The sequence below is a fragment of the Lactuca virosa genome, chromosome 6, assembly GCF_052849685.1.
Source record: "Lactuca virosa cultivar CGN04683 chromosome 6, Lactuca_virosa_CGN04683_v6, whole genome shotgun sequence".
In the NCBI taxonomy this organism is placed as follows: Eukaryota; Viridiplantae; Streptophyta; class Magnoliopsida; order Asterales; family Asteraceae; genus Lactuca; species Lactuca virosa.
Window position 1 is genome coordinate 9,313,514 of NC_136431.1, and position 72,089 is coordinate 9,385,602.

At 36.4% G+C, this 72,089-nt stretch overlaps 4 protein-coding genes across 4 annotated transcripts; 1 reads left to right on the plus strand and 3 right to left on the minus strand.

The window, feature by feature from the left end:
• Positions 1-34,405: 34,405 nt before the first annotated feature.
• On the minus strand, positions 34,406-34,999 carry LOC145121319 (uncharacterized). The gene has a single exon (XM_079057086.1). The coding sequence runs from the start codon at positions 34,997-34,999 to the stop codon at positions 34,406-34,408; it is 594 nt and encodes a 197-aa protein (XP_078913212.1).
• Positions 35,000-44,111: 9,112 nt separating this feature from the next.
• On the plus strand, positions 44,112-46,576 carry LOC145121320 (uncharacterized). The gene is made up of 3 exons (XM_079057087.1): positions 44,112-44,442; positions 44,553-45,989; positions 46,200-46,576. Exons 1-3 carry the CDS (start codon positions 44,112-44,114, stop codon positions 46,574-46,576), a joined length of 2,145 nt encoding a protein of 714 aa, XP_078913213.1.
• A 950-nt stretch (positions 46,577-47,526) lies between these two features.
• LOC145121321 (uncharacterized) lies at positions 47,527-55,617 on the minus strand. The gene is made up of 5 exons (XM_079057088.1): positions 55,406-55,617; positions 53,298-53,581; positions 48,277-48,507; positions 47,825-48,157; positions 47,527-47,603 (listed from the first exon to the last, which is right to left on the minus strand). The coding sequence occupies exons 1-5, from the start codon at positions 55,615-55,617 to the stop codon at positions 47,527-47,529; spliced, it is 1,137 nt and encodes a 378-aa protein (XP_078913214.1).
• A 286-nt stretch (positions 55,618-55,903) lies between these two features.
• LOC145120655 (late embryogenesis abundant protein At1g64065-like) lies at positions 55,904-56,819 on the minus strand. The gene has a single exon (XM_079056458.1). It carries the CDS (start codon positions 56,769-56,771, stop codon positions 56,097-56,099), a length of 675 nt encoding a protein of 224 aa, XP_078912584.1. The 5' UTR covers positions 56,772-56,819; the 3' UTR covers positions 55,904-56,096.
• Positions 56,820-72,089: the final 15,270 nt, after the last annotated feature.

A 72,089-nucleotide genomic window follows, 5' to 3' on the forward strand; every position in this document is an offset into this window, starting at 1 on the left:
CAGAAGTACTCATGAACTCTGTAGCAGACTTGTGCTATGTATAAACACTTTAGACAATCTAGAGACAGATTCATGATAGTCTTTCCTCAATAACTACTTCCAACGTATGATCGACTGTGGATGTTCGAATAACCTAGTTATTCTGGAAGTCAAAACATGCAAAGTGAAACACAACAATAATCGAATCCAATATGGTCTCAAACTTTTGAGTATAAATAAAACACTTATTATTAATCACCATATTGATTACACATTATTCATTGTATAATTTTTCGAGTAATCAACTTACTACTTGAATTAAAACACTAGTTGTCCCATGCTCCAAGCATGCACACTATATTTACCTATGCTCCAAGCATACACACTAGTTGTCCCATGCTCCAAGCATGCATACTAGTTTACCTATGGTCCTTGCTTTGTGAAAACAATTGAACACGTTACCAATGATGCTCATTTCACAACTCCTAATCCTCATTATAAGTGTAAGAATACCAAATTCTTCCCACTATCAGAATATGTTAGATTCTAACATTTTACGCAATGATCCTTTTGTAATGTCACAACACAAAAGTCACCAAGACTTTGCTAATGAAATTACAAAGTGCTCTATTGGAGATTGTTACAAGACAATTCCATAGACATGAAGTCTCACAATCAAAGTACATTCCTTTGAACATCCTTCTTGCATAAAATTTTCTAATCTACATAGATTCTCAATATCCAATTCACATTATGGAAACATTTCTATATTCGCCATATGACAACTTATTCTTAATAGATTCCTATCTATTCATAATAATGCCAATATGGTCCATTCATTACTATACTTCCAACTGCTCACAAGCGACCAATCCTTAGAGAACCTTAGATTGTCCTTGACAGTTGTTTAATTATTTTAGTCATATCCAATTCTGGTCCCTTTTCCCTCTTAATGCCCTAGGCGTTTGGAAAATCATAACGCATGAATATTATAGCATTTTCAATCGATCCTATACCCTAAGAGTATGGGATACGATTCATAAAGACATGATACTTTACCAGTCTCTTGCTATAATATTGTCATATATATAATTTCCTTATGTTGAACCTTTTCAACATAACATTCATATACGTCCTTTGACTAAATTCGATTAAAATTTCTTGATGTAAGCTTTTAGATTTGAAATGAAGTATAATATTCTCTCCCTTAATTATAGCAAAACAACCTTTCAACCCCTGCAACTTTGCAAAGTTAAACTTTTTGTTTTCTATAATTAATATTGCTAACTTGCAACACTTAAAATAATAATCATGCTCTCACTAACATGATGATTATATCTTTTACCAACATAACACTTATGCTTCCACTAGCTTTGACATGTATCCAGAAATCAGCTGAACTTCTAGAAAACAATACTTATTGAATTTATTAACGAAAGTTCATATTTCTGATACGAGATGCTTTGATAAGCCTTTATCTAAGCTTCTCAAACTCATACACCTTTCCTTAGATAGCTCATATGTGTATCTAAACAATTTCAGCACTTATAGCAATAAGTCTTAAATGTTTAAACTAATTGCCAAATCTCACAATTCGAACTATGAAGAGGGATGTGTTTCCTCACAATCATTTTCATGAAAATTGAGAGAAACCTTATGACACTTAGATTTAATGGTGTATGTGTTCCTATCCATGTGAATTTGTCATAACCATAATCATAAGAAAATGTTTGTGACAAATCCAACTCATATGGATAGAACTAGTGCATCCTTAATTTCTTGCCATCAAGGGTCCCACCATTGCTTCCAAGTCTTTGAGCAGCTCACCCCTACATATCAATGTACTTTCCATTGATCAGGGTGCCTTGCCTCTATGCAATCAATTGAGAACTCATAGAACTCACATGCATAGTTGACTTAAACTGGAATGGCACAGAAAGAAAATTATGTCACCACGATAGGTTGCAAACCTCAAGTCATGTGCTAGTGATTAACAATAGGTCCACTCTTGATTAATTCTTGAAACTTTTTCAAGATCTTTAAGACTCCCACTGACCTCTTGACATATAAGATTCTCTTGTTAAGAAACATTCCTTGACAAAACAAATATTCAAGGGTTAGTGCGGGTTCCTGTCAAGACAAACACTTTACACAATCGGTCATAGTTGGTCTTTGTCTTATCCAAGACATCACAACTTACCAATTTCAAATGTGCAGAAATAAGAAAACTTTTCCTATTCCATATTTGATAAGTGTTATAAACCTACTTATGACTATGTCACTCAATTCACAATCTTGGAGTATGACTCTAAGACTCGATACTGGAACGAAGTATGATTCACCTTTTGATTTAACCATTTTAACAATTCATGATTCCTCTACCTAGCCATACTAGTGCACTAATTTGTCCTTGGAGGATCAATTGTGATATGTTTTCATAATCATTCAGACGATCATAAAACATGATACAAAAGTACTCTCCCTTCTTCTCAGATCGGAGAAACCTCTTATCTTTCTGCCTTATTGATTCTTCTTATTCGTTCTGCCATACATTGAAAATTTTCAATGATTCAGAATTACACTTAATCTTGTAAGTATAACCATATTTACTAAACCTTTAGCAAATCATGACGAATAGTCTCATTGTTCTTTGTGGTGGACTTGACCAGTGCACATCAATGTGTACTAGATCCCCTGGTCCTTCACTTGACTCACATACTTATGTGAACAAGGAATTAATCTTAATTTCCCAAATACGAAGGTTTTCATTCATCATACAATCCCAGTTGCATGATTCCAAGTTTCTGTCCAATTGAAACTTGGGCGTTGAGAATCCTTCCTCATTTGGTAAATTCTCGACACTACCACAAATAACATAATAAAGAATCACATCCATTTCAATATTGCTAATAATAGAAACATACAAACATCAATTTTCACAAATGACATTGCAAGGATAAATAAGACAATAAATCAAAATTTATTTTATTTATATAAAATTCAGAAAAACTTGTCCTTACAATGCGATTACTAATGAAAACTATGTAAATATTCCTTAGCAATCTATCCTAACTCTAAAGTAGCAGCTCAAAAATACGATCTTCGAACCATGCGATCAAAATCCATTTCTTCGCGATCAGACTCATCACGCTTCTTCCTTTAAGCTTCCTTTCTTTTCTTCGGTCCTACAAAACATCAAAATGCAATCTAATCACATCATGTATTAAGAATCTACAAACAGAAACTTAATAGAGTTAGATAGTGGATTTTACCTAAAGTAGAGTCATATTTCTTGACTCTCCTATCTCTTAGATCTCTTCGGTAGTCAGGGCAGCTTCGTAATCAATGCCCCTTCTCTTGGCAATAGAAACATATTGACTCTTTAGGAATGGCACAAGAGACAATCTCAGAATTTGCGTTTCTCTTATGCTTGAACTTTTTGACCATGGCAGATTTCTTTCCCTTAGGAGAAGAAATCCTATCTGGACTATCGTTGCCATTGTCTATGTCCATCGAAGTTTGGAAAGTAGATCTACCAATCAACTTTGCTTCACCAGTGCGCCATATCATTACTGATTCAACAGCAATAAGCAAGTAGGTGAGATCGATGAGGGTCACGTCGTGGTCCATCAAATAGTACTCTCTAATGAACTCACTATATGAGTCAGGAAGTGACTGAAAAACCCAGTCAACAGCCAACTTCCTTGAGACATCGACACCCAACATTCTCAACTTGTCAATATGTGACTTCATCTCCAAGACGGGTGCACACACATACTTTCCATCTTCATGTCTTTTTGCCAATAGGGCTTGAGTGACCTTGAACTTTTCAAGTCTTCGAATACGTGGGTCAGGGAGAACATATGGAGGAGGTGGAGGTAGTGAAGCATGATTTCTGTTTCCATGATCCAATCGTGGAACATCATCTTCATGTGTAAAGCTTTTTCCAAAGGATTCAGGAAGACCATAGTTGATAGAGTTTGACATCTACAAAACGGGAGAAAATTCAAGTTAGTTGATAAGAATCCTTGATATAACACCCAAATGAAATATCAAGGCTAGGACCCAACACAATATTCTACAACTCAGAACAGGGATGCCGTAATCCAGTTGCAAAATATTTGAAGGTAGGCAAATGACGATTTACCAATTTCCACCATGAAAAACGAAAAGGAAGTTTAAGTTTTAAATGAATTGAAACTCCTAGATCTTTTGAGATTCATTGAACTTTTCAATGGCATGTTTAATCTCGATTATGCCCTTCAAGTTTGTGACTGGGATGCCGAGGATCAAAAACAAGGTGTGAATAACCATGCAAATTAGCTTGGTACTCTCGAAGACGTTTATCGCCTAATCAATGTGCCGGTTAACCACACGCACTCCATTGATCTATGATAATCTACGAGCTACCCATTACCATCCTTTGTTAGTCCCATATTAGTGTGTCGGTTAACCACACACGCTCCACTAAAGACCAACAAGGTGCAATGTGCAATTTCATGGATTAGCACCAAATTCACATTTTTCCTTAAGTAACTAAGATTTGGGAATTTATAAAAGTGTTTAGTTACTTCGTATTTCATTATACTTATAATGGAAGGTTGTTTCCTATCCTACCCATTCGGCTAACGACCCTCCACTAGTCAAGGGTGCCGTGGGTAAGAGTGGATACCCAATGGAAGTCATTTTACAGGCCGCTTCCTTAAACACCCCTTATAGACCAGCTTCGTGAATGAGGCCTACTAACGGTAAGACTGACTTTTTACTTGTACATATATAATATATTAGACTTTTAATTTTATATATAGTATAAGGTGTATTTTACACTTTTAAAATACTAGGTGGTTTTATTAATTCTCTCTTTTAATTAAACTTTTAATTAATTTAATAAAACCACAAGGGTGTCATTTGAATTATTCAAAAGATTATCAAGGTTCTAAATTTAAGATTTCAAAATTAAAGCTATTTAATTAAATTTTAAATTTCATAACCAAGAGGTGCACTTTTGAAACTTTTGAAATTACTAGGGTTTAATAATTTAATATTTAAAAATTAAAACTCTTAATTAAACTTCAAATTCCAAAACTTGAGGGCAAATTTTGAAACTTTTCAAAATTATCTTTTAGATCAAATTTAAAAAATAATTAAATACCATATTTATCACATAATTTAACCTAATCTTTATTTCAATATAATTCAAATAAAAAATACAAATCATTAATATTTATCATATAAAACAAGTAATTATCTTAAATTTAACAATTATCCATTAATTTGATTAGGATATCAATTACCATAAAAGATAAATCTGATTTTAGTTTGAAAAAACAACTTATGGTAATTATCCAAAACAAATTAGGGTTAAATTTTCGAAAATTTTGCTGTCAGACTGCGCTCACGTTGTGAGCCTGGTTCAATTATGAAAATCAGAATTTTACAGCTTCGAAAAATGAACTTTTGTATCAAAATAACAGAAAAACTACCCTAGCCTCTGATACCACTGATGGGTTTTGAGCATTACATCAATCCTATGGTGTACATGCAACCCTAATACTTTGGATCTAGGTTTTTCTCTAGTTATCATGAAAATAATCATCCAAATTATAAACCTTAAGAACTAGCATACCAATTTCGAAATTGACATAAAATTAGGGTTTTAGATCTTACCTTTCTTGTTATGTAGCAACAACAAGAACACCTTGAATATTATTGACCTCTGAAAGCTTAGTGCCCCAAGTATTACACCTCTAATGGAGTCACAAACACTCAATGCAAAAGGATGAGGTAGGAGAAAAGAGATTTTGACCACTCTAGGGTTCCTTAGAAGCATTGGCCGAAAATCCCTTAGTAATGGGGTCTATTTATACTTGTGGCTGCTAGGGTTTTAGGTGGAAACCCTAATATGACTGCTTAAGCCTTAAGCAACCCATGGACTCCTTCCTTTGAGCCCTTGGACGAAATCATATGGGCTTCCCCATAAATTTCGTCCACTCCACTCTATGGAGTCCATCAGCCCAATTATACAACTAACGATGATTTGCATAACAGTCCCCAATTATTTAATCAGTCTCTTTTGACCACCAAATTAATTTCTGATCAATACTAATTAAATAATATGATTTCCAAATAATATATTAATCTTGTAATATATTAATAAAACCATTTTGAGTACGAATTTATTATCCATATAATAAATTCTACTCTTTTTCCTCTTGTCATCCTATCAAGTTGCATGAGTGAAGGCAACCCAAAAGAACCATGCTCATAATCGGGTCAAGTACATACCAAAATAGTTATGGGCTTAGACACCTAATCCAATAATATGTCGCATAGTAGTTTATACTTGTTGTCTTTGTGATACATGTATGTTCCTGGTAGGGAGGTGAGTGTGGGCGAGGTCACGTATCTCACCACTACCTGAGTACGAATGGGGTTCCGTATCTCATTATTAGCAGAGCAGCGGCGGGGCTCGGGACAGGAGAGAGGTGAGTGTGGGCAGGGGCTCGTATCTCACTATTAGCAGGAGTATGGACGGGGTTCCATGACTCTTCAGTAGCAGGACCGGGGCGGGGCCCAAGATAGGCGAGGCCTTAGAACAGGAATACAGTAGAGTATGTTTGCTCATTGTGCTAGTATGTTATGTGATTATATATGTATAGCGGGCGGGGCCCGAAGATAGGCGAGGCCTAAGAGAAGCAGATCTGTATACCGAGCGGGGCTCGATGCCAGGCGGGGCCTGATACCGGGCGGGGCCCGATGCCGGAGCGAGTCCGATGTTGGGCAAGTCCCGATGCAGCGGGCGGGGGACCAGTATGTGGTTATGTGTATGGTATGTGGTAGGTTGGGGAACTCACTAAGCTTTGTGCTTACAGTTTTTAGTTTTGGTTTCAAGTACTTCCGGTAGCGGAGGGAAGAGCTCGGGATGACTGCATTGCATACACCATGATGTTTAGCCTGGGATGTTTTACTATGATTTTTGATATGGAACTCTGATAACAATGTTTTGATAGCTTATTGTTTTATTAATGAATTAAAATGAAATTTTTGGTCTTGATTTTTGGGATGTTTCAAGTTGGTATCAGAGCCTCGGTTTGAGGGATTCGGGCACACTCTCGGGCGTGTCTGAACTCAAACTAAGGAATTGGTATGAAAAGTTTTCTAAAGAAAATCATTTTTTATATAAAGGAATTTTGAAAAGAGAAAAGGACTTCGAAAAGAGAAAATAATTTTGAAAAGAGAAAAAGGTGTGGTGCATGCAATCAGCCGAGCTCAAGTATGTTCTCCCAAATTACCCATACATTGGTGTTTAGATATGATATGCTTCTGAGAATTGCATGCTAGATTAGGGCTAAGGATCTAGGAGGATGCCTTATGTGCCTATTATATGTGTATGATCTTAGAATCACATGCTAGTACAGATTCCTGATATGTGGACAAAATTGCTTTATTATGTTTCTAGTTAGATTTTTTGTTGGTATGAATGTTGCTTGCTTTGTGATTTGTGGGACTTTGAGTGATGGGAGTTAGCTACTAGGTGAATTCGTTAAGTCACATGTGACCAGGGTTGAATAATCTTAGAGTGCTGGATTTGACCCTATTGCACAGCTCTCGTTTGAGTCTAACCATTGTATGGATGAGTCCTTTACTCGAAGGATTATCCGAGCCTCGTTACATGTGATGATATTCACATAGTGGTTAATTGGCATTATGAAGAGTCCTTCAGCAACTGAGGACTGAGATGGGTTATAGATTACCCTAGGGCAAGCCTAGGATGAGATTAGTGTTGGGAGCAATAGTAGTAGTGCAAGGGAATTGGTGGAGTCAAGAAAATCTTTGAGGAAAGTACGAATAGATGTGGAAGGTAGTAGGGGATCATACTACTGAAAGCAGAGGATCTGTACTCGAATCAAAGAGGGCTGAGATAAAACCAGGGAACTTGTAGTGCGTGTGTGATCCCTCAGTAGTGATGAATATTCTGATGGTTATTATGATATGTTGCAGAATGGTGACGCTACGGGGTAGACCAGTTGGCGATTCAAGCGCCGGTGAGGGATAATGCTCGGGCTCAGGAGCCGAGTAGCTCGGGGAGCAGATGAGAGAGTTTATTTCATCAGAGATTACGCGCAATATTTTAGACCATACTCCTTTGATCTTCGGTACGGTCAAGGAGGGCATACTAGAGATTTTGGATGAGAAGCTGGGAGCTTTCCGTACTGAAATGGGAGATCGACCTAGAGTACCTCAGGAAGAGGAAGCCGGATGAGATTTAGGTAGCCACGGGTTCAGGCAAGAGACCCAAGGGGTCAGACTCGAGATCGAGGGACTATCAGAGTCGCAACCGATGTGGCAAGTGTGGCAGGACGCACGAGGGTGCGTGCAGGAGTGGCAGTGGTGGTGATTATGGCTGCTTCAAGTGTGGCCGGACTTGTCATTTTAGCAGAGATTGTACAACTACCATCACATAGGGATCAGACCTAATCTACTTCCATTGCAGTCAGCGGGGCCACAAGAAGGCCCAATGTCCGAGCTTGGTTACCACGGGACAGGTGATAACACCTACCCCTGCGACGTTGAGGATCACCGACAGCCGTCACGTCCGGGCAGAGGCACCCACAGTGAGGAGCAGGGTTTCCAGCTGACCACAGAGGAGGCACGAGCAGCTTCCGATGTTACAGGTGTGTATCTTTTGCTTTCCTATCAGCTTTTACTTATGATTTTATTATTATGCTACTGCATCGATATTGAGTTATATGCCATTTGCATACCTTGGATTTTAGAATAGTAGTTAGAGGTCGTTTCCCTTTTAGAGAAGGTTATCAGTATGCAGTAACTGTAGCAAGCGTGACTAGAACTCGGGATATGTGTCGCTAGTAACTGTAGCAAGCGTGACTAGCAAGTGTGACTAGATCACTAGCAGTGGTGAGTGTCGGATTGCGAGCGGATCGGTCGTTGGACGGTAAGAAGGATGGGGAATCCTTTCCAAGGCTGTGAGCTATAAGGAGTTAGTTGAATCGAAGTGGGGGAGAACCATCCAAGTATTCAGGATGAGAAGTAAGTGCGAGCCAGGATAAGTTCGCATCCTGTTAGGTAGGGAAGCAGCCTGACTGACCATGTGGATAGAGTAGTGCAGGAATTGGAAGTTTGGGAAACTTCTCGACGTAGGGTTTGTGTATTCATGATAGTAGATAGCTGGTTTTTGAAACAAGGTCGGAGAATCCCTGGCAGGACGCGGGTTTAGCCAGGATGTAAGACTACGGGATGGCCGTAGCATCCACCAGCATTCAGACAGTGAGAAAAGGGTTGTAAGTCTACACGATAGCCGTAACATTCATTGGTAGCCTAGTTAGCGGAGTGTGGGCGAGGGACCGTATCTCCTAGTTAGCGGAGTATGGGAGAGGGCCCGTATCTCCCAGTTATCAGAGTGTGGGCGAGGCCCGTATCTCCTAGTCAGCATGATAAGAGTCAGGAAAGGATAGCAAGCTGAGATTCGAGGAGGAGTGGGCCTGCATAGCCCTAGAAAGGTGAGACCTGTGGGAGAGGCCGCTCCGAGATATAGCTTGGGTGGGACCCGTGGGCGAGGCTCGTATACTTATAGCAGCACAGGTGGGACCTGGTAGAGACCATAAGGTCAAGGTAGGGGATCGAGGATCCCAGGACTTATAGAGCCAGAGTGGCAAGGTAGATAGAGCAGGGTTAGATAGCCGAAGTTTCTTTGGAATTCGCTGGGAGCAACTGAGAGATTGAGCTTGGGTTTAGTAACTGGTGGGAGTCCGGTAACCAAGATGATGGTAGAACAGTTAGGACCAGGGTGGTCCCGAGTCATCCGGAAAGCGGATAAGAGACAGCAGGATCTTCTGGAGTGGAGCAGCTAGTTGACCGAGAGGTGCTAAGTCACTTACAGCTGGATTAAATAATCTCAGAGTAAAGGGTTTGACTCTGTTGTGCAGATCGTGTATGAGCCTGACCGTTGCAGAGATGAATCTTCCACTTGAAGGATTATCTGATTTTCAAGTTGAGTTGAGTGTTCAACATTTGGACATAGTAAGTGGAAGCATTCAGTGGGTAACAACGAAGGGGACAACACTGGGAGTGGCTGGAGATTAGTTATAGCGAAGGATCTGTCCCTCCCAGAGACAGGAAAGGTTGTCGTTTATGTACAATTACTTTGGAAAGGCCATTGATTGTGCGGGGTAATGGTGGACCTCAGGAGGTCAAGTATAGCGGTCCTTTCGGGGATCAGACTGAGCATACAAGGTTAACCGTTGTATAAGAATGGTCGTGAGCATTCAGGCTAGTTTGGAGTGGCTACTGTGACCCACGAGAAGTACCCGAGATAAATATCCGCAGAAGACTTCGAGGATGAAGTCTAGTTTAAGTGGGGGAGAGTCGTAACACCCAATTTTGAAAGTATTTGGTTGTGGTCTTGGAGGCCAAAGGGTAGGGGTGATTCGGTCTTTTCTGGGTCTCGGGTTTATTAGTAAGGTTTTAGGCTTAGGGGCATGACTAAGAGCGTAGGGTTTTCCGCTAACTTTTCGTGGATAAATAGTTCGTCGGAAACGGACTTAGAATGAAGGAATTATAGCACTTTGAAGTTATTGGCATTATTGGTCCTTAATGGAGAAATATGGCAAGAAAGGACCATGCATGCAAGGTGGTAGGCGCGAGTGTACGCCCAGTGTAAGCTGGGTTACGCCCAGCGTAAAAAGGAGAATGGTCACGGGTGCGGAGGGGCGTACACCCAACGTACGCTCAGAGTCACTAAACCCTAATTTTAGGGTTAAGCCCTATATAAAGGACCTTATGTCTCTAAGTCCATCCTCCATTTACACCCTAATAGAGCTGCTACGAAAGCCTAATATATATTTGAGTGTTCTTGGAGCTTAGAAGGCCACTGGAGAGCATTTTGGTGTTGTGGATCCATTTTCCAAGCAAGAAAGGAGCAAAGCAAGGTGGTGGTTCAAAGGAAAGGTTGTAGATCTGGGATTGTTGATTCATTTCTGACCATTTCAAGGTATAAAGATCTGAACTTGGTGATTACTTCCTTAGATCTCTTAGGTTGGGTTTTTGGACCATTTTGGTCCAAAGGTTGAAGCTTTGTGGTTCAATCCGATTTCTAGGACTTGGAGTTGCTACTCTCAGTTCTAAATGAGCCCCTAAGGCAGAAAGTTGCCATATTGGATTTCCTAATGGGTTCATGCATGAGCTAAGACCATTTTCATGGAAGTTAGTTGCCACATTTCAAGTTTGGGCTCATTTAGTGGGTTTCAAGCCACCAAGTAAGCGACTTTATGGATTAAGATGTTGAAATAGGACTTGGGTCTATGTTTGTAGCTTCTGGATTAGAGTATTAAGCACTTAATAGGAAAAGTGACTTAACAGAGGAGTACGATGGGCGTACATGCAGGTATGCGCAACGTACACTCCATTCAGCCAGTACGCTTAGCATACAGAGGAGTACGCCCCGCGTACTCGTCAGTTATGGGCTTGGTGTGTTTTGGGCCTCGAGTTGGGCCAAGCAATGAAGTTTGGGTCTTTGGGCCTAAGTGGGCCATCAGAAGTCAGATGTTTTGGGCCAAGAATATGTTTGGGCTTAAGGTAAGGCCCATTAGAGGGATTGGGCCCAATTTAGCAAATTAGGCCATTAGGGGGCCACTAGTGGGCTTGGGAAGCCTACCTAGTGTTGGGCCTTTTATATTACGGTTTTGGGACTTAGATATAGACTAAGTTGGACTAGGGGTAAAATTGTCATTTTACCCTAATGAGGATTATTGGTTTTGGGCTAAGTGTTATTTTGGTACTGATAGCTCGAGGAGCCGAAGGAGCAGCAGTTCGGGGAATTGCCAGTTAGCAGCCAGAGGTTTATCTGCGAGATTTCAGTAGTGCGAGGTGAGTCTCCTCACTGTGTGCATGGTTCAACGGCCACAATATCGGCCCATTATGTTTGTGTATAGTAGGAAGAACCGGGGGTTAGCCCTAGGCATTTTTTATGATATATGTTTCGAATTACGATCCAATGCCGGGCGGGCGCGAGGTATGGTAGTATGGTAGAGGTCTTCGTGATTCTTGCATGTGTCGGTAGTATGTTTCCGGACTAGGGTACGATGCCGAGGTGAGCCCGAGGAATGTTATATGTCGCATAATAGTTTATACTTGTTGTCTTTGCGATACATGTATGTGCCTGGTAGGGAGGTGAGTGTGGGCGAGGTCTCGTATCTCACTACTAGCTGAGTACAGACGGGGTTCCGTACCTCATTATTAGCAGAGCAGGGCGGGGCCCGGGACAGGAGAGAGGTAAGTGTGGGCGGGGGCCCATATCTCACATTAGCAGGAGTATGGACGGGGTTCCATGACTCTTCAGTAGCAGGACCGGGGCGGGGCCCAAGATAGGCGAGGCCTTAGAACAGGAATACATTAGAGTATGTTTGCTTATTGTGCTAGTATGTTATGTGATTGTATATGTATAGCGGGCGGGGCCCGAGGACAGGCGAGGCTTAAGAGAAGCAGATCTGTATACCGAGCGGGGATCGATGCCAGGCGGCTCCCGATGCCGGAGCGAGTCCGATGTCGGGCAAGTCCCGATGTAGCGGGCGGGGGCCTAGTATGTGGTTATGTGTATGGTATGTGGTAGGTTGGGGAACTCACTAAGCTTCATGCTTACGGTTTTCAGTTTTGGTTTCAGGTACTTCGGATAGCGGAGGGAAGAGCTCGGAATGACTGCATCACACACACCATGATGTTTAGCTCGGGATGTTTTACTCTGATTTTTTATATGGAACTCTGATGAAAATGTTTTGATGAAATGTTTTGATAACGTATGGTTTTATTAATGAATTAAAATGAAATTTTTGGTCTTGATTTTTGGGATGTTTCAATGGGTGTCTATATTTTTAAATCGCACACACACCCACACCCACACGCACAAAAGGGGTGGACGTTTCTCTCCTATAAGTTGTGACGTCCTCATCATCAGTGAAGGGGATTGACGTGTTTGTTGGTAGGGGTTTCTTCCGGTGACATTAGGGATTTTATAGTCGTGGATGAATTGGAGAATTTCATAATGAAGGGAGGAATGAAATAATTTGGTGGCCTAATACTTTAGAAGATGATTCTTATTTAATGAATTTAACTTAAAGATAATATTTACTTTCCTATTTTGTACGGATTTAAATTAAATAACTAACAATTATTTTGACTTATCAAATGCAATTACCAAACTACCTTATTTATATAATTAATGAGTTTTTTTAAAATTGTTATTGGTCCTTATATCAACACAATAGATGTAGACAACATATAAACCCTTCTCTCTCTCTCTATATAATATATATATATATATATATATATATATATATATATATATATATATATATATATTAACACTGCCTTACTTATTTTTGTGATGTATCTGAAGAGTGCTTGATCTTTTTAGATACCCGTATTCTCATTGGTAAGCTAAAAAGAAATAACTTATCACTTATGTTATTAGGCTTGGAGTATGTACTCACCTTTTACATTTCACATTTTTCCTAGCTCTACAATGCCCTGGAATTTGTCACATTACATTTCACCACTGTTTTTTTTATTAAAATAAATTTACTATAATGTAATAGATATATACAATTAATTAAAATACTATCTAATAAACACAAACTTCTCAATAATAGAATTAGAAATATTTCATTAGTTTAAAAAAACTACATAATAAAAATAAGAAAACAAAACTAAAAATGAAAATAATTAAAATACTACATCACTTCGACTCATCGCTTGAATCCTCGACAAACAAATCCGAATCTTCATCTGAATCGTCAAACAAATTATCGTGACAATCATCAGCCACAGACAATATTTATTTATGAGAGAACATTAAGAAATTTGTATGATAATAAAGGTTAAAATGCTTGGTATATATAGAGTGGTAAATATTTTTAATATATATATATATATATATATATATATATATATATATATATATATATATATATATATATATATATATATATTGTAACCCCTCGATTCTTGATATGTAACCTTATTTTATTTATTAAATTCCATTATATTTTGTTTTTGAAGAATAAAATTTATTTTGGGTTATTTGCAAGAAAAATGGTTTTGGGGGTAATAATTGTCATTATGGATTTCCTTATGGGGGCTAAATTATTGAAATATGGGAAAAAACCATAATATTGGATCTCTTGGAGGGCTGATCGGCCATCTCTCTTTCGATTTAGCAGCTAAGGGTCAATCCCTAGCAATCAAAAAGAAAAAAACATGCAAGCGTATGGGTGTGTGTGAAGCTACGACACAAAAAGGGAAAAACGAGAGAAAATGAAAAAAAGGCGAGGTTATGATCGAGACTAAGAAGGAGTGAAGGCTGATCGTAAGTGAAGAAGAAGGGGAGGAGTGGGTGGTGTCTATTTCTTGGCTTAAGTAAGTATCAAACTTAATTAAAACATTTCTCTTCCCCCTTTGGTTTGATTTCACCCTCATCACCAACATGAACCACCATGGCCGCTGGCAATGACCACCACCAGTTGGCCACCACTCCCCCCCCCCCCCCCCCTACGTAATGGTGGTGGTGGGCGATGCCCTCCAAGCCTAAAGTGGCTTAATGGTGGAGAAAACTCTAACCGTAGTTGTGTTTTCTCTTTTAGCATCACACTTTGCCTTTCCCTTAAAAACATTGTACTTTCAGTCATGGTTTGATGTTGGAATTGTCCTTTTGACTCAATGAGTTGTTTCTACTGTTAAGAACATAATTGCCAGCTTGGGAGTTGTTTTTTATGGCTTAATCAGTTAATATGTCAATTAATCCTTAAAAGTCAAAGCTGGAAAATTATATGAAAATACCTATTCTTCCCCTGTTTTATAAAAATTCTAGAAAAATCATCAGAGTTGAACTTAGAATCCCTAAAATCTCAAAGTTCAGATTTCAAGCCTAATATGTCACTGATTTTTTCCTTGACCAGAGGTTGGCTCTAACGAGATGAAAATCGTCACTTTCACAGACTGGTTCGGAATTAACTGCATTGATATGCAGTTTTGTAAAGTCCATAGAAAAATTGTATAAAAATCGTATGAACCTATACAAGTAGTCTGTGGTGACCTAAGAGAGTGAACATGTTGTTGTAACTTGAGTAGGTTTTGGTGGTGTTAAATAAGCCTCGAACATGCTGTTGTTCCGGGTTGAATGGAAGCCATTTCTAATATTCATTGCTATTTATAACACTCGTATTTTCGACTAATAAGAATCGAATATATTTTGGACGTTAATTACCGGTTGTTGAATTTAAATAGGTCGTATCGTTTTTATACATTTAACCGATTTGAAATTTTATCGATATATATATATATATTTTATAAGTTATAGTTTTTATTATTTAGATTAAATATTTTGTAAAAGAAAAATGAGTGACTTAAAGTTTATTTATTATAACCGTTCATTTGATTTAGTGGAGACGTTATTATTTAGATCTATAATATATATTAAATATGTTATGGATTTTATATGTATATATGAAATCAAAATGTTAAAGGAAAGAAATCGTAATAAGCAAGTTAGGGGATAAGAATGAAATAATACATTATGAATAATATTGTGAGTCAAAACTTAATACGTGTCACATTTAAAGGCTATACGTGTCAAATTTTTAAGTGACTAATCATTTGAAATTTATGAGTTAAGATAAGAACGTCTAATTGACCAATTAAAATGGATTAGTGGCATGGATACGTAGTGAAATATGAATATAGTTATTGTACGATTTCTCTTTTACAATATAGTATATATAGAGCTACAATAGAAGTTCAAATTTCATATCTCAATATATTAGTAAGAAGGAATATAGGGCATTTCTAGCTAAACATTGTTTTTGGAAGAGATCAAGCAATCACTTTGGAAACTATTGGGAAGTAAGACATACATTCGTTATGTAAGGTGAGTTATCTCACTATACTATGTATTACAATGTATATCCATGTATGTTAGGATAGAGAGCTAGTAGAGTAAAAATATAGTCTTTATGTGCTTTATGTTATTATACTCGAGTTATTGAGTAGAGCCGAAAGTGTAATCTCTATGTGTTTACATATTATTATATTTAAGTTATTACGGTTAAGTTAGGGGTTGATGGTGGAATGACGATAGGTCGGGAGCCTATAGACCCGTGTGTTGACGACGAAATGGCAGGCATGCCGTAAGTCTAGATACACATATTATTGGTGGATCAGCGAAAGGTCGTGAGCCATTGATTGTATGCATGTATATGTATTGTGATATATGGTATCTTGGGAAAACTCACTAAGCCTCGAGTTACAGTTGTTGAATAACTATTTTTCAGGATGTTCTTCTGATCGTGGAAAGGCTCCAGCATGACTGTACTCGCATGAAGAAATTAATAATGTTTTTATACTTCCGCTAAAACTCTCTTTTATGTTTAATAAATGTAGGACAATGATCTTTCAATAATAATGGGCTTTTGGATATATGTTCTATATGTTTTAAAAAAAATTATGTTGAAAATTGGGACATAACACTATTTTTAGGAGTGTTGAAATGTGACTTGGTGTGTGTGGGTTACGGGCTACAGTTTTAGGTTTATTCTGCTACTCGAGGTGAGTTTCTCACTACAATGTGAGATGTTGTGCATCTGTTACTTTAGTTCATGTTTGCTTATAAGATGTGTATACGGGTAGCCCTAGGCTGGGTTAGTGTCTAATGGGGGCCCGAGCATAGCCAATGTGTCCCAAGGGCTCGACGAACTGAGTAGGGGGGATCAGGCGTGGCCAATGTTTCCCAATGGGATTAAGTTTGGGGGTCGGGCTTGGCCAATGTATCCCAAGGGCTCAATATACTGAGCAAGGGGGATCAGACATAGCCAGTGTGTCCCAATGGGTGTATGCTTGTTTCTGATTTTTTCTTTGACATGCATGTATGGCCGTGTGGCTAATGTTGTTGATACATGTGCTCTAAGGGTAGATTTTCTATGATATGATAATGTATATGTGTGCAATTCACTACGCTTTGTGGTTACCCTTTTTTCCCTTAAAAATATTGTTTCAGGATTAGCGTATACTCAGGATGACAGGGCGTGATAGTACATACTGGATCGGTTCAGACTGGGACGAGATACATAGCCTACATAGTGGACACGCAGAATGTTGAGAAGGAAAATACAATTTGGGACGTGCCCATTGTGTAGGAGTTTTCCAATGTATTACCTAACGAGTGGTTGGGGGTCCCATACAAACATCAGGTAGAGTTTCGTATTGACTTGGTTCCTGATGTCGCAACAGTGGCTAAGGCACCTTATCTGCTATCCCCATCGGAAATGAAGGAGTTATACGAGAAGTTGCAAGAAATCTTGGAGAAAGAGTTCAACTGGCCGAGTTACTCCCTGTATGGAGCCCAAATCCTCTTTATGAAGAAGAGGGATGGATCACAGAGGATGTGTATCGACTACCGCGAGCTGAATAGGCTTACGATGAAGAATCAATACCCTTTACCGAGGATTGATGACATGTTTGATCAACTGCAGTGGCATCATTGTTTTCGAAGATCGACATGAGGTCGGGATATCACCAGATGCGTGTGATGGGTGAAGATATAGAGAGGACGACATTTCACACATGCTATATTGTCATTATGGGTTTGTGGTGATGCCTTTTGGGCTCACCAATGCTCTTGCAGCCTTCATGGAACTCATGAATCGAGTGTGTATACCGATGTTGGACCATTCAGTGATGGTGTTCATCAATTATATTCTTTTCCACTCAAATACGAAGGAGGAGCATGAGGTATATCTTCATGAAGTGTTAGAGACATTTAGAAGGGAGAAGCTTTTTGCTAAATTCTCCAAGTGTGATTTCTGGTTACGAGAGATCTAGTTCCTTGGATATGTCGTGATTCAAAAGGGTAGTATGGTAGATCCGGAAAAAGTTTCGATAGTGATGCAGCGAGAGGTGCCTAAAACTCCCAGTGAGGTTCAACGTTTCCTTAGGTTGGATGGGTATTATCAGAGATTCATTCAGGATTTATCCAAGAGCGCATTGTTTTTGACCAGACTGACAAGAAAGACGTTAACTTTTAGTTGGGGTGGCGAGCCACAAACAACTTTTGAGAACCTGTAGAGATGGCTGTGCGAGGCTCCAATTCAGACTCTACCAGATGGGATGGAGGATATGGTAGTTTATTGGGATTCTTTGCATCAAGGCTTGGGTCTCGAGCTCATGCAACGCGGTAAGTTTATATCTTACACTTCAAGTCAATTGAAGCCTAATGAAGCGAATTAACCGATGCATGATTTGAAGTTGGGGGCCATGGTTTTTTTCCTCAAGATTTGGAGGCATTAGCTTTATGGAGTGAAGTGCATGATAGTTACTGATCATAAGAGTTTGAAGCATCTGGTGGATTAGCAGAATTTGAATATGCATCAGAGGAGATGGCTTGATGTAGTCAACGATTACGATTGCGAGATACTCTACCACCTTGGTAAAGCGAACGTAGTTGCTGATGCTCTCAGTCGGAAGCCGGTTAGTGAGCCAATTTGGGGTTTATGTCAGCAGTTAACGATGTCAATCTCACCCTTGGAATTGATAGGTCAGGCATAAGAGGTGATAGTTCTGGATGAGAACACAAAGCACAAGCGAGTCTCGGGAGATATTCCAATCTTTGCGTGGGACAGTCGGGGTTTTTTGACATGATGTGTCGAGTTTGGGTTTCCTTCACTAGAGGAAACAGACAGATATTGTTGGAAAAAACTCATAAGTCAAAATTTTATATACATCTGGGTGCAACAAAGATGTATGGAGACATGCGTGAGGATTATTAGTGGCCTTGTATCAAGAAGGATGTTTCTAATTACGTAGAGAAATGCTTGACATGTAGAAAAGTGAAGGTGGATCACTAGAGGCCGCATGGTAAGTTGCAGCCTTTAGAGATTACCGTTTGGAAGTGGGAACATATCACGATGGATTTGATTACCAAAATCCCGAAGACACCGTGAGGAGTTGATGCAATATGGGTCATCGTTGATCGATTGACCAAGAGTGCCCAATTTTTTCCTATCCAAGAGAGCTTCTCGATGGAGAATTTTGGCAAATATTTACATGAGAGAGATCGTTGCCAGATATGGAGTTCCAGTCTCTATCGTCTCTAATAGGGATACACATTTCACCTCCGTGTGTTGGGAGAAATTCCAGGAGGAGTTGTGTACTCAGTTGCGGTTTAGTACAACCTTCCTGTCACACCCCCAAACCAAGGATGGCGGAAACGTCCGGGGGTGGAGGACTTCATGTATAGTATCATAACAACAATTGTAATAGTAATTCAAGCAAACACAACCAACATATATATAATTGAAAAAGTTACATCATTGTATGAATTACATGTTTACGAATCAATTACAATATGTTGACAAAATATGAAATAGTAGACGCCTTAGCGTCCCATCCTCAAAAGCACTTGGTTACCTGTTTAATGATTTCCTGAGAATACAAGTTGTTTGAAAAAGTGTCAACACAAAGGTTGGTGAGTTCATAAACTTTTGTTTGGTATTATTAAAAGCCTTTCGTTTGTAAAAGTAGTATTTGTGTTAGAAAATCCAATATTTTCCTTAATGTGTAAATGTAGTCTTAAAACCCAAAGACCGAAATGTACAAGTAATTTGTCATATTTATAGTAAAACAATGCAAGTTTAAATCGACATAAACTCGTTAAATTTTAATGAAGTTTCCCGTAAATTCCAATGTTTATTAATACTTTATGTGAGTTTATTATAACCATACTATGACCAAGGTTGCCTAAAACGACATTCTTCAGGCGTCGGAAATGTTATGACATTTGTCACCCCAGACCTATCGGTCTAACTGTTGCATGCAGTTTAGGTGTGGGTTTGTCAAACCCAATATAGATCTATACACAAGTATCACGCTCTCCCTCAAGGAGACTCTGGTTACAATACAGGACTTAATGGTAATTTGAAGTAAATGTCTCACAAAGTCATTAACGGAATTACGTGTTATGAAAACTTGGTACCGTATGGCCGTACCTTGCTTAATGAAAATATCCTTTGTATAAATGTACCCTTTTTAAATGTATGTGTTATGTAATGTATCATAAACTATACCTATTATAGTTTATCAACCAAGGGTAGTACGTGGTAATGTATGCAAACTATATTCAAAATAGTTTATTAAATGTTTGAATGTATCGATTGTACTTTGATTATAATCACTTTTTATTCTTTATATTTTATATGACCAAATCCATTTGTAAACTGATGTGTGTCTAAATATTAAGATAAAATGTCATATATTGCAATAACATATAATCACATAAAGATATACACCTTGCTCAACATGTTACAAGGTGAAATGAAATTAACAGCAACTTTTCGTTGAAAACAGTTTCTGTTACTGTTCTTAGAAAATTTATAGAAAAATCATCAAAGCTCTAAATCCAAATCCGCAAATTTTGAGAGTTTGGAATATGAGTCTAGTTTGTTCGTAAATTTTATCATGATTTTTAGTGATCTCTAATAGAGGTGTAAATGTTCATAATCACAGACTGGTCCAGGTTTGCCTCTGAAATGACAGGCAGTTTTGTAAAAATCACCATAAATTGTAGAAAAATCATATGGAGATGTGCAAGTAGCCATTTTAAAGCTAAGAGTTTGAACTACTTGCACCTGGAACAGTTTTGAAAACTAAAATATTTAAGTTGACCAAAACAGTCCGTGATTAACGTCCATCTTTTCTGATGTAATCTGTTAGAAAAAGCTTAATTGTGTTCTTGATGATTTTACTTGTATTCCCCCCTTAAAACTTAAGAAAAACATGTAAATGTAGGGGTATGAACTCACCTTCGTATGGGGAATGAGGCTCGTGGCGTGAAACTGGTCGTGGAAACGCTTCGTGATATTCCTCGTTTGTAAGACGTATCACCGAGTATATTTGCATTTCCTAATAAACCAATTGGTAGTTTTTGTATTAATTATTAAGTATATGGCGGTCTTTTTTAAAATGAATAACTCTTAGGTTGGATTTTTTTTGTCAGAATTCTAATTCAGGGACTGATATTGAGAACTATTCTCTAAACAGGGGTTAAACATGTGCATTTGAAAATGTTGTAGAGTTTTAGGACTTAATTCATCATATTTTTGTGGGGAGGGACTATTTCTGTTTAATTTATATACAAGTTTAATTTATTTGACTTTGACTGGGTAAAATAACAAATACCCGTTTCTTTTTATTTTTGATTTGGAGCTCCATGATCGACCCCCCCTTTTAGGGCTAGCAGCCTCTCTTCTTTTCAATTGCTCGATCGATTCAACTTAGACAAACAGGGGGTAGCTTTGGGGGTGCACGAGACCACGAGATCGTTTCTTGGAGAACACCCGGTACGCGTGTGGAGACTACCGGACACAGCCACCGATCGCATCGGGTTCGCCATCCTCGTCACCCGACTCCGACTTCCTGGCGAAGACTCCCCCTTCGTCGTCTGAATCATCAGCCCGGGGGAACGAGGTAGCAGCGCTGGCGAAGTTCGATGATGAACCGGGGCTTGCTTCGTTTCGGAGATAGAAGTTGAAGGCGGACCCGGCGATCGGTAAATCGCGAGGGTAGCGGTGAGGTTTCTCGAAGGCAGTCGCGAAGGGATGGAGATGGATTCGGTCTTCCGGCGGCTAGAATCGAGTGGCGACAGCAGCAGTGTCTTGCGGAGGTGTTCGACGACTCGGAAGGGGGCAAGATCGATTGAGGTAATAGCTATATTCCAGTTCTTCCAATTGTCTCTGAATCCATTATCGCATCCTTCATTCTGTACACATTTCGGTTTCAATTTAAAGAAGATCAAGTTACTTACACTTTGACTTTTGATTGTGCTTCCAAATCTGTTGAATGGTCCGAATTTTCTTTGTCTGTGTTTGTGATTTTGATTGCAAATCATGGAGTTTGATCAACAGGTTTTCGATAGGTGATTGTGTTTGATTGCTTGACAGAATTTAACAGGGAATGAAAGAGAATTCAATGGGTGTTTGGGAGCTGTTTTTTTTTCATCAAAACAACAGGAATTAAGCTGGAATGAAAGGGGGCAACAACCTCCCGTTTTGGTTTCTAAGAGAAGGAATGGGGACAGATAGATTGAAATGAGTGGATTTTGTTTGATGGTTTGCAGGAAACCAGGAGAAAGGAATTGAGTAAGCAGGAATCACGGAAGAAGATTTACAGTTGCCTCAATTTGACAGCTCACATAATTGCTATATATTTGAATACTTGTAAATTTGTTAAATATTTGTTAGTGTATAATGATAATGGTTATATATTTGAATAATTGTAAATGGTTATATATTTGAATAATTGTAACTTGTTATATATTTGTTAGTGTATAATTTATTTCGAATATATATACATCATATATCATACTTGTATTTAGATATTTTGCAAAAGTAATTAACACATATATATATATATATATATATATATATATATGTACATAATTTATATATATATATATATTTGAACTTATATATATAATGAGGACGTAACATTTATTAATTCGTTAACTCTCGGTTGGTTAAATTAGAAATACAAACACATATACTTAATAGACCCCAATTTACGTGCCATTGGTCTTTATTGCATAACGGCTCACGGGGGTTTGATCGTCGAACTCTGACCGAATTTTACCGGTTTTTACATTATCCCCCTGTTGAAGGGAATTTCGTCCCGAAATTTAAGAAAGGAGTACCTTAAGAGAAAGGTTGTGGGTTTTCGGTACCAGTTTTAATTTATTACGATATTAGATACATATGTTTGGACTAGTTTTGTGAAAATTTGCCCCATTGGGTTTGCTAATTATTTTCAAACTATATGACGAGTAATATAAAATTTACAAATATGTATAGGTTCAAAAGGATTTTATCAGATTTGAGGAATTATTTCAACCAAATGAGTTGTGTAAATTAAACTTAGCTTTGCTAATTTTATCGGTGAAATTAAAATTCTTAGTTTACTATACGAAAGATTTTGATTGATCATCAACCGTTAAAACCACTTAGGATGTTAATGATGTATACCGTCGTGGTGAACATACGATGCTTTGATTAGGGATAATCGACTACAAGATAAGTTTTGTATGGATGAAAAATATATATGGACTTGTTTATGGTTTACAATATTGTTAGGTTTTCACATTTAGTGGAATGAAGTTGTTTGATAGCGATGAGAATGATTGATTTATTCTACTTTGCTGATATGGGAATTAAGGGTTCAATCATTTCTTCGTAAATTTAAAATGCTAAAGCATGACAATGTTAGAATTATAACAGAGAAGGGAACTGAATACAAAACATGTTTCTCTTCCAGATGTTATATATGTATGATAAAACTAGATTGTCTTCCTTAATGAATCTGCAACTCACTAAACCTAATTCTTACTCAAACATAAATTTAAAATTCTGAAACACAAAAGAAATTTACATAAATATTGGTAGTAATGTCAAAGTATGATGTTTACAAAGAAGTTATATGAGATGTAACTACTAATGATGTCAAGTTTATTTTATTACAATGACTTGTTGTTATCATGAGAGATGAAGTATGTTGCCCAAATGAGATGCAACTGTCATATTCTCAGGGGAAACAAAGTTTGTTGCTAAAACGTGATACAAGATTTGTTGCTAAAATGAGATACACGATTTGTTGATAAAACGTGATGTAAGACTCGTAGATGTACCAAGTCCCCATTCATGAGTTCATAACCCCAGCCTAATGACCGAATTGTGCCCTAGTGACTACTATATGTATCAAAAACATAGTGTATAAAATGGTAAAATGCACTCAAGCGAATCATGCAAGTGAGGAGTTGTCTACTTCTGGCTAGCGTTATCCATGATGACCATATACTCAAATGAGTTAATGATTAGTGTGAACTGATTCCAGGGACTTAAATGTGATAAGACCTCATGAATTGACACTAGCATACACATACAAAGCAGCTTATAGCAACCAAGTTTATACGAGTCAAATAATTATAACGAACGTAAGTAGTTTAGCTACGACAAGTCATGTTTTCTTTTGCATGATTGAAGACTTGTAGTATGCAGTGAAAAGAATTTAATCTGAGGTATATGGGAACTGATACGTCGCTTCAAAGTCAAGGATTTGCAGGGTAGACATGTGAAGCATTAAATCCATGCGGCACACAAGTCAAGATTTTAGCAGTATATACTTATACGTGTGTGAATGGAAGAAGAAAGTTACGGCTCAAAGAATATATATATATTCATTTTCTCTTCATTTGTTAGATACACAATAACCATAACATCATAGACTATATATATTCTATTTCATTTGTAATTTTCACTAGTTTATATTCCGCGAGTGTTACCGAAATCATTTATCAATTTTTCAGAAGTGCTTAACTTGTTTTGTTGCATTCCCAACAATTTGCTTATTAATTACTTCTCCCACTTTACTTATATAAATCATCACATTCTTACCGTGACTTTTAACTTCTCCCTCACAAATGGATCCACCTGCAGATCATCAAAACCCCATAGATGACCTCGATTGGTTTCAGTACTTTGATCATCAAGATCTTTTCAGGTATATATAAACGTCACTCATTACACCATCTTACGCACAGAAAAGTGATTTTGTCGACATTTATCAAAACATGGTTTGGATTCGTAGTGATCAAAAAGAGTATTTCATCGTGTTGGATTTGATTATCTTGAGTTTTTTTTTTTTTTTTTTTTTGGATTTTTGCAGTGGTGACATGCTCAACCATCATGATTACGAGTTGTCAGAAAAATTGCATGAAGGGCTCGATCAGAACGTTTCCACAGTACTTAACAAGGATCAAAACATCATTTCTAGAAATGAGTTTCACGATCTTGATCCCCTTGAAGATATAAGCTTATGGGATTGTTGGGAGGATGGTAATTTACCATTGGTTAGTTTCAGTGAAGACTATAAATCCGGTGGTGAGGCTACATGTAGTGCTAGTGCTGTCACCACTGATCACGGTGGCCGGAAGGTAACAAAGAGATTGAGACCATTGGAGTTTGAAGAGATAGAGAAGTACTTTGAGATGCCGATAATCATGGCAGCAAAGGAACTAGGGATAAGTTTAACAGTGTTGAAGAAAAGATGCAGAGAGCTAAACATAAACAGATGGCCTCATACAAAACTTAAGAGCCTTCAATCCCTCATTCAAAATGCCAAGGTAAACTACGATAATAACCTTCTATACATTACTCATGCATGTATGCACGCACTTGGTAACCAAAGTAGTTTTGGTATTTTCTAAAATTTTAATTATTAGTTTCTTTATAACATAAACATAGGCCCTAGGCATATGCCACATTGAATCAATTGTTTTACTACGATTTCTGATTTATATTTACATAAACTTAACTCATTGTAAATTTTATGAACTCACACGAAAAATATATTGCATCTACCTAAAAAAAACTAGGAGTTGGGATTAAAGGAGGAGGTAGAGACGTTAGCAGGGCACAAGAAGATGATGGAGAAATTGCCAGGTATGGAATTGACAGAAAGAACAAAGAAGCTTAGGCAAGCTTGCTTCAAAGCTATTTATAAGAAGAGAGGACCTAACAATCCTTAGTCCTTACCTTTTCTTTCTGTCATTTTGTTATAATTAGAGGATTTTTATTTGCATCGTATGTATTTTCCAATTGATAGAGTGATACCCCTTTTTTTTTAGTTTCATTATGTTTGTCCCTTACTTTAAATTCTAAGGTTTTATGTATGGCATTAGCATATGTCCTAAGTTACAAACCAATGTACTTTTATTACAAGTATACTTATAGGAAGAGTAATCTCATATACAGAAAGTATATATTTATGTTGTTTTCCGGTAGTTTTATTATACATTCCATTTTATACTTTTGATTGACCCAATACATTGGGTTGTGAGGTAAAATGAATGTATAAAATATTTTAGTTGTGTTTCATTGTTTCAATGTATATGACCATTTGTAAAAGTTTCACATACACCACTTTAGTCGGAACTTAATTAATGTATTTATATTTTAAAAATGATCTTTATTGGTTACGTCAATACTTGTTTAGTTCCTACTAGTTATATGTATTCGGGATAGGATAGTCTTTCAAATAAGCGACCCTAACTTTCAACCCACATCCAATGCAGGAAAAGGGATTTATAAAGCAAAGATCCACTAATTCTGAGTCTATGACATCCTGGATACATATAACCTCAGTGTATCTACTAATCCAGAATTGACATACAGATAAAGACCCTTAAATTCCCAGAGAAGTTGTTCTCGTTACACAAAATACTTCTATCGTATTTTATCATTGTTCTCATGTTCTTATAGTGGTAGTGTTGATAAGTTTTTAGATTTGTTGAAACTTCACAAACGTACTTAGGCACATGCTAGTCAAACCCCAGATAATGTAGTTGATCAGGCTACATCTTCCCAGACTTGACTATATGTCTCTAAGCCCACCTGTGCTGTCCAACAATCGTAATATTTTTGTTCTGTACTTGTGACCCTGTTCTTTGTATGAATGTTGGTAGGTATACTTTAATTAAGAAAAACATTTATTTTCTAAAGGTATATTTATTTGGAAAATGCACAAATCAGAGACCATTAGTCCCAATTGTGTTTATAGTTTGTATATCTTATGTGGTTTGATACACTTAATTCACTATAAAATGTGCTCTGATACCAATATGTCACACCCCCAAACCAAGGATGGCGGAAACGTCCGGGGGTGGAGGACTTCATGTATAGTATCATAACAACAATTGTAATAGTAATTCAAGCAAACACAACCAACATATATATAATTGAAAAGGTTACATCATTGTATGAATTACATGTTTACGAATCAATTACAATATGTTGACAAAATATGAAATAGTAGACGCCTTAGCGTCCCATCCTCAAAAGCACTTGGTTACCTGTTTAATGATTTCCTGAGAATACAAGTTGTTTGAAAAAGTGTCAACACAAAGGTTGGTGAGTTCATAAACTTTTGTTTGGTATTATTAAAAGCCTTTCGTTTGTAAAAGTAGTATTTGTGTTAGAAAATCCAATATTTTCCTTAATGTGTAAATGTAGTCTTAAAACCCAAAGACCGAAATGTACAAGTAATTTGTCATATTTATAGTAAAACAATGCAAGTTTAAATCGACATAAACTCGTTAAATTTTAATGAAGTTTCCCGTAAATTCCAATGTTTAATAATACTTTATGTGAGTTTATTATAACCATACTATGACCAAGGTTGCCTAAAACGACGTTCTTCAGGCGTCGGAAATGTTATGACATTTGTCACCCCAGACCTATCGGTCTAACTGTTGCATGCAGTTTAGGTGTGGGTTTGTTAAACCCAATATAGATCTATACACAAGTATCACGCTCTCCCTCAAGGAGACTCTGGTTACAATACAGGACTTAATGGTAATTTGAAGTAAATGTCTCACAAAGTCATTAACGGAATTACGTGTTATGAAAACTTGGTACCGTATGGCCGTACCTTGCTTAATGAAAATATCCTTTGTATAAATGTACCCTTTTTAAATGTATGTGTTATGTAATGTATCATAAACTATACCTATTATAGTTTATCAACCAAGGGTAGTACGTGGTAATGTATGCAAACTATATTCAAAATAGTTTATTAAATGTTTGAATGTATCGATTGTACTTTGATTATAATCACTTTTTATTCTTTATATTTTATATGACCAAATCCATTTGTAAACTGATGTGTGTCTAAATATTAAGATAAAATGTCATATATTGCAATAACATATAATCACATAAAGATATACACCTTGCTCAACATGTTACAAGGTGAAATGAAATTAACAGCAACTTTTCATTGAAAACAGTTTCTGTTACTGTTCTTAGAAAATTTATAGAAAAATCATCAAAGCTCTAAATCCAAATCCGCAAATTTTGAGAGTTTGGAATATGAGTCTAGTTTGTTCGTAAATTTTATCATGATTTTTAGTGATCTCTAACAGAGGTGTAAATGTTCATAATCACAGACTGGTCCGGGTTTGCCTCTGAAATGACAGGCAGTTTTGTAAAAATCACCATAAATTGTAGAAAAATCATATGGAGATGTGCAAGTAGCCATTTTAAAGCTAAGAGTTTGAACTACTTGCACCTGGAACAGTTTTGAAAACTAAAATATTTAAGTTGACCAAAACAGTCCGTGATTAACGTCCATCTTTTCTGATGTAATCTGTTAGAAAAAGCTTAATTGTGTTCTTGATGATTTTACTTGTATTCCCCCCTTAAAACTTAAGAAAAACATGTAAATGTAGGGGTATGAACTCACCTTCGTATGGGGAATGAGGCTCGTGGCGTGAAACTGGTCGTGGAAACGCTTCGTGATATTCCTCGTTTGTAAGACGTATCACCGAGTATATTTGCATTTCCTAATAAACCAATTGGTAGTTTTTGTATTAATTATTAAGTATATGGCGGTCTTTTTTAAAATGAATAACTCTTAGGTTGGATTTTTTTTTGTCAGAATTCTAATTCAGGGACTGATATTGAGAACTATTCTCTAAACAGGGGTTAAACATGTGCATTTGAAAATGTTGTAGAGTTTTAGGACTTAATTCATCATATTTTTGTGGGGAGGGACTATTTCTGTTTAATTTATATACAAGTTTAATTTATTTGACTTTGACTGGGTAAAATAACAAATACCCGTTTCTTTTTATTTTTGATTTGGAGCTCCATGATCGACCCCCCCTTTTAGGGCTAGCAGCCTCTCTTCTTTTCAATTGCTCGATCGATTCAACTTAGACAAACAGGGGGTAGCTTTGGGGGTGCACGAGACCACGAGATCGTTTCTTGGAGAACACCCGGTACGCGTGTGGAGACTACCGGACACAGCCACCGATCGCATCGGGTTCGCCATCCTCGTCACCCGACTCCGACTTCCTGGCGAAGACTCCCCCTTCGTCGTCTGAATCATCAGCCCGGGGGAACGAGGTAGCAGCGCTGGCGAAGTTCGATGATGAACCGGGGCTTGCTTCGTTTCGGAGATAGAAGTTGAAGGCGGACCCGGCGATCGGTAAATCGCGAGGGTAGCGGTGAGGTTTCTCGAAGGCAGTCGCGAAGGGATGGAGATGGATTCGGTCTTCCGGCGGCTAGAATCGAGTGGCGACAGCAGCAGTGTCTTGCGGAGGTGTTCGACGACTCGGAAGGGGGCAAGATCGATTGAGGTAATAGCTATATTCCAGTTCTTCCAATTGTCTCTGAATCCATTATCGCATCCTTCATTCTGTACACATTTCGGTTTCAATTTAAAGAAGATCAAGTTACTTACACTTTGACTTTTGATTGTGCTTCCAAATCTGTTGAATGGTTCGAATTTTCTTTGTCTGTGTTTGTGATTTTGATTGCAAATCATGGAGTTTGATCAACAGGTTTTCGATAGGTGATTGTGTTTGATTGCTTGACAGAATTTAACAGGGAATGAAAGAGAATTCAATGGGTGTTTGGGAGCTGTTTTTTTTTCATCAAAACAACATGAATTAAGCTGGAATGAAAGGGGGCAACAACCTCCCGTTTTGGTTTCTAAGAGAAGGAATGGGGACAGATAGATTGAAATGAGTGGGTTTTGTTTGATGGTTTGCAGGAAACCAGGAGAAAGGAATTGAGTAAGCAGGAATCACTGAAGAAGATTTACAGTTGCCTCAATTTGACAGCTCACATAATTGCTATATATTTGAATACTTGTAAATTTGTTAAATATTTGTTAGTGTATAATGATAATGGTTATATATTTGAATAATTGTAAATGGTTATATATTTGAATAATTGTAACTTGTTATATATTTGTTAGTGTATAATTTATTTCGAATATATATACATCATATATCATACTTGTATTTAGATATTTTGCAAAAGTAATTAACACACACACACACACACATATATATATATATATATATATATATATATATGTACATAATTTATATATATATATATATATATATATATATATATATATATATATATATATATATATATATATATATATTTGAACTTATATATATAATGAGGACGTAACATTTATTAATTCGTTAAATCTCGGTTGGTTAAATTAGAAATACAAACACATATACTTAATAGACCCCAATTTACGTGCCATTGGTCTTTATTGCATAACGGCTCACGGGGGTTTGATCGTCGAACTCTGACCGAATTTTACCGGTTTTTACATTTCCACCCACAGACTGATAGAAAGAGTGAGTAGACGATCTAGACGCTCGAGGATATGCTCCGAGCTTGTACCATCGACTTTGAGGGTAGTTGGGATCAATATCTCCCATTGACAGAGTTTTCCTAGAATAATTACTTTCATTCTAGTACCACCATGTCGCTATTTAAGCTGTTTTATAGTAGGAAGTGAAGGACGCCCATTTTCTGGGGCGAGGTTGGTCATCGGGTTTTGGGGAGCACAGATACAGTGTTTAAATTGAATGAATTAATCTAGATGGTGTAGGAAAGATTGGTTACTGCTCACTATCGGCAGAAGAGCTACGCCGACAAGAGACGACCAGAGTTGGATTTCTAGGTGGGAGACTATGCATTATTGAATGTTTAACCATGGAAGGGGGTGATTCAGTTCTGCGAAAGAGGGAAGTTGGGACCCCAATATATTGATCCTGACAAGACTATTGCTTGAGTAAGGAAGGTAACAATTGTTTAGAGTTACCAAATGAGTTGAGATTGATCCATAACACCTACCATGTGTCTCAACTCCTGAAGTGTTTGGCGGACGAGACGACAGTGGTTCCTCTTGAGGATATTCAGATTGACGAGAGACTCCACTATGTGGAAAAGTTAGTGCCCATTCTTGAGAGGATGACAAAGACCATGAGGAAAAAAGTGATTAGTCTAGTAAAGGTTCATTGACAACATCGTAAAGGTTCATAGTGGACCTGGGAACCACAGACAGAGATGCAGGCGCATTACCCTGAGTTGTTTTCTAGCAGTGACTTCAAGGACGAAGTCTGATTCAAGCGTGGAGAGTTAGAACGCCCTGATTCTCGGTATGTAACCTTATTTTATTATTTTATTTATTCAATTCCATTATATTTTGTTTATTTTTTTAAGAAAAGAATTATTTTGGGTTAGACTTGGATCAAATTTGCAAGAAAAAATGGTTTTAGGGGTAATAATTGTCATAATGGCTTTCATTAGGGGGCTAATTTGTAAAATAAGGGCAAAGCCTATAATATTAGATCTCTTGGACTGCTGATTGAGCCTCTCTCTTTTGATTTATCAACATAGGGTCGATCCCTAGCAATCAAAAAGAAAATAAATATATGTAAGTGTGTGGGTGTGTGTGAAGCTACAATGCAAAAAGGGAAGAGAGGAAGAAGAAAAAAGGCGAGGGTATGATCGAGACCGTGAAGGAGTGAAGGCTAATCGACAGTGAAGAAGAAGGGGAGGAGCATGTGGTTATCGATTTCTTGGACAAATAATTATCAAACCTAATTAAAAGCTTGGCCACAACCAGTCGACCACCACTGCACACCACGTAATGGTGGCAGTGGCTGATGCCCCTCCAACGCAAACGTGGCATAATGGTGGAGAAAACCAAACCCTACTTGTGTTTTCTCTTTTACCATCATACTTTGCTTTTACCTTAAAAGCATTGTACTTTCATTCATGGTTTGAAGTTGGAACTGTCCTTTTGATTGAATGACTTGTTGTTATGGTTAAGAACTTAATTTCAAAGTTGCGAGATTGCATGAAAATACATATTCTTCCCTAATTTGTAAAAATTATAGAAAAATCATCGGGAGTCGAATTTAGATTCCGTAAATTCTCAAAGTTCAGATTTCGCGTCTAGTATGTCCCTAATTTTTTTCTTGACTCGATGTTGGCTCTAACTGAGGTGAAAATCTTCATTTTCACAGACTGTACAAATTTAGCTACATTGATTTGGAGGATTGTAAAATCCATAGAAAACTGTAGACAAATCGTATGGACCTGTACAAGTAGTCCCTGGAAATCTAAGAGACTGAACTACTGGAATATGGAAAAATATTGTAACTTGGGTGGGTTTTGGTGGTGTTAAATTGGCCTCGAACAGGCTGCTGTTTCGGTTTGAAATCTGGAAATTTTATCAAATAGTTTGTTTACATGCTTAGGGAAAATGGCATCCATTTTTCATCTTGATTGGTCCTTTTAGGAGTATTGAAATTAGACTTGGTGTGAGTGGGTTATGAGCTACAGTTAGAGGTTTATTCTTCTACTCGAGGTGAGTTCCTCACTACACTGTGTGATGTTGTGTATCCTTTACTTTAGCTCGTGTGTGATTATAATATGTGTATGCGGGTATCCCTAGGCTGGTTTAGTGTCTAGTGGGGGATCGGGCGTAGCCAATCTGTCCCAAGGGCTCGACGAACTGAAAAAGGGGATTGGGTGAGCCAATGTGTCCTAATGGGATTAGGTTTAGGAGATCGGACTTGACCGATGTGTCCCAAGGGTTCGATGTGCTCAGCAAGGGGGATGAGGCATAGCCATGTGTCCCAATGGGTGTACGCTTGTTTCTAATTTGTTCTTTGACATGCATGTATGGTCGTGTGACTAATGTTGTTGATATATGTGTGTTAGGCGTAGAGTTTGTATGATATGATACCATGTATGTGTGAAATTCACTAAGCTCTGTGCTTACCCCGTTTCTCTTAAAAATACTGTTTCAGGATTAGTAGGCACTCTAGATGGCAGGGCGTGATAGTACACACTAGATCAGGACGGATTAATAGAGTTTTTATGTTAAATTGGATTATGTTTTCTTTGATTTTGGAATTTATAACGATCAAATGACTTTTAAATTTACTTTGATCTTGAGGTTGTGGTTTTAAAACTTCTTTTGATTTTTGAATAAAAGTTATGATTTTTTATTATAGTTATGTTGTTTTAAAAAGTTCAAATTTATTACAGTTTTTATTATTTTCCTTATAAATTCAAACATCTCAAATGTTTAGACCTTCATATTTTTTTTAAGTAAACACTCGTGTAATACACGAGTGTCACACTAATTTGTTATACTAGTTATGTAATTCAAGATGAGGGAGCTAGCCATGCTTAAGTTGGTTAAAATTTTCTTGTATTAGGAAATTTTTCTAGGAGGAACACATGCAACTTCAGCCATGGTGGAATGGGCAATGGCCTAGATTTTGAAAAATAAAAGGTAATGAAAAAAGTGCTAGATGAATTCATATACCGTCAATTATGTAATTCTTAATTTAGGCATGCAAATTTGGGTCTCATGTTACGACAATTGGTATCAAGGTCGTACCTTGAAGATCTGCGCGATTTGTTTGTAGATAGATCTTGATTTGACAAATTCTTACATGATCAAATTTTGAACACACATTAAATTTTGATCCAAGAAATATTTCATGAGATCCTGTGATCTTTCATGAACCGATAATTCATAGTGGTTAAAGTTTTGTTGTTGATTTAATTGAGGTTCCTATATGTTGAACGCAACCTCTTCGGATTTAAGGTAAAAAGAAAACAATGAGGCAGTGCTGATCCGAATCGGTGTAAATGAGTCGTGAGTCAATGAAATTTGATTGAGAGTCAAGGTCAAAATTGGTGTTTGAGGGTATATGTGATTCCAAGTGCTTTCTGTGTGGTTCGTATTGAGTGGAGCATTTAATTGTGGATGTGGTTCGTATAATTGAAGAATGTTGGTCCGATTATGTATTTCAACGACCAAGTCAATATATGTGAAGGAAGCAATGATTTTGAAGCTCCAATTGAACAAAAGATTAGATGTTTGGAAAGAAAGGTATATATATATATATATATATATATATATATATATATATATATATATATATATATATATATATATATATATATATATATATATATATATTACTGAAAACTCAATTATCATTATTAGTGTTTAACTATTTTAACATGTTTATATTTATTTTTATTGTTTGGTAGGTAATGAAGAGTTGTGTTTAGAAGAACTCACTAGTCACTAGTAATATTATCTTTTTATGTAATTGGATAGAAAGGATAAACAAAGACATACCTTTGAATGATTTTTTTTTTTTTTATGTCATAGGTTTGAAAACTCTTATTTTGTTTTTTGAACTTAGTTTTATTTGCGAGTCTTATGTTTGGGACACATTCGTACCATTAAGTAAACAAATTATTATTTTATATTAGTCGTGTTTGGTGTGTGATTTAGTTGAATTGTTTTCATGTTAGTAAAAAGATAACATAGTCGGGTTATGAAAAAAAATGATTATGCTCGTTTATCTTTTTGAAAGAAAAAACCATGATTCTTCAAATGTCAGTTAATTTCTAAATCAAACTACATAATATTCACAAATTATCATTAATCAATTACATCACTACCATCAATTTCCCTTGGCATAGACGTTGTAAATGCTCAAAGCATTTGAACACAACTTCCTCACGTTTTCATTCTTTTTAGCCACCTCCTTTACTTGACGAGTCTTCTTCCCAGCACTAATGCTCTTTCCACACGTCTCTGCCGTCGTCATTGCAGCCAGAATCTGAACCCTCACGTCCAACTGATCAGGCCCTGTCAACAATGCACTGGTCGCATCCGCCAGCATGTCCACGATGCTTGAGTAGCTCTGGCTACAATCTGCCAGCGTTTCCTCTTCTATCGTATCCTCCACAACGTCCTTCTCCTCTTCCTTTTGCCTCGTAATCTTTATGAACTCAGCTGTGGCCACCGCTTCACGCGATGCAGTCTGGAGTGCCACGAAGGTCGCCTGTTTCATGTTCTTAATGTCGCCGATGGATTGAGTCTTGAGGACAGAAATGCAGAAGGCTTTCTCCATAGATGGTTCGCATGCCTTAGCAATCACGTCTGGACTCACGGTTCGAGTTTCGTTTTCGATTGGGTGCATCACTGGATGAAGCCTCGCATACGCCCCAAGGAAGAGCGAAAAGAACACGAAGAAACATGTTGATGGACCCATGATGCTTGGTTTGTTAAGAATTATGAAAATTGGACTGTGGTACGGAAATTATTCTTGTTATAAGAATGAAGCTAAAATTACGGGGAGAATCTGGAAATTACTAAAGATAAGGGACTGGTATGGGGTGTAAGTAGATGAAGGACCTCCCATTGCGAGGAACATACGCCTAATGACCCGGTAATGTTTAGTGGTATGCGATAAGTACAACAATAGATCCTATACTTTGGCTTAAGTTGCAAATTAATCCTATCTAAACTATTTAATTACTATTTACTTGATATTATCTAAGGTCAGCTAAATCTTTACATGTGATTTATTTAAGTTCAATTAAGTCTTTACATGTGATATACTTAATTTTCTAATATGTAACTACACATATTATAATATTATATATGTTACCAAATCACAAATTTACTTTTTCAACGACATAATTGAGTAAATAGCACAAAAGACACTCAGTTTATACCAAAATTCTAATTTGACACTGTATTTTTTTTTCTTTTAAATTTGACACTGTGTTTTCCAATTTGTTACAATTCTGACCACTTGACCGGTCAACCAGGTTACATGCTGACGTGCAATGATGACGTGACATGCTGACATGATATGCTGACGTGTCAAAATTGAATTTTTTTTTTCTACAAAAAACACTAAGTTTTCGTTTTTTTCGATTTTGACACTAAGTTTAATTTTTTCTTTCAATTTTGACACTATTTTTTTGTTCAAAATCGAACATTATTTTTTTCAATTTTGTTCAATGTTGACAATTTTCTATTTGAAACCGTATAAATATTTTTTTAATATATTTAAACCGTATAAATATGTTTTTTTCAATTAAAAACCATAGTTTTATATAAATACAAGGTTTTTTTTACATTCAAACCATAATTTTATGTATAAATATGTATTAGTTATATAAAAACCGTATTTTATATTAAATACGCAACTTTAAAATGAGTTTTGAAGGTTTGGAGGCGTGTAGTCGATCAAAACCTGGATGTCAAGTTTGCAACCCGTGAAATTTTTACATCTTATTATAAGTTATGGTTAGTTTGATTCTCATGATATAACTAATGCATATTTATACATTATGCTTTGAATGTAAAAAAAAACACCTTGTATTTAAATAAAAATGTGGTTTTTAAACGAAAAAAATATATTTATACGATTTAAAATGTAGTAAAAAAATATATTTATACGGTTTCAAATGGAAATTGATAAAATTGAACAAAATTTGATAAATAATGTTCGATTTGGAACAAAAAAACATAGTGTCAAAATTGAAAGAAAAAATTAAATTTAGTGTCAAAATCGAAAAAAGTGAAAACTTAGTGTTTTTTGTGGGAAAAAAAAATCAATTTTGACACGTCAGCATGCCACGTCATCAAAACTGACACATCATCACGCCACGTCAGCATGTAACCTGGTTGACCGGTCAAGTGGTCAGAATTGTAACAAACTGAAAAATACAGTGTCAAATTTGAGACAAAAAAAAACACAGTGTCAAATTAAAATTTTGGTGTAAACTGAGTGTCTTTTGTGCTATTATCCTAATTTATTTAGATTTGTTAGAGACTAGCAGAGAAAGAAGAAGTTGCAACCAGATAAACCCCTCCTAAATCCCACTTATTTCCTCTCAACGATAAATTGACCCACATCCTTTTTTCCACTAGTCATCATCATCTACTTTGGTTATGCTAATTCAGTAATCGTTGCCTACTCGGGTCTCGTATCATATGGTTGCTCGTCTCCATCTACATCGTTCTCACCTACTTCAATCCTCATTTTTGGTTGGTATCATAAAAAATTTCCAATTTCATGAAGAAATTTTTTTTTTCATGATGATATTAATATATTATATTAATTCATAACACAGTTATAAACAGTGTAGTTTCTGTTTTTAAGATATTGGCTACCATATTCCTCAAGCTCCGATATTCACCACCATGTTTGTTTTTTTTGCTCTTTTGCCTACCGCCTACCATGTTTGTTTATATTTGCTCTTTTTATTTCTACCGCATTTACTGCCGAATAGAATTTCTACACATGTATGTATTTCCTTTTTCTATTATTTTATCACGTTCTTTTTCGTTTATTGCTGCCCCCTTTTATTTTTTCGTTTCCAGCTTTACGTTTTCAAACCCAACAAAATTACACTACATTCACCATTAAAAACATATATACAAAATAACAGTAAACTATACCACTAACATCTACCACGACACAAAAACAAAAACCATTAAAATAATACAATGGTGCATGGATCAATTCATAAACAATTTTACATAAACAAATTAAAAAAAAAATCACAATATTAAGATAAATGATCGCCGCCCGTTATGAAGAGTGATAAAAATGATAGATAAGAACAAACAATAAATATTTACAATCATAATGACCGCATGACCTACAATAATACAAACAACCACAACAACATAAACACATAAAAAAATACCTACAAAAAAGATCACACACTAGTTTAGTATAAAAACTCAGGTATATAAGTATCGATCAATATTTATAAGAGTGACAAAATGAGGGACACAATAAGAAAATGACCACTTATCATGTTTTATGGATAAGAAAAGTTAAGGATGGTGATTATACATGTCATAATACATGTATTAATTATAAGAGTACAAGAATACTTGCGATTGTTAAAAAGGATAAATAATTAAGCACTCAAAATATGTTATTACTAAGTGAAATCCGGGGACAACTTGTAAGCAATGGAAATATAAGCTAAATAGTCAAAGTTATAACACTTCCTGATTGAATAAGCTATATAATGCTTACAAATAAACAAGTATATGCTTGGAATGATTATTGTGCAATAGATAATGAGAATGATAAACCATGTTCTCTAGAGTGTTTGCCGTGCGGTATGGTACAGTATAGGGCCAAACCGCAAACTGCACATCATAAGAGATTAAGCAGTTTGAATTTTTTGAAAACCTCAAACACACCGTAAAAAATATAAACCATGCGGTATGATTTTGTGCGGACGATTTAGGTGCAGTTTATAGGCCTGATATGTTGTTTCTGAAACCTTGTTACTAACTATTCACTTAAACCCCTTTAAAATTTATTAAATAGGAAAAATTGCTATTGATTATTGTAAATAAAAAAAATCATAGAACATTTCAAATACAATAGTGAATGAAACGTATTATTTTTCCTTTTGAATTCCCCGATTACGAAAATCTTGCTTTTTTACTGTGGTTAAGTGGTTTACAATTTGGATACTTTTGTCATTTAATTCTTTACATTATTATCATAATAAAAACATTTTGAACCGCACTTTTGAATCGTGATTTTGTACCTAAAAATCGCAAACCGTAGTGCATAATACGATTTATAGAATTTACAGACCGTAAAGAGCACAAGGAGAGTCGAAAAATGCATTATGTGGTGGTGCGGACGGTTTGTACATTTTGATGAACGCCCTAATGCTCTCGTTATGCTCAAAAGTGGACAAAATAGGAAAATCACATAAAGGTGGGATAAGGAAGAAAACAAATGAACCTACATGCAGGTATATTTATGAAGTGAACTAGAAACTAGAAGTCCCAAAAAGATAGAACCAAATTGATTATATACAAAAAAAAAATACTTGAAAAATGAAGAAAATGAGACAAAACATGAGAAATTGTGTTGACATGTTCTACACATTATACTTCGATATTAATTGTATTTATACACGATATAATAGTCATTCGAAGTAAAGTGATGAAGAAATGTTAGGTTATTTGTAAGACATGTTTTCATGACATGTATTATTACGAGAGGTCTTAACTTGTTGATGAGACAAGTGAGGTGCTATTTGATGCATTATCAAAGAGAATGGTGTTGGCAAACTATTGAAAATACGTTAAGTGTGGAAGGGTAATGTACTTTGAATACGCGATGAGTAGGTAAAGAGGTACTCGACATTTGAGATAATACGTTGATACACTTAAATGGTGGTGAGGAACGCAACGCGTATATATGTTAAACGTAGCGTAAGAGATCGTAAGCTAACGTCATTTAAAAGAGGACGCGACGCGTACAGGGGCCTAACGCGACACATCGACACCGAATTAGTTGAAAGAGATATAGACAGAAACACGTCATTTAATTTTTATCCTCTTATTCAGCATACATGCTTCTGAGGAGCTCATGGATGATTTTTGGAAGTTGAAATAGATGGGAATCAAATGGAGATGCTTGGGAGATTGACTCCTTTTGCTTGTAACAAGGTATGAGGTTTCATTCTTGATTATTCAAACATTAGTAGGTGAATTTTGCGAAAAGGGGTTTGTAGTTCTTGGTTGATTATATGTGTTGAGTAATTGATAGAGAACATCAGTTAGAGAGTTTAGATGGTTGAATTATTGTAAAACCATAGTTAGATTCTTGAACTTGGAGAAATTGATTATGAACCCTAAATTGGTGAAATTGAACTTATATCCTAATCTAGTTGAGTGGTAGAGATAAGTTATAGGTGGAGTATAACTGATTTTGATATAAAAGTTGGTTAGGTGATTAATTCATCGATGAATGACTTGAAAATTTGTGTTATGAGTTTAATTAATGAAATGAGATTAAAGCTTACTGAAATTGTCACTTCAACATTGCGTTTATAGTTCATAATATAATGAAATATTATTAGGAAAAACATAATATATCTATTGTCATTGTCCATTAGTTCATCCTCCACTACATACACCGTTAGGTCGTCACATAATTAACTGGTCAATATGTAACGTCCGTAGATCCGGACCAGTCAATTTAGAGACGATAAGCATAAAAAAAATGATTTTTTTATGGAAGATTAATTAGAATGATTAATCTTAACCAAGTTGTAATATATGTCTCGAGGTTTCCGAAAATATAAAGAACGCCGAAATCCGAGTTATAACGAAGAAGTTATGACCTGTCGAAGTTTCGCGACAAACCGGCACGGGACTGAATGTCGTAAAAAGTGAGTTTTTGATAAACTACTTTTTGGCCTTAGTTATCTAAACGAAACTCGTAGTGTTCGTTAAACCGAGAATAGGTATAAAAAGAACGCCCAAATCTGACTTCGTATGAGGAAGTTATGATTTTTCGAAGTTTCAGCTTAGCAGTAGACAGCTAAAAACTCGAATTTTAGATCGAGTGATTTTTAGCCGACACGAACTAAATGAGAATCGAAGGTCTCGTCATTAGTAGGTCAACGGTAAAAAGTCTGATGAAAACCGACGTCGGATGAAGAAGTTATGAATTTTTAACGGATTTCCTGTCTCGGTCTGTTAAAAATAATAATATAAAAATTAAAGTCAAAATTAGCCGACGAAGTCTAAACGAAAGTTGTAGAGCGTAATTTTACCTACGCGTGCATATAAAGAATGTCAAAAACGGAGCTCGTATGCGAAAGTTATGGATTTTAGAAGTTTTGGCGCGAAAATCGAGAAAATTTGCATAGTCACGTTTTTGCCACGTCACCTTCGCTGAAAAAGTGCCACGTGTCCGAAATTGGTGAGTCATGCGAAGCCACGTGTCGCCTTCCCTCGCATGAACAGTAGCCGCGTGTCGGATTCTGATTCGACCGAAGGGAGGCCCAATCCGAAGCTCGCAGCTGGACCGAGCCTCGCACCGCCTAGCCTCTGAGCCTCGTACATGGGTCACTAGTCCGCGGTCCAATCAGCAGCTGCCACCGAGGCCTTCGCACGTGCAGCCACCTGCGCACCCTCGCCTGCGGACCCCACCACCAAGCCGACTTCGGACCCCTATAAATACAAGGGGTATGCGAGCCTTCTCGGGTACTTTTGGAATTTTGCCATCTTTCACCCCTTTCTTCATATTTTTCTTCGTCTTAGAATCCCCCAAAGCCCCGATATCGATTATAAGCCCCGGAATACGCAACGAAGTGCCCGTGAAGCCCGAAAAATTTATCTTTTCGGTTTCGAAGCCCGACCCTCGCAGAGCCCGGTTTCTGAATAAAACTCCCGGTTTTATTAGAAACGAACGTTTTAGGAAACGAATTGCTGCCCGGTTTTCATCAAAACATGTGAGTGTGTAGTTACTTTCACCTTACACATATATATGAAGTATTTTCTTTAAAATACGTGCTATGTGTAAATATATTAATTGTTTATTTGAAGTGACTGTTGTGTTGATATTTTATACAAGTTTTAAACTGTATATATATTTTTATCTACAAATATGTTGGGTAGAACATGGGTAGATAGTTGGTGTGTGATAAATTAAAGTGATGAGACGTTTCGACGTGATTTGAGATTCAGTCATCTAGCGGAGTTTGGATGACGACCATAGACTTTCTAGACAGTCCAGTGGGAAACATTAGCAGGTCCGCAACCTGTAGGTGTTAATGAATTTGGGTGTTCATTCGCTGTACTCCATCCCCCACAGGGTTGCCTTTAGGACATGTATGGCTGAGGAAACCCTTTAGCAGTAGTGTCCATCCCGTTGATATTCTTTAGGCTAGGTCCCTTGTGTTAAGTGTTTAGGGGCGTAAAGTGAGGATAACGGGAAATGGGTAATCAGGGTTATTGTTGATTGGTGAACTTAATAAGTTTATTATTATTGTGGGTTGAAAACCCTATATGCTCACCAGGCTCCCAAGCCTGACCCACTCAGCTTTTTATGTTACAGGTAGTGGACCCCGAGCATAGTCGGATGACGATGAGTGATTTTGGATTATAGACCAGTAGTTGTAAATAACTTTGTAAGACTTATAATGTCTTGTTTATGCTTTTAATCTGTATCGGAACATGACATCCCGAGGTTTTGATATAAAAAGATATTATATATTTCTTAAAGAAAGGTTTTGATAAATTTTTATCATGTTTGGTTTTGGAAACAAATTCCACAACACTTTTAATCAAATGATTACTCTGAGTTTATTTTAAAAAGCATAAACGAAATCGGTCTTTTCTGACCGTGAAATTGGAGATGTCACACAATATAGATATCAATTAATTCTTCAACAATAAAAACATGATTAACAAATCATGAAATCTTCTTCACAAATCAATACAATTACTTAGAAAAAATTGGCACGTGATTGTACACATTACAACATGGTTCCCTCACCAATTTTTTTTAAAAAATTCATGACATTGCGAGAAATCCATAAGGGAAAAAATGAACTTAAGTTATTGTAATTGTCGTGGAATCAAAATATCTTATAAGATTGGGAACAAAAACACCTTCATAAACCATTTGTATTACTATCAGCAACCCTCCAAAATTAATCAACATTGTAGAATAATTTGATGAAAAGAGAGATTTTAAATAGATATTATATTTACTCATAAACATACACAAGTGTGAGAAAAAGTAGCCATATTGTTGGATTTATTTTTGAACAGTAAGTAGTATATAAAAATAGTGAGCTAGCAATAAACAAAAATAACAACAGTTTAAGACATTCCCGTTCTGGAGAATTACACTAATCAGAGCAATTAAAGGAAATACCTTTTCTAGATCTGTCTTTTATCCAATCGAAAGCCATCAACTTCACCTTGCTAGCCAACATATTACAGTTCTTAAGCTTACCATTGAAGATATTATCATTCTTATATCTCCAATAAATCCAAGCAAAAGAAGAGAGCACACTCGTAACAGCCTTGAACGTGCTTATAGGGGTACCAGATGTAGCATCAGACCTGAGATGTGAATGAAGGGAGCTGCTAGAGACTAGAACCTGATTCCACTAATTGTGTGATAACAACATGCACCTCCTGGGCCACAGAACAATCCAAGAAGAGATGAGACTCCGTTTCTACCATTAAGTTACACAGGGGACATAAATTGGAACTAATAGGAACGCCAATTTTTTCACGATTACTACGAGTAAGCAGTCTTTATAGAAGAGATCTCCATATGAAAATATTCACTTTACCAGGCAGGGTTTTGTTCCACTAAGTATTGTGTTGAAGGGCATTTAGTAGTTGGTCGTCAATGATTTTTCTACATGATGCCACAGTAAACCAACCATCTTTATCTTCACTCCATCTCTATTTGTTATCCTGTAAAACAAAGAGCTCATTAATGTCAACCTGGTAGCGCATCAGGTGCATGTGGAAATGGTTAATGACCCCCCAAATTTCTCCTCTTCTAGCAACAACACTCGTACGCCCAATCCCACCATCAGGTGCATGCAGAGACTTGATTACTTCAACCCAAATTCTAGTATCTTCACATTTGAAGCGCCACCACTCAGAGGCGTAGGTACATTGAAGCCACAGTGGGCCTTGGCCCACCCTCACCAAGTTAGCTTACATACATTAATGCATATATATTATATTATATATATTTCCATTAAAAAAAATGAACTTTTGGACTCTTAGGGCCCACCCATTTAAACTAAAAACAAAAACTCTTTATCAGGTTTACATTTTTCGCCGGCAATTGCAGTAACCTACTCAAGATTCTATGGCAATTTAAATAATGTTCTCTGCATTCATCCATCAGGTACACATTTTTTATTATTATCTCTTAGTTACTCTTTTATATATATATATATATATATATATATATATATATATATATATATATATATATATATATATATATATATATATATATATATATATAGATGTTTCGTATTTTGTTTATTATCTTAATTACAATTATTTGCTTTATTTATATCTTACATAAAATTATTTGCATTGAAATTTATGTAGATTTTTACATTTTTATCGTATATTTGTATGTATTTTATAAATTAGGTTGTTAATTGTTGTTATGATTTGAATTATTGTATTATATTTGCTCTTGTATTATATTATATAAACTAGTTTTGTATAAGAATATACTACCTCCGTCCCAAATTGATAGTCCACTTTTGACTTTTGAAGTATTTTTTCTTCAACTTTGACCTTAAATATTTTTGTTTTTTGATAGATAATACTTGATACAAAATATATGAATTGATTGTATTTTAAATATTTTTTCATTGTTATAAGTTTTATCAAGTAATATATAACACAAATAAAAATATTTAAGATCAAAGTTGAAGAAAAAAGACTTCAAAAATCAAAAGTGGACTATCAATTTGGGACGAAGGGAGTATTATTTTGTTTGTAATTGATTTTTTTTTGTGATTAGTGTATTTTGTTGAGCAATGGGAACAAAACAAAAAAGATTAGATTCATTTTTCACGCGTAATGTTTTACCAAGATGCGAAGAGAACACATCATCATCATCATCACCAGTTGGAAAACCTCAACCACCTCCAGAAGTTGGTAACAATCTACCATCTTCAGCAACAAAGAAGCATGAACAAGCTTTGACGGTTGAAAATCCTAGCTTTTGTTCTATTGAACATGATCCTGGCCTACGTCCTCCTATATGGAAATATGCTGCCAATATAAAGGATGAAATCAGACGAGCATACTTAAGATCGGGGCCACATCAACCTGTGTTGCCTAAATATCCTCCATCTGGGTCAAAAAGTCATCCGCGACGCTTTCAGTCTAAATGGTATTCCGAATTTCCTTGGCTTGAGTATTCTAAAACTAAAGATAATGCATATTGTTTTTTTTTTGCTACCTTTTTCTTGAAGAATCAAATACACATAATGGTCATGATGCATTTACAATCAAGGGTTTTAAAAACTGGAACAAAGTTAAAGGGAAATATTATTCATTTTTGAAACATATAGGAGAAGGGCCAAACTCTCAACATAATATTGATGTACGATTTTGTGATACTTTGATGAATCAATCAGTACATATTGATAAAGTGATGCAAAAACAATCTGTTAATCAAATTGAAAAGAATAGGCTAAGGGTGAAAACATCAATAGATGTTGTTCGTTTTCTTTCATTTCAGGGGATTGCTTTTAGGGGACATGATGAGAAAATTGATTCAAAAAATCGTAGGAACTTCATTGAGTTGATCAAACACACGACTTCTTATAATGAAGAGGTTGCAAATGTCGTTTTAGAAAATGCACCCGGCAACGCAAAATATACTTCACCTGAGGTTCAGAAAGAAATTTTACATGTTTTTGCTGAGAAAGTGCGAAAAAAGATAGTTGAAGATATTTGTGAGTCTAAATATTGCATAATCGTGGATGAGGCAAGTGATGAAAGTAAGAAAGAACAAATGGTCATTATTCTTCGATATGTTGACAAAAAAGGTTACATACAAGAACGATTTTTTGATCTTGTCCATGTCAAAGATACATCATCTTCCACTTTGTATTCTTCTATATGTGCAACTCTTACTTCTTACAAGCTTGCCATTGAGAATCTTCGTGGACAGGGGTATGATGGAGCTAGCAACATGCGTGGTGAATGGAAGGGATTACAAGCATTATTTCTTAAGGATTATCCATGTGCTTATTATATACATTGTATGGCCCATCGGTTACAACTTGCATTGGTTGCAGCAGCTAGAGAAGTAAACTTTGTACATGAATTTTTCCAAAATTTATCTTTCATTGTGGATGCCGTAGGTGCTTCTTGTAAACGCCAAGATGAGCTACAAGCTGCTCAAGCTGCTAAAATTGCAGAATTGCTAGAATCTGGTGAAATTGAAAGTGGTAAAGGGGCTAATCAGATTGGTACTTTCATGCGTGCCGGAGATACTCGTTGGAGCTCACATTATAATTCTATTAGCAGTCTTCTTCGGATGTATAGTCTAACTTGTACAGTTTTGGAAAACATAAAAAAAGCAGGCTCTAATTATAAAACAAAAGGTGATGCTAGTATTGCGTTGAAAAGAATGACATCTTTTGAGTTTGTTTTCATTTTACATATGATGAAACAGATTTTGGGAATTACTGATATTCTTTGTCAAGCTTTACAACAAAAGTCTCAAGACACCATAAGTGCAATCACAATGGTCTCCCATACGAAGAAATTGATTGAAACCCTTAGAGATAATGAATGGGGCTCTTTTCTTGATGACATAATTGAGTTTTGTAAGCAACATGACATTGAAATTTCGGAATTCAAAGATCCTTATTTTGAAGGGAGAAGCAACAGGAAGGGAGGTCATATTACTATTGAGCATCACTATCATTTTGATATATTTAATGAAACAATTGATTTTCAGTTATAGGAAATTGACACAAGGTTCAATGAAAGAGTTGTAGAGCTTTTAGAACTTAGTACTTCTTTGGATCCGAAAGAGGGATATAAACGCTTCAATTCTGATTCTATTTGTAAACTTGCAAAAAAATATTATTATCTTGATTTCACAGAACAGGAAATAGATGTTTTAAAATTTCAGTTGAAGCACTTTGAAGCTGATGTGAAGGACCATCCATTTTTGGGGAAGTTGTCATCTATTGTTGAATTATGTCAAGGTTTGGTAGAGACAGGAAAATCGAGTCATTACTATCTTATTGACAAGTTGATTCGGCTTGTGTTGACCTTACCGGTGTCTACTGCAACTACTGAGCGTGCATTTTCCACCATGAAAATTGTGAAGAATCGACTGCGTAATAAAATGGATGATGATTTTATTGCTGATAATCTGATTCTTTACATCGAGAAAGATATCGCTAAGATTTTTAGTATAGACTCTATTTTAGATGATTTTAATGATGTAAGAGAGCGTCGTGTGCAACTTAAATGAACAATTTACTTTTAAAATGCATACATTGTTACATTTTGTTATCATTTGAAGTATTTTGCTACTATTTTATATTTTGTAAAATTTTTGGCCTACCCTAGCACAAAATTCTGGCTACGCCACTGCCACCACTACTTAGTAAGTAAGGCATAGTTGAACGCTTTAAGACTACCAATCCCGAAACCTCCATTTTCCTTCGAGTTAAGAGCTTTGTTCCAAGCAACCTAGGTAATTTTTTGTTATCTAACCCTCCACCCCATAAAAACCTACATCTAGTACTCTCAAGGCGGTTAATAACCCCACTTGGGGCTTTAAAAAGCGAGAACATGTATAAACCAAGAGTCCTAAGTACTGTCTTACAAAGAACCAGACGACCTCCAAAGGATATATTTCTAGATTTCCAATTTGAGAGTTTATTGTTAAATTTATCAATTAATGTTACCCAATTAGCTTTTCGGCTTACACTAGAACCCACCGGAATACCAAGGTAGGTGAAGGGAAACTCTCCAACACTACAACTAATCCAATTCGCCATATCACCTAGTTGATTGATACTTACACCAATGCCATAAACCTTGCTCTTGGAGAGGTTAACTTTGAGGCCTGATGCAAGGTGGAAACACCTTAGAATCCTCAAGAGGTTAGAAGCATTCTCCTTTGAATATTCGCCCAAAAAATTAGCGTCGTCCGCATACTGAAAAAGAGATAAAGTGGGTCCATTATTTGGAAGAGATACCCCTTTATAAATACCATTATCCATGGCCTCCGACATTGTAATCTTTAAGGCTTCGACAACAATGATAAAGAGGAAAGATGAGAGAGGATTCCTCGTTCGAGCTTAAATTCCTTAGTTGGGTTTCCTTTAACAAGGACGGAAACCTTAGCCGAGTTCAAGCAAGCAAAAATCCACTTAATCCACCTATTATCAAAACCTATGAGATGTAGAATATTGTCTAAAAACTCCCAGCTAAGGCTGTCAAACGCCTTATCAAAATCAACTTAAAAAGAGAACATTCTTCTTTTTGTCTTTCTAACCCACAAGATAACTTCATTAACAATCAAAAAATTGTTAAGGATACTCCTACCATGCACATAAGAAAATTGCTCCTGGTTTATGACCGTGCCAATAACATTCTTAAACCGGTTAGCAAGAACTTTGGAAATAATCTTTTATATATATATATATATATATATATATATATATATATATATATATATATATATATATATATATATATATATATATAGAACCAATGAGGTTTATCGGTCTATAATCACTTATAAAAAGGGGGTCTTTGACTTTCGACACCAACGTGATAAACAAAGCGTTACTTCCGGGATTGATAATGGCGTATTCATGAAAATATTTCACTGCTTCAAAAATATATGAACTGATAATATTCCAAAACGTTTTAATGAAAGCAAAAGTGAAACCGTCGGTCCCTGGTGCGTTATCACTACCACAACTCCACACTGCCAGTTTAACCTCCTCTATAGAAAATGGGCGAACAAGGAAATCATTTTGGTCATTGAATATTCTTTTAACTTTGTTGTTGTGTAGCTTTGGCCTGTTATGAATCGGATCTTCGAACTTGTGATCGAAGAATTCAAAAAAAAAATTTATTGTGTCCGGGTTAGTAACCTACATGCCATTTATTTTTACCCATTTATATTAGACCCCTTGAGGTTAGCATTAATAATACCATGAAAGAAACTAGAGTTCTCATATCCCTCAATCAACCACTTACACATCGATTTCTGTTTGAGGTCGAGAATCCGCAAAGTTTCAATATCTTTAATTTTAACAATACTCTCTTCAAGCTCTTTTAAAGTGTTACCGTCAATAAAACCAGCTTCAATGAGTGTGTCGGCATCTCCAACCTTTTTTGTTAGGTAGTCAACATCAGCTTGGTTTTTTATTCTCTTTTCTCGGACTTCCACATGTTCAAATCAAACTTTTATAATCTCAACTTTCTAGAGAGTCTCTCAATCTTGGAAAAAACATTAAGACCTTGAGAGTATGAAACTGTGACTTGTGTGGATAACCTAGGCAATAATGTGTTTCATATTGATTCGTCCAATGGTGTGGACAAGGCATGTTTGTGGCATTGTCGTCTTGGGCACATAAACATGAAACGCATCGCCCAACTCCAAAAGGATGGACTGTTGGGGTCATGTGATCTTAGGACAGATGATGAATGCAAATCTTGTCTCTTGGGTAAGATGACAAAATCACCTTTCACTGGAACATGTGAAAGAGGTGAATGAATATTGGACGTAATCCATACGGATGTGTGTGGCCCATTCAGATCCACTACAAAAAGATGTTAATTGATATTATGTGACGTTTACGAATGATTATAGCAGATGTGGTTATATCTACTTGATCAAAAATAAATCAGAAACCTTTGAAAAGTTCAAAGAGTTTAAGCATGAAGTCGAGAATCAATTGGGCATGACGATAAAGATGCTCAGATCTGATAGAGGTGTTGAGTATCTTAGTATCGAGTTCCATGACTATCTTAAGGAATGTGGAATTGTTTCACAATTGACTCTTGCCAGAACACCACAACTCAATGGTATGGTTGAGAGGCGTAATCGAACCTTACTAGATATGGTTCGTTCCAAGATGAGTTGAGCTTCTTTTCCTATTCATTTATGGGGGTATGCCTTAGAGACAACCACCATATCGTGAATCTTGTTCCAACAAAGAAGGTTTCCAAAACACATCATGAGATCTGGACAGGGAAAGCTCCCTCGCTCGCACATATCAAAGTTTGGGGTTGTGAAACACTCGTAAGATGAGAGACTCATGACAAACTCAAACCCAAACCCGAGATGTGTTATTTCATTGGCTACCCATAAAAGTCCTTTGGATACTTGTTCTATAGACCTAGTGAGAATGTGGTTTTTGTAGCTCGAAGAGGAGTCTTTCGCGAAAGAGAGCTCATATTCAAAGAGGACAGTGGGAGTGCTATTGATCTTGAAGAAATTCAAGAGTCATCTAATCAAGGAACCTCATACTACACTAACACTCAACCTGAGGAAGTAATTCCAGTTGACAACTCATTACCCTTTGTCGATCCAGTAGAGTTAGCATGCCACCAATGTCCTATGGCTTCCATATTACATCGGATGGTGATACGTTTATCAGTGATAGAACAATAGTAAATTTGAATGAACCAGCTAACTACAAGGAAGCGATGGAGGGCCCTGAGGCTGCTAAATAGAAGGATGTACTAGAGAGTAAGATTCAGTTCATGTATGATAACCAAGTGTGGAACTTGGTTGATCATGTACCTGGTCGAAAGATACTCGTGTGCAAATTGATCTTCAAGAAGAAGACCGACATAGATGGGAAAGTACACACTTTCAAAGTGAGGCTGGTTGCAAAGGGCTTTACTCAAACCTAAGGGATTGACTATGATGAGACCTTTTCACCAGTAGCTAAGATGAAGTCTATCGGGATTATGCTTGTTATAACTACATTTCATGATTATGAAATTTGGCATATGGATGTTAAAACCGCTTTCCTTAATGGGAAGTTAACTAAGGACATCTATATTAGTCAGCCATAGGTTTTTATATATATGCCATGTTTCTTTGATAGAGTGTTTAAGCTTGAGAAATCCAACATCTCGCAGCTGTAATATTTGCTTCCATGAGAAAGTCAAAGAGTTTGGGTTCTCCAGAAGTGAAGATGAGTCATGCGTATATGTCAAAGCTAGTGGGATTATAGTGACCTTCCTGGTATTCTATATTGATGACATACACCTTATAGGAAACAACATTCCAACTTTGCAAGAAGTTAAGTCTTGGCTTGGAAAGTGTTTCGCTATGAAGGATCTAGGGGAAGTGGCCTATATTCTGGGAATAAGGGTTCATCAGAATAGAAAGAATCGTCTTATTAGGCTTTGCCAGAGTACATATTTGGATTTCAGTATGGAGAATTCAAATAAAGGATAATTGCCCATTCATAGTACTATTAAGTTGAGTAAGACTCAAAGTTCAAGTACCGATGAAGAGATAACTTACATGAGTCGAGTCCCATACGCTTCGTCTGTAGGATCGATCATGTATGCAACGACGTGTACTCGCCCTGATGTGTCTTATGCTTTGAGCATGTTTAGTCGATTTCAGGGAAATCCTGACAAAGCCCATTGGATTGCGGTGAAGAATATTCTTAAGTATATGCGAAGAACAAAAGACCCGTTCTTAGTTCTTGGCATCAATGATATGTTAAAAGTGAGTGGTTATAGTGACTCCAGCTTCTAAACAGACTGAGACAACTTTTGTTCGTAGTCTGGGTGGGTATTCTTATTGAATGGGGGAGCGGTTACTTGGAAGAGTTCCAAGCAAGACACGATTGATGATTCTACCTGTGAGTCATAGTACATTGCAGCGAGTGAAGCATCGAAGAAAGCGGCTTCGCTGAAGAACTTCATCGGAGATCTCAAAGTCGTTCTAACTATTCAAGAACCCATGTAACTCTTCTGTGATAATGAAGGCACGATTGCTTTGACAAAAGAACCAAAGGATCATGGTAGATCAAAGCATATTGATAGAAAGTACCATTATATTTGACATCGGGTGGAAGAAGGACACACTTTGGTGAAGAGAGTATCATGAGAATATAATGTTGCAGATCCTTTTACAAAGGCTCTGAGCAGAGTCAAATACTACCATCATGCTAGGAACATAGACTTAAGAGACGATATTAGTTTTAGTAGTTAGGTGATATTTTTGAAACTTGTAACAAAATAAGTGTAATTGATTTGGTGAATGAATAATAGAAAATTATTTATCAGTATCGTACTGCCTTATTCAATTATTTTTTCTTGTGTTTCTTTTTTGCATGTTTATACTTCCTAAGTAATTTGAATTATTCAAACTTCCACAGCCGTTCATACTTTTAGAAGTAAGTAGTGAATTAATACTGTCATGAATTGATTGTAGATTGTCGATTGAAGTTAAGACATTTCAATTGGAATTGCTACAATATTCATGAGTACTTTGAAAATAGAGATTTTAAGTATTGGATAAACCCTCACTTAGATATTACTTCATGGATCTTGTTACGAGTAATTCTAAGACGATAATATCTTCTATTCTTCAAACGGAAATACATAAGTTGTAATTTATGAACCGGTTGTGTATTGGTGTTACTTAAACGCATTAGTAACTTGATGTTATAAAACATAGTATCATATATGATTTGGTGAATAAATGTTACATTTATGTAATCAAAGTTTATTCGTTCCTTTTGCCCTAACATGAAAATCGATATCATTGGGCCCCTCGATAATTTGATGTTGACACTATAAGTGTTGGGTCCAGCCAGGACTAAATGATCTGTTCAATTGAAGTCCAATAAAGTCTTTACAAATTGGGAAATCGAGAAACAAAATCTTGGACACTAACATTGATTATGATCCATGTCTCGTGTTCATACAATATCTTGAAGAGAGAAGGAATAGATGATCACTTATCTTAGGGCCGACGGCTGATTTGAATCAGAGTTTGGCATTGGCTTAGGAAAGCACACTTTGCTGTTTACTTCCAGGTCTATATTTATAATTGTAGTTACAGACTTATCCAAGTGGGAGACTGTTTTATTAGGGTGTCTAACCAATAACTAAATTGGTATATTCTTGAATTAGAAACAAAGTTCTTTTTGGGTTGCCCTCAGAACTAGCAACTGTGAATGATTGCATTTAGAGAGAGGAAAATTTGTTAGTTTATTATGTGGATAATAAATTAATTGGAAATTGAAATAAATGATTTATTAATATATTATATGATTAATATATTAATTAGAAATTGTAATTATTAATTTAGAATTAATAAAAAATTAACTAGAATTAATTTTGGGATTAATTAGAATTAATTAAGGTGCACAAACTTTAGCTGAAAATGTTTAAAAGTTGAACAAATGAAGGGTTCCAAAACCTTCCCTTGTAGATGGTTTTGGAATGCCCTCATGGGCATTCTGGAATCCTCCCTGATATAAGGAAACCATATAACTACCTGGATTAAGTATATTATTATTTTATTTCAGATTAGGGTTTCCAGGGTTATCCTATCAGCTATAAATAGGACACCTTGGGTTCATAATTTTCATCCAACTTACCTACAATCAGAAGGGCCGAATTTCTGCTCCACTCTCCTCTGTCCTCTTGTGTTCTTGTAGTCAGGGTTTAAGTACAAACCAGTAGAGACATCATCTCTTTGGTGATAGGCTTTCGAAGTTCATCAACTACAAGGATTGGTGTGATTTGTTTGCAGTAACAAATCAAAAGGTATGTAACCCTAAACTTAGTAGTTTTCGAAATTCATTAGGGTTATGCTAGGCTTTGTTGTTCATTGTATGTTGCTTTCAAGGTGTATGACATAGACCAATTATAAGATGCATGTACCCTATTAATTGTTAATTGTTTTCCGCATTGTACATGTTTTGTTTTCTATAAAACCCATAATTATCGCTACTGCAACTCCACACTGCCAGTTTAACATCCTCTATAGAAAATGGGCGAACAAGGAACTCATTTTGGTCATCAGGTATCCTTTTAAATTTGTTGTTGTGTAGCTTTGGCCTGTTATGAATTGGTTCGTCGAACTTGTACTTGAAGAATTCAAACAATTGGTTTTTTATCGTGCTCGGGTTAGTAATCCACATGCCATTTATTTTATACACGAGACCCCTTGAGGTTAGCATTAATAATACCATGAAAGAAAGCATAGTTATGATCTCCCTCAATCAACCACTTACACCTTGATTTCTGTTTGAGATCGAGAATTCGAAAAGGTTCCATATCTTTAATTTTAACAATATTGTCTTCATGCTCTTTTAAAGTGTTACCGTCAATAAACCCAGCTTCAATGAGTGTGTCGATAGCCGCAACCTTTTTTGTGAGGTAGTCAACATCAACTTGGTTTTTCTCTTTTTTCTCGGACTTCCACATGCTCAACTTAGCCTTCACTAATCTCAACTTTCTAGAGTCTCTCAATCTTGGAAAAAACATTAAGACCTTGAGAGTTTTTAGACCATACAACAACCACAATATACTTTAAGTTCGGGTCCAATAACCAAGAATTAAAGAATCTAAATGGGGAGGGGCCATAGTATTGACAGTTGGTATCAAGGAGCAAAGGGTAGTGATCAGAATGTGTTGATGATTTTAGTGTCACCATGTCATTTTATGTAACCGCACCATGTCATTTTTTGTAACTGGAACTAACATGTGAGCTAAGGGGCTTCATAATTTCTACTCTAATATATGTACAGGTTGGTGCGGAGTTCACACATGTATAAGATTGAATTAGAAGCCGGTTCGACGACAAGTCGGGGGTCCTGGGGCAGCGCCCCTGGGTCTGGGGTTTCCAAAGGGGCGGCACCCCTTTGGCGGGGTCTAGGGGCAGCGCCCCTAGCGGGGTCCAAGGGGCAGAGCCCCTGGCTGGGGTCTCGTTGACTTGCTTCCAAAGCAACTTAGTGGAAAATTCAGATTCTTGAGGGTGATTATGGTAAAACTAACGAAACTCGTTAGTTTTGGTAACTCTAAATCTCCATTAATCCGGATTACCCTGACTTGCTTCCAAAGCAACTAATGACGGCCCAACCCTAATGAAACCCTATTTCCGTTTATTATATAAACGACTCTTCTTGTTGTGAAGTGATATCCTGAAAATCAACTCTCGTTTTCTTAAAACTTTCACAGAATCTTTCTAGCCAATTGGCTTACGATTTCTGTGCCTAGAATCGTAAGTGTCCATTTGGATTATCCTAGGCTGAATTTCTTGCAACCCATGCATATGGTAGAAATATCAGTTCGGAAAGTGTTCTCATGATTAGAGGTGTTCGTTTGGAAGGATCGGTTTAATCCGATCCGATCAAGTGAATCCAAATTAATTTCGGTTTTCAAAACGTAGATCCAAATAGTTCAAACTAAATTCAAATCCGATCCGATCAAACCAAATTATAATTCGGTTAGATCGGTTTTTTACAATTCGGTTTTCAAGAATCAAGACATTTCAACAAATATATAACTTTAGTATTAACTTACTCTATAATATAAACTAAAAAATATTGTTTAATTAGTTGTGAATTAAAACTTATAAATAACCATCAAGAAAAATATATTATACTTTATTACTTTATAGACAATTTTCTTTTAATAGAAGTACATATTAAAGTATTATAATAGATGAAAAATTTTAATATAATAAAAGAATAATTTAGTAAATTTATAAATTATTAAAGATATATATTAAAAAGAACAAAATAATAAAATGCAATTCAATTTTTTTGGACTATTCGGTTTTTATTTTATAAACCAAAACCAATCTGAAATCCAAAATAATAATTCGGTTTTGTTAAAAACCAATCCAAAAATCCGAATATTCGAGCCAAATAGTCCGATCCAAATTGTCCAATTGGACAATTCGGTTTTATCCAAATAGTGAACAGTCCTACTCACGATCTAAGTTGGTATCTAGATATCCACCACAAACCCTATTATTTCCTAAGAGAATGAAGCTTGGGTAAGGCGATCACGCTTGAGTTAGGCCACTTAGCATCAAAGGTGTTGGAGATTAGGAACCCGTCCAATTTACTTAGTTTGGACACATCCTTGGTCATCTACGTAAATCTTCTACCGCCAATGTTGATATCCAATAGACCCGTATGAAATTATTGAACAGCGTTGCACCTCTATGGTTGAAAACAGACCCTAGTCTCTCGTCAGAGGTTCTAACCTCGTTGAAGTCTCCACAACAAAGCCAAGATCTTTCACTATCATCCTCAATTACATTAGTTATCTCCTTCCACAAACCAACCTTGTTTTGGTGATGTTGAGGGCATAAACATTTATCAGACCACATTTGGCATCACGAGGCTTCCAAATGTCAGCCACAACAATGTAGTTTCTCTGAGTGTTGACAAAATCCACATCCAGTAATCTGGGGTCGCAAACGGACACGAGACCACCAGAGCTACAAGAACGGTTACCCCACACACTACGAATAAGACCATCTTTGATCACCTCCATTCTAGATTTTGAATACACAGAAACGTTACCCTGTTTCGAGAATACCGGCCATATCTTTTATCTCGGACCTTTAGTTTGTAGACCATACAATGAAACTGATGAAAACGAAAACAAAATTAAATTAGCTTTAAAGGTGATAATCGATCATATATAATAGAACATGCGAAAAACATACCTCAGTGTTAGATTGACAAAGCACCGATCGTTAGTTTAAGGGTTGATGAAGCGATCACTATTGTTTTCGAACATTAGGGTTTTTACTGTTGAGGGTGAAAAACAGTGAAAATATATAAGGTGGCTAGCCACTTTGGCAACTTCACCCGTGGATCATACCCACAAGCCCAAGTATATATTCAAATTCTCCTTTTCTCCAAAACGGATATATATACATTTACGACTTTATATTTTTACTATAAAAACAAATACTCAAAAAGAAATCATAAAAGAACATGAAAAATAGATATGTAAAAAAAAAAATCCTATATATCGACATGGCTCTTGCAATCTTGATCGGCGATACCCCAGCTCGTTACGTTAATGGCGATGGAACAGTTCATAGTAACCGTCACTTTTCTCTTAATAATGTTTAATATATTAACTCTACCATTAACCCTTGTATAACTTCGCACCATCAGCTTACCCGCCGTGAAATCACTTCCGAACTGTGGGTCTCCGGCCATCTTCGCCATCATCATCTCATACACCACCTTCAGTCTCATCGTCTTTCTAGCGTCAACCACCCCTCCGGGAACATCTGCCACTCCCACCACCGTCTCACGATAGACAAGACTTGAATTAAAAGTTTCAAACTTGAATTTCTCCACGTTAGTGTTCTTCATGGAGACGTCAGCCACCACAGTCAGATTAGCGTTCCGGTTGAGTAAATCTGTTGAGTTGACCTGGTCAAGTCCGATGATCGCCACTGAATTCATTCTGAGTTTTGGGTTTTTGATGTGGAGAACTGTGAAGCCGAGGACTATCATCACCACCGCGATGATGAGTACCACGGCGGCAATGATACCGCAGCAAACGGTGCATTTCAAGAAACCCTGTTGTTGTTTCTCCAATTCCGTCGATAAGGCTTCATCTACGCTGATGGAAAGAGGATGGATCTGGGGTTTCTCCGGCACAAATTTTTGATAACGTACGGACATGGTTGATCCAGGTGACAGGAAGGTGGTGCTGGGTGGAGTTCGGGGTGATGGAACCTGGAAGCTTATTTGTATTGTCCAGTCGGCCAGTCATGCGTCGACTTTGACCGTTGACGTGGAATTTGGGTCACATTCCAGAAAGAAGAATTTAGCAAGCAAGTTTAAGGTAGAGGACAAGATAATTGTTTTTTTTCAAATAAAATAAAGATAATAAAAAAAAATGACTTTGTAAATGACTACTTTTTATAAAGTAACATATTTTAAACTAACATATTTTAACATATATAATTGGGCGTGTTCCAGAAAGAAGAATTTTAACTTAACACATATGTAAACGACTATTTTTCACATTCCAGAAAGAAGAACTTATCTCAAGTAGTATTTTAAAAAAATTTAGCCTTTAATTTTATATAAACTAACATATTTTAAAAATTTATAACTATTTTTAACATATATAATTGGGCGTGTTCGTCAAAAATAGATGGTATCGGGTAGCTGATGGCTCGTAGCGTTTTGTTAAGCGCTACGTGAGGTTGTTTTTGGATTTGGAGCGTTTTATTTAAACTAAACGCAAAAAGCTTGTACTGTCAAACAAAACTCTTTGTTCAAAACGGAGCGTTTTGTTAAACACTAGAAGCTAAAAGCTCCCAAACGTTCAGAACGCTTCTTGCCAAACACAAACAATAAAAGTTATAGTTTTCATTAGTAGTTTTGATAAACATATCAATAATAATAACTAGAAAGGTTACCCCCGCTACGCGGGGGCTAGAAGCTTTTAATGTTGTTTCCGAATTGATAAATATGACAGACATAGAAAGTGCAAGGATGAAAAGTCCGGGCTTTGCCCCGGACAAAAAATGTAAAAGTTTTGACTGCAAGGACCAGAAGTGTGAAAATGGCTAAAGAATTAAAGGGGTAGGAATTAGCAACTTTTTAGAAAAGGGATCAAGTTGTCAAACCGTTAAAGTTTTGTGGCCAAACTTTAAATATTAAAAGGTTCCAAAAAAGTGTAAAAATATTGATTGCAAGGACCAAAAGTGTCAAAATGGGTAAAGAATAATGATCAAAGTTTCCAAAAAACATCCAAATTTAGTATTCCTAACTTCCAACAATAATACAGGGACCAATTCTGTCAAAAAAATGGGAAGTTGAATGTAACACAAACAAAAGGATATGAATAAATTAATTAAAGAAGTATAGGGACCGGATATGTAAATCAAGGGACCAAACCTGGACAAAGTATGTCAACTTCACTATTCCTGTCTTCCACAACTTTAATATATATATATATATATATATATATATATATATAATAATATGTATTTTTGTTCTCGTATATATATATATATATATATATATATATATATATATATATATATATATATATATATATATATAACATATCAATAATATGTATTTTTGTTCTCATATATATATATATATATATATATATATATATATATATATATATATATATATATATATATATATATATTAAAACTTTTTAATAATTACATCTACCTTTTTAAATCTAAAATGTTTAGTTTCATTATTTTTTTAACCATAGTACCATTTATAACTTCGTATTATAATACTTCGTTTTTAACTAAGTATATATAATTTTTTTCGGTGATGGTTTGCTGGTACAAGAAGGAAGTTCTGTAAAAAGCAACAGGAAGAATTGCTCAGATACCAGTGAGTGAGGCCTATTTGGGTCAGTATATCATTTTCTTCAAATTTCCAATTTGTGTTCGAATTGCATATATTTTTCTTGAAATTCCAGATTAGTTTCTTTTGTGTAAAATCTGAAATCTTTCTGAAATATGAATATAAAATGTATTTCTTTCATAAAAAAAATATACGACTTAATTATAACATAAAAAAATTCATAAAAGGTACAAAATAAACCCTACGACTGTCCGACCATTTTGGAGGATTTTCTTTCGACGGGTTCAAACTTTGTTCATCATCGTTTTTTATATTGCTTCTCCTTGTCCTACCTTTCTAGTATGTATCATAATGAGATTCGATGCTCATTAAGAAGGTTGGCAATGGAAACTTGGGAAGAAAAACGTGACTGTATCAAGGGCTTTTAACTCTAACTTTATAAAATGTAAAGGACATGTATATCAGAGTGTGTGTGATGAATTTTCCCGAAAAGATGGAATTGAAGGACGTATGACAACTTTTGTGATTGTCGTGGTCTTGTAGCAAACATTTATATAGCTCGATCGGAAACTGTCCAAGATTGGATGTCGCTTTCCTTTTGTCAAATTCTTGAAGATTAATGATCCTAAAATGTTGGTGGAAGATTTAATTAGAATTTGGATTGGAAATTATCATGTGTTTGCTTCCTTTACAAGGTTTGAAAGAAGAGGAAAAGTGATGGATAACAACAGGAAGACAAGTTGTGACATTAAACTGGATAGTAATAATAAGAATAAAAAAAATTGTTGTATAGCTTTTATCGGACAATCCTTAAAAGCTTGGAAGGGTAGGATTGCTTGGAAGGATAGAAACATGATTTCTCTTTCATGGGAAGAATAACTTTCTCTCTTCTTGGAATGATAGCTTTATGGAAGGGTAGAAAAATTTTCTCACTCATGGGAAGCTTTTATTATTAGGCTGCGTTTGGCGCGCTAGCTAAAAAGCTAGCTGGTAGCTGAAAAACTAGCTGATAGTTGAAAAACTAGATGGTTAAAAAGCTAACTGCTAGCTGATAAGCTAGTCGATAAAAAAGTGTGTTTGGTAAAAACTAGGTGATAAACTAGCTGAAAGATATATAAAATTATATAAAAGGACATTTTCCAAAATAAGTTTTCTATAATTAATTAAGGGCATATTTGGGAAGTTTGTAAAAAAGCTCCTAAAAAGCTACTCCAAGTAGCTTTTTAAAAGCTAGCTTATAAGCTAACTGTTTGACTTACCAAACACGACAACCCACAAAACCTCGAAAAATAATCTAGTTTTTCAGCTAGCTGTGGTGCGTCAAACGCGGCCTTAAATAATTGTAGGGTATAATTGTTTAAAGCTTCCCTGGGTACAAGTGTTTAAGCTCTTCTTACTTGTTTGTCAGGAAAGGCAAGTGGGACATGACTCTGTTGACTATTTTATTATTTGGATAGTTGTTGGAAACCATTTTGACGATCGGCTAAGTGCGGATTAAAAGGATCTTGAGATTTAACGATAAAAAAAATATGAAGAACAAAACAGATAAGTAATCCGATGATTATAATAGAAAGAGAGGTTACAACTATAACTATGAAGAACACTTCGGTGGGAGAGATCCCAACCGAGAGTTTCTCTCTAACAAAACAAATGACTACATTTTAGGTGCACACCTACAACAATGAACATCCCTCTCTATTGATAGAGAGAGATACCTTATAAACAATAAAGGGTAATAAAATAACCTAACTTATCACTCATAATTTGTAGAACATTTCCATGCTCCAACAATCTCTCCTTAAATGCTCGCAAATGATGAGGGATACAAATACAGTGATAAAAGGATAAAATACATAGTAACCAACTAGAAAGTGGGGTGATACAATGATAAATAATGAGAACCAAATGCTGAAATGTCTCTGAAATTCTAAAGTGTTTGTAATGTTTGAAACTGGGCGATGAAATCTCTGTAGTCAAAGTTGTCACACCCCCAAACCAGACGACGGAAACGTCCGAGGGCGGAGGACTTCAATTGTAGTATCACAACACATGCATCATAGTAATCAAAGTACAAACGACCATTGTATTTAAAAGGTATAAGTATTTACATGTGTTCAATCATTGTATATTGAACCAAAATATAGTTATACAAAAGAAGATATGACTCAACATAGCTCCATCTTCTCAAAACGCCCGGGGAGTACCTGTGTATTATTTCCCTGAGAATACAAGTAATTTGAAAAGAGAGTATCAACATAAAGTTGAGTGAGTGCATAAGTGTTTATGTTTGAAAGAGTATCCATGTATCTTGTATATGTAAACTGTTCCAGAAAATCCTATATTTTCTGTTGTATATGAAAAGTAGTTTTATTCTCATAAAACCGTTCTCTTTGTATCAATGTTTTGTATTTGTATATCATTATGAAAACTTGTAACTGAGAGTGTGCCTGGCTCCACCAGCTGTTATTGAAAACTGTATTGAACCATTGTAGTTTGTATTCTGTAAACTGGTACTTTGAAGGTGTACTTTCGTTTAGTTGTTTATACATTAACGTATTGTTAATATCTTTTTAATGAGTTATTATAACCATACTATGACGGATGGCCTGAAACAAACGCTTTGTGGGCGTTTAAACTGTTGATAACAATTGCCACTCATCGACGTGTATGTCTGACTGTAGCTAGCAGCCTGAGTGCGGGGTTGTCAATCCCGATATAGATCTACACACAACTTGTTTCGATCCCCGGGTTGGAGATTCTGGTTATAATGTCAGGGCTTTACCTTTGTTGTCTAAAATGAATTAAACAACCTAAATTGAATGTCTCATAAAAAGCATATAAACGTTACATGTATATTAGTTATGAAAACCCAATCATTCTGAAATAAATGATTGACAGTATGTTCTTGAATTAGTATTCCGAACATGTATGTTCTTGAATCAAAACCTAATCATTCTGAAATAAATGATTGACAGTATGTTCTTGAATTAGTATTCCGAACATGTATTTGATAAGTGTAAACCCTTGATTAGTTCTGAATCAAAACCCTTGTTTCTTGTAAAACAATGTATTCTAGAATACTTGAATCATGAATTATTGTTCTATGTATAAATTATACCTATTATAATTTATATGTACGTTCTGAATCATTATTTAACTATGTTTGCATGTAATCCCTTGCTCAACATGTTACAAAGGTAGTTAAACTGATGAAATAACTTTTATATTTATATACATATACAATTTTATATATAAGTAAAATTTAAACGACACTCGGACAAATAACTGGTACTATAAGCCCACATCCAAACAAGGAAAAGGACCCAGAATGAGTTATCAGTCCTTAGCCTTTTAAATCTTATTTATATATATATATATATATATATATATATATATATATATATATATATATATACAAATATGAATTTTGGGGAAAAATATAAGATTATAAAAGAATTTAATGTTTTCAGTATTTTTGATGATTTAATGTCGTTTTATCATGAATTGTAATCATGATTTTATAACACAAAGTACTTGTGTTAAGCTTGTATTCCCCCCTTAAAACAGTAGAAATTATGAAAATACGGGGGTATGAACTCACTTGATAGGTGGTGAATCGGACAGGGTTTCGTTTCCCAGAAAGGAGTTTATTTGCCGAGAAACCGGCTTAAATCGGGCAGAGTTTCGACTGGAGAGAGGTTAACTTCTCGGGAATCTCGGGGCTTCGAGACTTGCTTAGGGTTTGAGACTTGATACCGGGGCTTTAGGGGTTGTATATAAGTTTGTGGAAGTGAAAAATATGAAAAAGTGTGAATTTTAGGGTGAAAAGTGTAAAATCTTCGGAAGCCCTCGCATGCTTTATATAGGCCGAAGCTTCGGACCCGAGGCCATGCGAGGCTGCCACGTGCTCGGACAGATGGCGAGGGAAGGGGCTTCTTTGGACAGCTGGCTCGCAGGTGGTAGCTTCGGACTGGACCGGACTTCGGTCCAATAGGAGAAGGGCAGGTGTCCGAGGGGGTGTCCGACGGGTATCCGCGGTGTGTCTCATGCGAAGGTGTCCGAAGATGAGTGGACCGCGGACTTGGTCGAATCAGAAGGTGCCACGCAAGAGTTCGGTCCAAATTAGCAGTCGACACGTGGAATCTCGCATGCGAGGATGACGTGTCCGAGGGTCATGCATGCGAAATTGTCCGGTTTTTCTATTTTTCTTGATTTTTGTGCCAAAAACTTGCGAAAATCATAACTTTCGCATACGAGCTCCGTTTTTGGCGTTCTTTATATGCACGCGTAGGAAAAATCATACTCTACAACTTTCGTTTAGACTTCGTCGGCTAATTTTGACTTTATTTTTAATATTATTATTTTTAACAGACCGGGACGGAAATCCGTTAAAAATTCATGACTTCTTCATCCGACGTCCGTTTTTGTCTGTCTTTTTACCGTTGTACTACTATTGACGAGACCTTCAATTCTAGTTTAGGTTGTATCGGCTAAAAATCACTCGATCTTTATTTCGAGTTTTTAGCTGTACACTGCTATACTAAAACTTAGAGAAATCGTAACTTCCTCATACGAAGTCAGATTTTGCCGTTCTTTTTATGAAAGTTCTCAGTTTAACATAAACTACAACTTTCATTAAGATTGTTAAGGCTGAAAAGCCTTTTATTGAAAATTCAGTTTTTACACTGAACATTGTTTTGCCGGTTTTGTCGCGGATCTTCGATTGGTCATAACTTCTTCGTTATAACTCGGATTTTAGTGTTCTTTATGTTTTTGGAAACCTTGTTACAATCTCTATCACTTGGTTCATTCCAATCGAGATTGTTTAATAATTTATTTTTGAGGGTCAATTATGTAAATATGCACAGTATGCTAAAATTTCTCTTTATTATATTAAAAGAAATACAAATTGACCTACATTTTTACATAGGTTTGAAATAACGTTTTGTTACAAAAGTCATCTAAGCAACGGAATCCATCATCTCCGGTGTTGAAGAGTGAGATTCCAATCTACAGATGTGATCATTAAACCAAGCTGATCAACTTCAAAAATGTACCAATAACTCTTCAATTGAACGTCCCATAATCAAGTCACACTACAACTTCAAAAGTCTGAAACATCTCTTATTCTCGAATCATAATATACCCAAAATTCTTCAAAAGAATAACCTGCTAAAAACATAAAAACATCATGTGGTAGAGTTGGAAAATAAACAAGTCTGGATCTAAGAATAGAAGCTGCAGTGATCCGCAGACAAGGATCAGACTTCTCGAACACAAGTCTCGATAAAACACAAGACATAAAGTATATTAATACTTCCAAGGTTATAAGTAGCCGATTGATTATGTCGCTGGAAACTGCTCGAACAAGTACCATAGTAACAAATAAGAACTCTGCGTTAAAAATCTCTACTCTGCTGAAAAAATGTTGAAGTACCCAAACTGCGGTGCCGAAACTCCTGAAGTAGTCTTCAATAAATAAAGTCCACTTGCTCAAGACACATAGTTTGTCAACTGAAGATCATGAGCGACAAGTCACAAAAGGTCTTCGTAGAGCGAAGATTGTGAAACAATTTTGTTGACCAGACACAACTGCGGTGCCAACTTCGTGAAGAGGAATATGATGTTCGACTGCGGTATGGAGGATAACTGGTCCTAAGACACTGATCCAAGGAATGCTGGTTGACGGACCTTGATTAAAGGGCAATCCTCATGGAAAGAATAATAAAATTCTTCCAATATAATCAACAAGAAATAATCCATACTGACGATCGAAGCTTGAATAAATATCCAATAATAATATCTTTTGTGAAGACAATCAATCGAGCCTTGTAAAAATCATTCTTTACAAAAGTGCTTCAGATCATGGGTTGTGGTGGTAAAATTGGTGTTAAAAAAAATAAGTGGTTTAAAAAAAATTGGTGAAAAAAAAATGATTGGGGTTTGGTTTTTAGCGAGAGAAAAAAAGGCTAACACAAAAATATTAAAAAATAATTGGTGAAAAAAGAAAATAAATGAGTGTTAAAAAAATAGGCTGAAAAAGAAAGAAAACAAAATTGGCTGGAAAAAAATGGGTGTAAAAATAATTAGTATTAAAAAAATAATGGGCATTAAAAAATAAATGAGTGTTAACTAAAAAAAGGCTAAAAAATTGGCTAAAAAGATTGCAGTATAAAAAAGGGGGGTTGCGATTTTATTTTATTATTTTTTTTTGAGAAGGCAGGTATAAGAGTTGCTGAATGAGAAGGTACCGAGGTTTAAGAGGGGCTAGGATAGAGGGCTGAGAAGAAGAGGCGAGGAGGGCTACGGTATTGAGCAGGTAGTGGAGAAGCGTAGGATGTGAGGAGTGGTTTGATGGGAAGAGGGGTTAGGATGTGAGGAGGGGTTGATCAACAAAGAGTAGGTAGGGCTGAGGAGATGAAGGGTAGGTCTGCGGTGAAGAATGGAAGGTTGCGGTATGGTTTAAGGCAAGGAAAAATCACGGAAAGTTGGTTTGCGGTATGTATCTCCGGTATCTCAAAGTGAGAGGGACAACAGTGTAAGAACTTTTGTATAGCTTGCGAGTCTTCGATATCTCACAGTGAGAGGGACCACTGATTTTCATGCGAGGACCTCTAGGAGAACAAGTATTCAGTATGGCCTTTAACTCTTCGGTCAGCTCAAGGCTTTATGTAACGCCTGGTTCCTGGTATGCATTTAACTGTATTATTTTATTCATTTTGGAAGGGCTACTCGACGAGTTAGTGGCCCTAACTCGTCGAGTAGAAGGCTGTATATGCGCGGGTTTTAAGTGAGCTACTTGATGAGTCGAAGCCCTGACTCATCGAGTAGGACAGGCTAGATGAAACCCTAATCTTTAGGGCTTGCACCCTATTTAAGCATCATATCTGGCCTCCATCCCAGCCCCCATCACCTCCAAACCCTAATCTCGAAACCCTAATCAACCTTGAGTGATCTTGAGCTATTTCTTGCCATTTTTGTGATTAAAGCTAGAAGAAGGAAGCAAAAGGCTTGGAGTTACAGAAGGAAGGTCAAAGATCCAGAGCTAAGGACTCATTTCTGTCTTCATAGAGGTATAAAGCTTATACCTTGGCTGTTATTCATTTAGATCTCCTTCTTAGCTTGTATGTTGACATTCTTGGGCCAATTCCAAGGTCAATCCGAGATTTGAACTCTTGCAGATGAAAGGACTTCAGATCTAGGCACTCTTGAGCTGTAGAAGCTCAAAGTTGCCACCTTTATTCAGCTATGGTCCCATTTTATGGCTTAGACCTTGATTTTGGCTTGGATTGGGTGTTTTAGCTTCATAACACCATGCATGCACGTAAAGTTAGCAACTTTACGTGTAATGCTAGTCTAAGGAGTCCAAATCTATGAGTTAGAAGCACTGGGATGGATTAGAATCGACTGAATGGATATGTCACTTGGAGGACTCAACGAGTTGTTCTTGGACTCGGCGAGTCAGGTCGTGAACCCTAACTCCTTTTCTAGTTGTGAGTAAAACCATTGAGTTTTGGAGATGACTCAGTGAGTTAGACAAGATTAGGACTCGGAAGCTGACGAACTCGAATAGTCCAAGGAAGGACTCGACGAGTTGAAGTCGATATGTCCCGATGTTATGATAGGAAGAACTCGACGAGTCTGGGAAGGGACTCGACGAGTTGACTTAGTTGACCACGGGTCTGAATTGTTCATGAACTCGCCGAGTTGGTAGATGACTCGATGAGTTGGGGTTGACTGGAAGTTGACCTTGACTTTGACCTTGACCAGGATGTTGACTTTAATGGTCATTTTACCCTGAGAAGGATTATCAGATTTTGACTAAGTATTATTGTGATATTGATAGCCTGGGAGTCGTTTGAGCAGCTATCAGATAATCCTCACTGCGAGTTTTTGTAGACAGCTTTGCGAGATGAGTTTTCCATAGTGGGAACGGGTCTAAGGCACCAAGGCCGGCCCGTTTAGATAGCAGTAGTTCTGGACCACGGTCCGATGCCGGGCGGGGCCCGAAGTAGGTTTATATGTTTTCTGGATTCCTATCCGACGCTGGGGAGGTCCTGAGGAATGCTTGTATGCTTGATGTCTTTGTCATTCTTGCATGTGTTTGTTATGTGTTATGTGTTCCGGGCTTAGGTCCGATGCCGGGGCAAGCCCGAGGAATGATTTATGGTTTTATTATAAATGATTTTAGAAAGAAATTTTTGGTCTGTATTTTTGAGATGTTTCAAGTTGGTATCAGAGCCTTGGTGTGAGGGATTCGGGCACACCCTCGGGTGTGTCTGAACTCAAACTAAGGACATGGTATGAAATTTTTTCAAAAGAAAATCATTTTTACAAAAGAATTTATAAAAGAGAAATGAACTTTGAAAAGAGAAAAAGGGTGCGGTGGATGCTATCAGCCGAGCTCAAGTAAGTACTCCCAAATTACCCATACAAGTTTATGTTATGAGAACTGGATGCTAGTTTAGGACTAAGGATCTAGGAAGGATGCCTTATGTGCCTATTATATGTGTATCAGCTTATGAGAATTGCATGCTAGTTTAAGACTAAGGATGTAGGAAGGATGCCTTATGTGCCTGTTATATGTATCTCAACTTTATGAACTGCATGCTAGTACAGATTAGCCAGTGATGGCCTGAATACGATATGCTTGATTATGTGTACTCGATGCTAGAATGTTGCTTGCTTTGTGCTTTTAGGAGTTATATTTATCTTTTACTAACTAGTAAATGAATATGTTAAGTTGCATATTGCGAGGACTAAATAATTTCAGAAGGTTAGGTCTAGCTCTATTGCGCAGCTCTTGTTTGATTCCAACCGTTGTAGGGTAGGATCTCTTATTCGAAGAATTATCTAGTCTTAGTGATATGTAATAGTATTCACGAGCTAGTTAAGGGGAGGTAGCAGAGACTTCTTATGCAGCTGATAGCGGAGAGTGGGTTGGTGATTACCCTAGGGCAAGCCTAGGATGATGTTAGCATGAGATCAGCAGTAGTAGTAGAAGGGACTTGGTGGAGTCGAGGCAGTTCTTGAGGAAAGTACGGATAGATGTGGAAGGTAGTATGGGCCCGTACTACTGAAAGCATAGGATCCGTACTCGAATCAAGGGAGGCTGAGATGAATACAGGAAACTTGTAGTATGTTAGATCCCTCGAGATATGATGAGTATACTGATGTTTGTTATGGTGTATTTTCAGTATGGTGACGCTACGCACTAGGACGACTGGCACTTCAGGCACCGTTGAGGGATCAGGCTCGGGCTCTGGATCCGAGCAGATGGATGAGCAGACGAGGGAGTTTATTTCGTCTGAGATCACGCCCAACATTTTAGAGCAGACTCATGTGATCTTTGGTTCGGTCAAGGAGGGTATTTTGGAGCTTCTGGATGAGAAGCTGAGTGCGTTTCGTATGGAGGTGGCGTCCATGATGGGGTCGCGCACGCTGACTTTCCGGGAGTTCAGGGCGTGTGGAGCTCCCGACTATCATGGGGCTCGGGACCCCATTGCTAGCAGCAGGTGGTTGGCTGATGTCGCCAACGCGTTACACACCAGCAGATGTCCCGAGGGGGACAAGGTTAGACTTGCATCCTGTCTTCTGAAGGACAGGGCATGTGACTGGTGGGAGGAGGTTGGGAGAGCCATTGGGAATGATACAGTGTTAGATGCTATGACCTGGAGTGATTTCTCGGCCAGGTTAATGGCATATTTTGCACCTGTGATTGAGGTGCAATAGCTAGCGAGGGAGTTCCAGGTGATGGGTTTTGAGCATTCTAACACTCCTATGGTGTACATGCAACCCTATACACCTTGGATCTATGTTTTCTCTAAAATACATGCAAATAAGAATTTCCAAGGTTTACATCCTAACTAGCGTGACATGGGGAACTTGAATCATAAAATTACTAGTAGAATGACATACCTTTTAGTAGTGGTTGATTGTTTGGAGTTTGAGAGCCTAGCACCAGTAGTGTGGATGCCTCAAATGGAAATCACAAATCACCACAAACTTTGGAAAACTCTTGAGAGAATAATGCACACTCTTGAAATCGGCCAACACTCTTGTTCACACACAACTAGTGTCAAATCAAGTGCCAAGGACTCCTTTATATAGTGTGGAGGATTAGGGTTACATCCATGTAAACCCTAATACCCATGACTCTTCCTTTCCAAGGATCCATGGGTTAAAAGCTCCATGGACCATCCATGGACTCCCATGCAAGCCTAGCCCATACTAAATAAGAATTAGCCCACACTAAATAAATACAAGAGCCCATATTTAATTAGTCACCTTTTGATCACTAAATTAATTCTTAATTAATTTAAGATCAATACTAATTAAATAATATGATTTCATATTAATATATTATACCTTATAATATATTAATAAATCATAAACATACTATTCTCAAAAGATTATCCATACAAATTGTTCGGGTGAAGTGCAACCCAAATGAACCATGCCGGGTCGGGTCAAGTGCATCTCAAATATTGTTATGGACTTAGACACCTTATCCAACAGTCTCCCACTTGGATAAGTCTAATAACTATATTTGCAGATATGACTTCAGGAACCAACCGACAATCGTAGCTCTCAAAACTCTGTTGAACTATGAAGCGCCATTTTAGATAAGTGATCATATAATCCTCTGTTCTCAAGATATCAGCCGGACAAATACATGGAACAAACGTCATACTTATTGGCCAACAGTTTGTTTCCCGATTTCCGATTTGTTTGACATAGAACCAAATTTTACACATCAATTAGGTTCTGACCGGGCCCGGTACATAGGTCAATACAAAATCATCGAGGGGCCAAGATATCGCTTCTAATCCTCCAAGGACTAAAAGGAATAGATAAACTTCGACTCATATGCTTGTTCTACTACTTGTTGAATTGTACACAAAGGCACGTTTTATAACATCAAGTTACCGATGCGTTTTCGTGCAATCAATGTACAACCAACTCATAGGTAACAACTCAGATCTCTAGGTTTGAAGACTTATATGATATTATCGTCTCACGATCACTCGAGATAAATTCCATGAAGTGATGCAAGTGAGCGTGGGTTTATTCCAATACTCAGAACTTATGAGCACTCATGAATGTTGTAGCAACCATTGCTATGGCTAAACACCTTTAGTCATCTACAAGCCCAATTCATGACAGTCTTAATTCATACCTACTTCCAATGTATGACCGACTATGGAAGTTTGAATAACTTAGTCATTCGGAAAGAATAACCTAGTTATTATGGAAGTTAAAACATGCAAAGTGAAACACAAGATTAATTTAATCCAATATAGTCTCAGCACTTATGAATATAAATAAACACCTTTTATTCATCACCATATTGATTCCACATTATTCTGTTTCGATTTATCAACTTAACACTTGAATTAAAACAATAGTTGTCCCATGCTCCAAGCATGTACACTACGTTTTCTAAACAATAGTCATGCCATACTCCAAGTATGCAAACTATGTTTGTCTATGATCCATACTTTGTGAAGTAGATCAATTGAACACGATTCCAATGATTCTCATTTCACAATCCCAAATCCTTACCGTAAATGTAAGAATATCAAATTCTTGTCATTTACTGTAACCTGTTAGATTTTAAACTCATATGCATTGTTCCTCTTGCAATGACTATGCACAAATGTCACAGAGACCTGACAACAGACATTACAAAGTATTCCAGTGGAGATCAATTCCATGGAAACGAAGTCTCACATTCAAAGTACATTCCTTTGAATATCCTTCTTGCATACAAGTTTCTAACTTTCTCATAGATTCTTAAAATCCAATTCCCAATATGGAAAACATTTTCATATTCCCATTTTGACTATCACTTCTGAACAAGAGCTACATCTTTTCAGAATATGTCAATATGGCCATTTCCAAAATTTAACATCATACTTCCAACTGTCCATGAGAAACCAATCTTAGGTAAACCTCAGATTGTTCTCGACAATTGCTTAATCATTTCAGTCATATCCGGTTCTATTCCTTTTTCCCTCTTAATGCTCTAGGCATTTTTGAAAATTTAGAACGGATAGATATTATAGCACATGTGATGGATCCTATACCCGAAGCATATGGGACACGATTCATGATGTCTCACATAAAGACATGATACTAGATCAGTCTTTTGCTACAATATTTTTTTTATTTGCCATGTTTTCAAAAAATCGACTATGAAGAAGGAAAGCCGTAATCATAATCGAATTTTGAGAACGCAATATATATAGAATTCCCTTATGTTGACCCTTAATTATAGCAAAACAACCTTTCCCAAGCGAAATTTTTGTTTTCTATAATTAACAATACTTATTGATTATGCTCCCACTAGCATAATAATTATTTAGCATAACAATTATGCTCCCACTAGCTTTGACAAGTACTCAGAAATCGACTTCTAGAAATCAATACTTTATTGAATTTCATCACCAAAGTTCAGACTTCTGATACGAGATGCTTCGACAAAACTTTATCTAAGCTTCTCATACTCATACATCTTTCCTTAGCTAGCTCACATGTGTGTCTAAACAATTATGAAGAGGGGTGCCGTAATCATAATGTTTAGACCTTTTTTCCATTTCTCACAAGTCCATGTTAGTGTGTCGGTTAAACACACACGCTCCACTAACAACTTTGAGAATGCAAATGTCACAATTGCTATCTACTTAAAATCTACTTAGTGAAAGCGTTCCCTCACCATCATTTTCATGAATCGGAAAGAAACCTTATGACACTTAGATTTTATGGTGTATGTGTTCCTATCTATGTGAATTTGTCAAAACCATAATCACAAGACAAGGTTAGTGACAAAACTCAAAATCATATGGATTGAACTTGTTCAATCTTGATTTCTTGCCTCTTGGTAGCACAAGGGCCCACCATTGCTTCCAAGTTATTTTGCCACAATTGAGAACTCACAGAACTCACATACATAGTCAACTTTACAGGAATAGGCACATAAACAAGAATTATGTCAACACGTTAGGTTACAAACCTCAAGTCGTGTGCTAGCGATAAACAATAGTTTTTATCCTTGATTAGTTCTTGAAACATTCAAGACCTTTAAGACTCCCAATGTCCTCTTGACATATAAGTTTCTCTTTGTCAAGAACCATTCCTTGACAAACAAACAAATATTCAAGAGTTAGTGCGAATTCTTATCAAGATAAACACTTCACACAATTGGTCTCAGTTGGTCTTTGTTTTATCCAAGACAGCACAACTTACCAATTTCAAATGGTCAAGAGTAGAAAAGATTTTAATCTACATTTGATAAGTGTTTTAAACCCTTCTTTATGTCACTCAAGGTTACCATCTTGGAGTTAACTCCAATAATTGTTATGGAATGGAGTATGATTCATCTTCTTGATTTTAACCATTCCAACAATTCATGAATCCTCTTCTTAGCCATACAAATGCACTAAGATGTCCTTCGAGAATCAAATTGTGATATGATTCCATAATCATTAAGATGATCATAAAACATGATACTAAACTACTCCCCCATCTCTTCAGATTTGAGAAACTTTTATCTTTCTGCCTAATTTGAGTCTTCCCATTCGCCCTGTCATACATTGAAACTCTTCCAATGTTTCAGAATTGTACTCAAACTTGTAGGTAAAACCATATTTA

Excerpts from the sequence above, each read along its gene's own strand:
- LOC145121319 (XM_079057086.1), bottom strand. The coding sequence starts at position 34,999 with ATGGGTCCATCAACATGTTTCTTCGTGTTCTTTTCGCTCTTCCTTGGG.
- LOC145121321 (XM_079057088.1), bottom strand. The coding sequence starts at position 55,617 with ATGGAGGTGATCAAAGATGGTCTTATTCGTAGTGTGTGGGGTAACCGT. Across the intron at positions 53,582-55,405 it reads CTCAACATCACCAAAACAAG|ATTGAGAGACTCTAGAAAGT; the intron begins GTTGGTTTGTGG and ends GTTTTTTCCAAG. Across the intron at positions 48,508-53,297 it reads TAACTATGCTTTCTTTCATG|TCCGAGAAAAGAGAATAAAA; the intron begins GTATTATTAATG and ends AACATGTGGAAG.
- LOC145121320 (XM_079057087.1), top strand. The coding sequence starts at position 44,112 with ATGGGAACAAAACAAAAAAGATTAGATTCATTTTTCACGCGTAATGTT. Across the intron at positions 44,443-44,552 it reads TCCTCCATCTGGGTCAAAAA|AATCAAATACACATAATGGT; the intron begins GTCATCCGCGAC and ends TTTTTCTTGAAG. Across the intron at positions 45,990-46,199 it reads GAGAAGCAACAGGAAGGGAG|AACAGGAAATAGATGTTTTA; the intron begins GTCATATTACTA and ends TTGATTTCACAG.
- LOC145120655 (XM_079056458.1), bottom strand. The coding sequence starts at position 56,771 with ATGTCCGTACGTTATCAAAAATTTGTGCCGGAGAAACCCCAGATCCAT.